The 54614-nt window shown below is 45.8% G+C and overlaps 16 protein-coding genes across 16 annotated transcripts; 7 read left to right on the top strand and 9 right to left on the bottom strand.

Moving 5' to 3' along the window:
• Positions 1–7819: 7819 nt before the first annotated feature.
• On the bottom strand, positions 7820–8711 carry N7509_008271 (RTA1 domain-containing protein; the record flags this gene model as incomplete). Its single annotated transcript, XM_056632908.1, has 2 exons — positions 7820–8481; positions 8537–8711. The coding sequence occupies 2 exons, from the start codon at positions 8709–8711 to the stop codon at positions 7820–7822; spliced, it is 837 nt and encodes a 278-aa protein (XP_056483528.1).
• Positions 8712–9627: 916 nt separating this feature from the next.
• Positions 9628–12364, bottom strand: N7509_008270 (glycosyltransferase; the record flags this gene model as incomplete). Its single annotated transcript, XM_056632907.1, has 6 exons — positions 9628–9848; positions 9901–10484; positions 10539–10892; positions 10941–11471; positions 11544–12216; positions 12292–12364. The coding sequence occupies 6 exons, from the start codon at positions 12362–12364 to the stop codon at positions 9628–9630; spliced, it is 2436 nt and encodes an 811-aa protein (XP_056483527.1).
• Positions 12365–13292: 928 nt separating this feature from the next.
• N7509_008269 (FAD-binding oxidoreductase) lies at positions 13293–15185 on the top strand (the record flags this gene model as incomplete). The annotated part of the gene is made up of 2 exons (XM_056632906.1): positions 13293–13768; positions 13826–15185. The coding sequence occupies 2 exons, from the start codon at positions 13293–13295 to the stop codon at positions 15183–15185; spliced, it is 1836 nt and encodes a 611-aa protein (XP_056483526.1).
• A 2159-nt stretch (positions 15186–17344) lies between these two features.
• Positions 17345–18581, bottom strand: N7509_008268 (Zn(II)2Cys6 transcription factor domain-containing protein; the record flags this gene model as incomplete). Its single annotated transcript, XM_056632905.1, has 2 exons — positions 17345–18436; positions 18507–18581. 2 exons carry the CDS (start codon positions 18579–18581, stop codon positions 17345–17347), a joined length of 1167 nt encoding a protein of 388 aa, XP_056483525.1.
• Positions 18582–19062: 481 nt separating this feature from the next.
• N7509_008267 (uncharacterized protein) lies at positions 19063–19739 on the top strand (the record flags this gene model as incomplete). The annotated part of the gene is made up of 2 exons (XM_056632904.1): positions 19063–19141; positions 19501–19739. The coding sequence occupies 2 exons, from the start codon at positions 19063–19065 to the stop codon at positions 19737–19739; spliced, it is 318 nt and encodes a 105-aa protein (XP_056483524.1).
• Positions 19740–21736: 1997 nt separating this feature from the next.
• Positions 21737–22853, top strand: N7509_008266 (uncharacterized protein; the record flags this gene model as incomplete). Its single annotated transcript, XM_056632903.1, has 2 exons — positions 21737–22294; positions 22350–22853. 2 exons carry the CDS (start codon positions 21737–21739, stop codon positions 22851–22853), a joined length of 1062 nt encoding a protein of 353 aa, XP_056483523.1.
• Positions 22854–23172: 319 nt separating this feature from the next.
• N7509_008265 (transposase) lies at positions 23173–23391 on the top strand (the record flags this gene model as incomplete). The annotated part of the gene is made up of 2 exons (XM_056632902.1): positions 23173–23289; positions 23323–23391. The coding sequence occupies 2 exons, from the start codon at positions 23173–23175 to the stop codon at positions 23389–23391; spliced, it is 186 nt and encodes a 61-aa protein (XP_056483522.1).
• A 24-nt stretch (positions 23392–23415) lies between these two features.
• N7509_008264 (transcriptional regulator family: Centromere protein B DNA-binding region) lies at positions 23416–24060 on the top strand (the record flags this gene model as incomplete). Its single annotated transcript, XM_056632901.1, has 1 exon — positions 23416–24060. One exon carries the CDS (start codon positions 23416–23418, stop codon positions 24058–24060), a length of 645 nt encoding a protein of 214 aa, XP_056483521.1.
• A 1534-nt stretch (positions 24061–25594) lies between these two features.
• Positions 25595–27002, bottom strand: N7509_008263 (Zn(II)2Cys6 transcription factor domain-containing protein; the record flags this gene model as incomplete). Its single annotated transcript, XM_056632900.1, has 2 exons — positions 25595–26677; positions 26763–27002. Coding segments are annotated over 2 exons (1323 nt in total), but the record flags the coding sequence as incomplete, so codon positions are not given.
• A 319-nt stretch (positions 27003–27321) lies between these two features.
• On the bottom strand, positions 27322–28203 carry N7509_008262 (RTA1 domain-containing protein; the record flags this gene model as incomplete). The annotated part of the gene is made up of 1 exon (XM_056632899.1): positions 27322–28203. One exon carries the CDS (start codon positions 28201–28203, stop codon positions 27322–27324), a length of 882 nt encoding a protein of 293 aa, XP_056483519.1.
• Positions 28204–29781: 1578 nt separating this feature from the next.
• On the bottom strand, positions 29782–32269 carry N7509_008261 (beta-glucosidase; the record flags this gene model as incomplete). Its single annotated transcript, XM_056632898.1, has 3 exons — positions 29782–31732; positions 31788–32115; positions 32185–32269. 3 exons carry the CDS (start codon positions 32267–32269, stop codon positions 29782–29784), a joined length of 2364 nt encoding a protein of 787 aa, XP_056483518.1.
• Positions 32270–32690: 421 nt separating this feature from the next.
• Positions 32691–33578, bottom strand: N7509_008260 (RTA1 domain-containing protein; the record flags this gene model as incomplete). The annotated part of the gene is made up of 3 exons (XM_056632897.1): positions 32691–33111; positions 33166–33352; positions 33407–33578. 3 exons carry the CDS (start codon positions 33576–33578, stop codon positions 32691–32693), a joined length of 780 nt encoding a protein of 259 aa, XP_056483517.1.
• Positions 33579–34265: 687 nt separating this feature from the next.
• Positions 34266–36227, top strand: N7509_008259 (uncharacterized protein; the record flags this gene model as incomplete). Its single annotated transcript, XM_056632896.1, has 4 exons — positions 34266–34649; positions 34703–35628; positions 35676–35994; positions 36042–36227. The coding sequence occupies 4 exons, from the start codon at positions 34266–34268 to the stop codon at positions 36225–36227; spliced, it is 1815 nt and encodes a 604-aa protein (XP_056483516.1).
• Positions 36228–38308: 2081 nt separating this feature from the next.
• Positions 38309–38971, bottom strand: N7509_008258 (uncharacterized protein; the record flags this gene model as incomplete). Its single annotated transcript, XM_056632895.1, has 3 exons — positions 38309–38493; positions 38704–38896; positions 38948–38971. The coding sequence occupies 3 exons, from the start codon at positions 38969–38971 to the stop codon at positions 38309–38311; spliced, it is 402 nt and encodes a 133-aa protein (XP_056483515.1).
• Positions 38972–41172: 2201 nt separating this feature from the next.
• Positions 41173–43588, top strand: N7509_008257 (glycosyltransferase; the record flags this gene model as incomplete). The annotated part of the gene is made up of 5 exons (XM_056632894.1): positions 41173–41260; positions 41315–41993; positions 42052–42614; positions 42655–42982; positions 43039–43588. 5 exons carry the CDS (start codon positions 41173–41175, stop codon positions 43586–43588), a joined length of 2208 nt encoding a protein of 735 aa, XP_056483514.1.
• Positions 43589–50331: 6743 nt separating this feature from the next.
• N7509_008256 (uncharacterized protein) lies at positions 50332–50679 on the bottom strand (the record flags this gene model as incomplete). The annotated part of the gene is made up of 2 exons (XM_056632893.1): positions 50332–50592; positions 50647–50679. 2 exons carry the CDS (start codon positions 50677–50679, stop codon positions 50332–50334), a joined length of 294 nt encoding a protein of 97 aa, XP_056483513.1.
• Between the last annotated feature and the right edge of the window lie 3935 nt (positions 50680–54614).

The following is a 54614-nucleotide window of genomic DNA, read 5'->3' as shown; positions in this document are numbered from 1 at the left end:
GGAAAAGTCCACGATTTCTAATACTAACTAGATCCTGCAACCGCACAATCACAGACACAGTGGCACAGTGGCACAGTGTTGGGGTGGAAGACCGAAGCTGCTCTAATGCACAACTTTCCCAAGTATCCTGTCGCTTTCTATTTCCCCCCGACATCCCCTCAAATTGTTACTCCCCATGAAGAGGATAACTCGTTGGTTCCACAGACACGGTGTACATAGTCCCATAGCCAGGACCTGGACTGAACTTCTTGCGGTTGAGGATCATGCGGAGCCGGTGTGGTATAAACTAAATAACAGAACAAATTAGCATGAGTAACCGACGAAGAAATGCCTACGTACCGGAATGCGACTTTTCTGTGGCGGAAGTGTTCTCTGAAGTAGTGGATTCTGCTGAAGGTATTCTCTGAAGCCACTGGTCGATATTTCGAGATTTGGTATTTGTGAACGCTGGGAATCTTTTCCTGGAACCCCCAAGCCGTCGAATACGTTTCTCACGTTTTGGAACTGAGCGCTGCCTAGATACCTTGGCACGACGGAGACGGCGTTTTCGAAGAATGTGATATTTCTTCCCCCGTAGTGATTCGACTGTTCGGTTAGTCCCATATTGCTCATTATAAGCGGCAGCACGAGCGTCCCAAGATAGAGCTCGGTTTGCATGCAGCCAAGGGAGAAGATTATCCTCCTCCCATCCTCACCAGCCTAGCGAGCTGTGCTGAGACATCTTAGGAAAAAAAAGGAGCGGTGGTGAATGAAAATATGACTCGTGAGACTTCTGCAGGAATTTGCAACGCACAGAAAGTGGGCGTGGTGAGCTTTAAACTTTTGGCACCTGAAATGATTGTCGCGAAATGACGGTTTCTAGAGGTAACCCTACCCAAAATACTGGACTGATACCTGGGAATCACTGGTTATGCCTGAACTTGCCGGTAAAGTGATAAGCCAGTGTAATCATGAGAAACATGGACAGACTGAGCTGATCCGTGGTTCTGTTCTGCTACCGTGAATCCTCATTTATTTACGGCATTTTTGATGTTATCCAACGATGCTCAACTAAAACGCATGATTTTTTTTTCTCGAAACGCTCACCGAAAGAGCGAATGTAACATGTTGAGAGCTTGAAAGAATGTCTTTGAATCACGCAAAGCTTTTCTTCACTCGTAACTCCACATGGCGTCACGACTAAGCATTGAGATTCAGCTATCATGCTATGGCGATTAGCTCCTTTCTTGATAAGCGTCTGCTAATTTCCCTATAGTATCTGTTCATCAATACGAGTGAATTGCAGACTGGTCAAGCCTATATGACGCCGTTGTTGCCGATTTATTAATTTCAAGAGAATAATTGGAAACGGGTTGCCAGCTAGAAGCTAAGATGGGTGAAGACTAATTCAATCAGATCTCCGGATATGGTGATCAGTGGGGCAGGATTTCTCCGCCACCTCAGATCGTCCGTCCGCCCCGGACTCAGTCGTGTATTTAGCGTTCCTCTAACTTTTCAGTTTTGTTCCTCTATTTAAACTCCGATCAAACGAAAAAGATAAGAATAATTTGGAATATCCAAACTCCAAATATGCCTTCTCGTCGAAGACTGTCACTTGTCGATGGACCGCGCACCTTCCGAAGCAGACTAAAACGTGCACTATCCGTGTCGTCCTCCGAATCGAGCAACGAAGCCTGGAACCAAAAACCAAAAATGAATCATTCCGCCGGGCATGCGTTGTATTCTGAAAATAATGGAGCTATCGGACGCAGAAAAGTTGGAATTGAGGCCAACAATCTGGAAGATTACCATTGGCGACCGTGGGAGATGAAGTCTAAGAAAGAGATATGTCGCCCCAAGACTGCGTCAGAGGGCGAGCCCGACGAGTCCACACAACATAGCATTATTGCACTGAAATGTGTATCAGAGTGAGTACCGAGACTGAAAATAGTGGTTCTTTGACTAATATGTTGATCAAGTCTGGATAGCCGAATGAAGTTAGTCGTACATTATACAATAAAGAGGGTGGAAACAATGCTGACTTTTACTCTACAGATCTCTGGCAGATTCTGTTAACCGACAGGTTGCTTGGAATGAGACCATCCGGCATGATCTGAAAGATACCCTGAGCCGGCTCGCCACCGTGGAGACTCGAATGAAAGATTCGATGGTTCAGAAAAGGTCTGCAGTGTCGAGAACAGATCAGTCAATAGTGAGATAGTATCTTTCGAGCAACTACACACAGATTCGAAATTGGCTTCCAGAGATATACACATGCTTGTGTTCTGGAACCCTCTGCCAAGATAGACTATCCAATCATAGGAAAGAAAACCACAAGGTCAGACTCCACAGTAACGCTTAAAAAGGTATAGCCGCTTCTCTTATTGGCCCAACCTTAGGGTCTGAGATTGTTTTTCTGTGTAAAATATGGAAGCCAATTTCGAATTTGAGTGTATCAAGTCCCAAGTCTTCAGAATGTGTATAATGGTTGTGGCGCTTTGATTTCGGGATACTCATCTTCCGTGGCCCCATACATACCATCAAAGAGGAAGACGTCATGTTCGGCTGGCTACTAGGGGGAAGAATTCTTCATTCCCGATGACTATTAGACGAATTTGAAATGTAGCGTGATTGTTCTCCCTATCTCCAATTACTGCTTGCCAGAGTCTAGATATGTTCGCAATCGATAAAGTGTAATTGCTCCGATCTCGGACGTGATGTCATTGCTATCCTTTCGATTATTGAACGACCCCTGTCACATCTTGATTAGTTATGGGGCTTTGTTCAATGAAAAATTTTATAGGCCTCACCGCGGAATGTTCTAGAATCGAAAACACGTACAAGCCCATTCAATTGTATCCTTGACAATGCGACCCGTTCTAGAACAATATTTATTTTCGGGGTGGAATCAAAATTCGGAAAGAAAAAGATTTTGGTTCCATGATTAGATCGTTCCAATAAGACTGAAGTGGATACTTAAATTGCGGTCTAACTACTAGCTTTCCGTGGTTCAACTGAATACTTCATAGTGTCATGCAAAAAGACCCTAAGGCGGGGAGGCTGAGAAGCGGACGGAGACGGTCCCCAATAAAACCACTCCCTTTGAGAGTGCCCGGGGTCAGTGCGCCAAAAAATGAAGATTATTCATGAGGTCAAATATTCCTCTTCTCCTGCTCTAAATCAACAGATCCGTGGACCCAAGAACCACGTATGGACTGGAAAGGGCTAAAAATGAAGCTATCTGTCTCTTTCTTTTCATCAAACATAACGTGAGGACAAGTTTCCTTGCAGTTATCAGCGATGTGAGCCATCGAGCTTTTATCTAATATTATCAGACCAAGTACATACACAACCCGAACTGAAAAGGCGTTGCATCGAAATATTCTCTCAGCCGTGGCAGGCCATGACAACCAGTGCGAGTAGAGCGATAAATTCCCAGAGTGAGGTTAGTAGAGTCAACGAACGTGCAAGGGGAGTCTGCACCCTATGTACTAAAAGGCTGGGGTTCGGCTCGGCATTCTAAAACGTACGACTTGAGTGGCGAGATCTGCACCCCTTAGTTCATTATTTGATTTCAAGCGCCCTATTGGCTAGCTTGATACTTGGCAGCGTGCTGCCGTGGCTCTTCCCTGGGCAAGTTGCCCGGCGAACATGCAGTTTCCATCTAGATCGAAAGTCCCCAGTATATACGATACTGTGAATTTCACCTTGCACATCTTTGCGGAAGAGCTAGTGATAGTTGGGCATCTGTTAGAAGCAATATTACAATAGAGATAGAAAGAATTGATATAACACCCCCCCCCCCCCGTATGTTACATCATCTATATTAATAGCATCTCTTGTTGGTCGTTAACGCCCTCAGGAACGCAGTCGGGGCTCTAGGAGACATAACTTCAATCCTGGGAGCAAGTTTGAAAGCATGCTGGATCACTATATCCTGTGACTCCGTGGCCGAGATATAAATACCCAAGGTGCAGTCGGACTCGTGACAAGCATAACCCATTTGACTCCTGACTGGCGTACACCTGCTAAGGAACCTGCGCAATGACTGCCAACAGAAACGTGCCGTCCACAGCTATCGCCCCTGATCTCCATTACGGGCGCTACCGTGAGTCTACTCTGCATCATCATCATATTCCTACTAAGTCGGAATAGCTTTGCCTGATGATCTAAGAGGGTACCGGGAGAGGGCACGTTTCTATCATTTATTTTGCTAAATCAAGGAGCAGGTATTGCTGCTTGAAAAAGATCGACAAAACCTCATTTCTGAACTCGAAAGTCTGCGCAGTTACTCATGGACCTTGTATCATGCGTATGATAAGGCGATGGAAGAGCTGGAACAGGCCAAAATGCAGCAGTGGTCTGGACGCTGATGGTGAATGAACCATCTGCGCAGGAAAGAACATCTTATTTGATGACCATGAGGCACTGTCAGCAGAAACTCCAGAACTATCTCATTTCAATTTCATTCGTAATTGATACAGTACATATTTTGAACCACAAGTTCTAGTAGGGTTTTCGTAAGAAACCCGGTCCGGCTGTGTGTCTTATACTCCGATTGAATCTTCCATGAATTTTACGATATACTGTGACCCGGTCTACTCAAAGTTCTTGTATTTTGAATATATCCGCAAAGACTACACCTGAATCTCAACGGCCAATTCTTAATGTCGTCTCTATCTCGAGTTCAAAGGAGAGAAGACGTGGGTACATTGTGGACATAATTGTATCAGCCTTATCCAATTATGGGAAGTGTTATGGTAGGCCCAGGCTCCTAGGAGCTCACAGCCAAATTTGGGCCAATCATTTCTACGGGGGCTTTGTGGCAGACGTGGATAATTCATAGCAGCGATTGGCTCATTCTTCCTCCGAACTATTATTAGTATCCAATGATTGCATCAATATCTACGACCCACAGGTTCCTGGGAGCCATGGCCAAACATCCACCAATCATTTCATAGTCGATATGCACGCTTGTAAGCCATTGATGGCACTAATTGGCAGATTTTTCCGAATAGTAGTACCCACCCTCCTTTACAAAGACGCGGCTGATCGCAGAGATTTGTTCTACGAAAACGTAATCGACCTAATATCTGACCCACTATACAAGGGACTCTGTTGTGAGATGGGGCTGTGTGAATCAGTCCCGCGCCGTACTATAGCTTGCATCTGCTTGATGTTGTGTAGGTGTGCTTCCTTTTCTTCAATACACGATAGGCACTGAAAAAATATGTCGTTTGGATGGTAGAGATCTAGGGTCGCAATCTGGCATGGTGTCTGCCTGTCTTTGATGAGGTGTTCATTGGTAAGGGTGTCGTGCTCATCATTGGTGGGTGAAATGAAATGGCATGATCTGTTGCCGCCTCACTGTCGCATTAACTTACGAGCTCATGGTGGTGAATGTTGAAATGGATCATCGATGCTTACCTGCGGCATGCTCGCCATTGTTTAAACGGTGCCAACAGTGATCAAAGGAAGGGCATATATCGAGTCGCCAGGAAAAATGCAATGTCTTCGAATGTTGTGTTAAACGACCAATAGAATGTTGAACCAGCTGCAATTTAAGAGTAGTTTGTATTTGAGCCCTCACAATTGATAATGATGATCTCATTCACGCAGACTGAATGCCTGGCTGAAATGCTATAAATACCAGACTCGTCACCAGAAGAACCGCCGTTCGCAAGCATTCCTTTGTGATTTTGGAACAAAGAATGACGATCGTGACTCGACTTCGCGGCCACTCTTTGGTATGGATTGACCTCCAAATCATGCAATGAAATAAGCTGACCTTTTATATCGCAATGGCCTAGTCTTTCTCAATAATAGAGTCTTTAGACAGCAAGTAAGTGTTGTTTCCCAGTCATTTAGAATCATGCTAAGTCGGAAGACGCTCGATATCAGCCCCGTTTCCGCTTCTCCTCAAATAACCCATTGAGCGAACCTTTCTGGATCCCGAATATCCCAAGCTGCGAGCACAGTGAGTTACAAGGTGTCTTCATGAACTGCCTACTGATGATTGATGATAAATAGATGTCATCTTTTATACAGTCCCCTGCAGCAGACAGCAATATCTGAGAACGTAAGTTTCAAAATATTCCGCGATTTTTAAGGCAGATATCATGCGCTGACGACCCTCTATATAGGATGGCAATCTTTCTATCGCGAGTCGCTCAATGTCTTGTAAGTCACGCTTGTGCTTTGCCCTGTTCATTCCCAACGCCCGGTCCTAGATTTCATTTTCCCTACCATTGCTATCCGTTCGTGGCTCTCTGTTCCTCAGCACGGATTGCTGATGATTCTTTTTCGTCATAGGGCGAGCTTCAATTTTACACTCGACCTGACGGAGTCATGTTCCCTCTCGTCTTCGAAACTAAACCAGCTTCAATAACCTCATGGGTCAAGCCACTGAATATTACTACGCTTGCGCCTTTGTTGTTTCTGAAGACGTGGTGAAAATGGCCAATTCACCTGGTGCGTTTAACGAGCCTAATTCAGAAAGGCTTGATGCCCTCTGCTTAGCCATACGGTAAGTCTCCAAAGTGTTTTCGTCTCTTCAGCATTACCTTTTCCGATCGAAGGCCATTAACCAGGTTATTAAGAACTTGCCATATTCCGACAGCTATGATCCCTTGCCGACCTCCGATCCAGAGCCTCGTCGGCTTGTTGATCTCGAACGTAGCTGTGATGTTCTGTCACTGTGGGCCTGTCACATGTGCCCGACGCGAGGCGCTGCGACGCGTCAGTGCACGGCCTTGTCGCCCGTAGTATACCGCCGGGTGCTGCCTTAGGTCGGTGTCAAGTGACGACAGAAAACAAGAGGCCCAAGAAATAAAAACGTACGCGAGACGAACCGGGAAACCAGCGGGTTGTGAACACGATGCATGAGCGAGAACCGTCTTTCTGATGAATGGTCATTCAAATGCACCCTGCGGGAGTCGAACCCGGTTCGTTATTTTGAGGTAAATGAGACATATTGTTAGGACAATCCCATTGAGGGACGTCCTGGTACAATAAGGATACGAGTGAAGAATGTGAGATATGCCTGACATGGGTATGATGATATTCAGACTAATCGCTGGTCCTCCTAAGAGGATCCAGCTCCTCCTTTTAAGGGGATCCCTGTGTGCGTATGCAAGCAGGTAAGCGAGGTGATGTATCAACAAGCGGCTCCGGTGGTGGTTAGGCACCTCCTCCGCATTTCCTATACCGCATTGTATGGTTGGCGTAACAGATAAAGAGTTACTGTGTATTACACCCACTTTTCGGTTCAATAATGCATTCTTGGGCAAGACCATTGTAAGATCATAAATGCTAGCATTCCTATCACCAAGTCCTATTTGTCTTATTTTACGTACATCAATGGTACTTACAGTGATATCAAGTGGGATTTTCCGGTAGCAAGGTGGGCAGCAGAATTGTGGACAGACCATGCTGCGTTGGTCCAGGCTTCGGAGTATATAGTTCGAGATACGATCAGGCTCCTATAAAAGGAAGCAACATCACAACAACATACTTGTTTGAAGCAGGCTCATAGGAGTTGGGAAGCTGAATCTGCCTCCGCAAGGTTTGAGGCTTGACTTTGTTTGCTTCGTTGGGCTCGTAGCGCCTGCACGAGGTCTTATATATGAGGGAACGGAAATCAATGCGCAGAAAAGATCCCGTAATGGTGATGCCGGCCTTTAAACAATATGATCGAACAATAGGGTGACTTTTTGAAATATAGAGCACCCTAGAAGAAGGGACAAAGTGGACGCAAGTAACATTCTAAAGGAAAGAAAAGGAAAACAAAAAAAATCATGATAGCTCAACATCCTGTGGTTTGCGACGTCGACCAGAGTTATCATTTCATCTGTATGGTGACACCGTTCGAAGAGACTTGCCGCTCAAGAAAAGCTTTCAGCGCGCTAGGATACCAAATACCGAAGATGACCATGGAAAAGAACATGGGAACAGAATCAAAGATATACAATGTCCATTCATGCTTCAATGGGTAACCATCATCTCCCATGGCGTATTCAATTACTCGAAAAATGGACCGTATGAGAATGAGCGTGCTGATGGCGAAGAGGCTTTTCAGATGCTGCTTCCAGGGTACGCAACCCTCGAGTACTTCGATAGTCGGGCGGGCGCGCATCCTAACCAAGGATATATAGGCAGTAGCAATGAACAGGCCGAAACTGACCACTTGTAGGGCTAGACCAGTAATCACCACCCCTTTTCCGATGCTGGCCATACCGCTACTGACCATCATCCCTGCCGCAGATGCCTGCATCAAGAATGTGACAACATCACAAGTGACAAATATCTTAGTGAGCCATTTCACAGGAACAATAGAATCCTTTTCTCCATGGACGCTTTGGATGATGCGAGCGAGTACCATGTAGACTGATGCAGCGAAGAGGGCTGGACCAAGAAGAATGAAAGTTGACTGAATAGAGTAAGGAATCACCTTGTCCGTGTGATTGTGGGAGTCGATTCGGGCGCCAAACCCAATGATTTCGACTGGAAAATGGAGCATTAGTCAACGAATCGTACTTTTACCGGCAAAGATGCTTACATATGCCACCGATGGCGAAAGGGAGCGTGAACTTCACTCTGGTCTTGAAAATCTTCCAGAAATGATAAGAGGTGGTCGCGAGGAAAAGAATAAAAAATATGATCGCGGCGGCCATGGATGGCAAATATTGCCAAACATAGTAGGAGCCGCCATCCAGCGGCATCGGTTTAGCCATGCTTGATGTATTGTAAAAGGACTCGAAGGGGGTTGTTTGATCGGTTGTAAGAGGAATAAATTTCGTTTGTTCTAAATATGAGGTGTGGACTTTGATAAATCATTTTTAGACAGCTCCATGTGGAGAATACTATAAGCCCACAATATATGTCCACTTACCAATCAAAAGGGCAACAGTACGCGTACTCAAATGTATGAGAGCCCACATACTCAAAGGGATAAAGTTGCAAGATGGGCCGTGCGTCCGCGGATTCACATCCTGTTGATTGGCTGAAATGATTAACATTGGTACGGCTCCTATGGCTTGGCATTGTGGGTCCAGGATGCAGGTTATTTGAGACAGGCGCGTATCTCCGCAGATTGAATCATCATTGATATTGATTTGATATTACCCAACATAATCATAAAAGGGCTATTGACAGAAAAGAGGGGCCAGAAATTGGACCAAAAAAAAAGTTGGAACAGAAGCCCCAAGCACTAGACCAGTTTTAGTCATGGCTAGAAACAGAAAGGAAAAGGCCCTGAGAGCCGAACATATATGTACCGACGAATAAGAGACACGTAGTATCAAAAATTTGAATCATATTCGACCTGAGACTATATCGCTCAGCTTTGTTGCATCCCTTTGTTGTTATACCGCTTTGCACTGATGAAGATGAGCCCAGAGACCGTATCCACCCCTCTAGCCGGTAAATGTTACGATCTTGCAAAAGCATTTAGATGATGAAATATCCTTGTTAAGTCTCCTGAGAGTGTATGCAGGCAGAGCCCAAGGGCATATAGTTATTCGAGGTTGACAATAGTGAGATAAATTATGACAGTTGATCGGTTAGAAGCTGATCAATGTGACAGGGAAATGAACGTCCTCAAATAGAGAACTAACAAGAGAATGCAAACGGTAACTGATATGTTTTTGATCAATTGGACGATGAGCCATGTGGATCAATAGGTTGCCGTTGATGAGCCTCGAATTTCCGAAGGATAGACTGGCGATGAATCTCTCCCTTCGGTGAATCAACCAGATACTTTCCTTCTTTGGCTCTCGCCTGTATGATGTGTTTCCGCGTTTTACAATGTGTTGCCGTATACAGACTTTTCATCATACCATGCGCTGGATATGCTATCAAACCCAGTGCCGCTGCAAAGAGACTTTTAGCGATTATCGAGCTCGGTGACAGAGATGCACATACCTGAGGACACCTTGGTGGTAGTCCCAAGAGTTCCCTTGGCGAGACCTTTAATGACACCCTTTGCCCCCTCTTTCTGCCCGCCTTTGTAAGGCTGAGAAAAGATGTCCGTTAGTCCTTCCGCCATGCCGTGAACGAAGCTTTTGCCGGCAAAGGTAGCTCCTGATTTCCAATCTCGGATATTCCCGTGATCCTTCACCTCATCACCATAAAGACGTGGCACAGCTCTTAGTCCGTCACTGACTGCTAAAGGCATATCTACCAACATTCCTTTGTACCAAAAGCCAACCATCCTTCCGGCACTCTTCGCTGATCCTTTCAGTGTCGATCCAGTCATTTTCAATTTCGAGTCTTTTTTGCCTTCATGAGAGTTCACGGAATTGGCCGTTAAAGATGTTATGCTCGAAGTCCTAGAGTCAGAATGTTCATAGTTTGAGTGAGGAACGCGGCGAAGTTCTTGATACGGACGATAGAAGATATCGCCTGATGCCTGGAGAACATCGGTGGCGGTACCCAGGAGTGAGGAAGTGATTCCTGTCACCGGATCCCACCGTCGATTCTGGATATGTATTGGGTTCACTTCGTGGCTGTTCTATTGGTTAGATTCGGCAAGAAGACGCGAAATGAGGAGATATGCTCACAGGTGAAGATCGCTTAGCTTGATGCGGGAGTATTCGACCAAGACTCCCGCGGCAACCTTTGACAAGGAAAGAGAAGTTTTAGATGATTTCCTGAACCGCCACACTGCTGGTTCTGAGGGAAGAAGCTGACATCTCATCTTATCAAGTGGGAGGTTGCGATGAAAGGAGGCGACTGCCTGAGAAACCCCGTCCTCATGGACCATCTGGTTTGCGACATCTAGTGCAGCCAACTGTGCGTCTGGCTGTAGACAGAACTGGATAGCTTCGGCTAGATTTTGAGCATATAAAGATTTGTAAGGGATAGGCTTTGGTCCTAGCCCCCGAGATGCAACCATGTTTCCCCAGAATAGTTGACTAAAATTCATCAGTTATAATTTATGTTCTCCAGCCAGAGGAACTTACTCTCCAAAGAAGGGTATGATAACAGTAGATCTTCCAAAACGCAGACCACATGCTGTGGTTCCTGCACCGCCGTGGTGAACAACTGCATCAACACGTTGAAATAGCCATTCATGCGGGCAATCGTCAAGATAAAAGACTTGATCGTCTGAGCAGGCGTTCTCGCCGCCCAGCTTACTCCAGCCACGAGATATGATTGCGCGAACACCTAGTGACTTGATGGCGTCTAGAAGCATAGATGTCATTGCAGCCGGCTCGTCTATAACGATGCTACCAAAGCCAATGTACACTGGGCGACTCCCACGTCGAAGAAATGATTCGAGATCAGCCGGCGGCGAATAATCTGGAACGGACCGGAAGAAGAAACCACAGACATCAATATGTGATGGCCAATCTGATGGTTTTGGCATAAGGCTCGGAGACCAGCAGTATGTAAAAGGCACTTTTAGGGTCTCTGCTAGATTAGGACCCTCCGTAACCGGGATCGGTTCTAAATCGAGTGACGCTCTCCACTCATTAATGATATCGCCAAGACTAGTATCATAGTTAGCATTATTAAACATATAACAGAGCGACTTAGAGCTCTAGGGGCCTTAGGTTATTTACCCTTGCCACGTCATCCATTCGACAACGCTATAGGAGATATAGTTGGCCATTTTTGGTTCAGTTGTCGAATATTTCAAATTTGCCAGAGGATGCGGGAAAGATCTCGTACTACTCCACGGCATTGTGAACATCAGATGCAATGGAATAGACAAAGCCTGTGCACAGTGAATGTGGGCAAAACTCGGGGGATTAGCAATAATCGCATCCGCCACAAAGGGCTCGTCGCTTTCTTGGTCATCATCAATGCAGGAATGCCAACATCCCCGAAGCATTTCAGCGACCATACTGCGTTTACGCTGGATTTCTCCATCTCGCAGGCTTTTCATCTGGGGAATCAGTCCCGGGTTCTTCACCATGTAGGCCATAAGCTCCGAGGGGTCTCCGCCGATAGGATAAAACTCTAAACCCGAGTCACGAACGAAGGACTTGAAAACTCCATGCGTTGCGATTCGCACACGGTGGCCATGTTTCTGAAGTTCATTCCCGAGCGCAATAAAGGGTTGAACGTCTCCCCGACTTCCGACGACTTGGATAACGACGTTGAGCTGAATGTCACAATCGAAAGGTAATGGTGCAGCCGTTTCGGAATCAGGGTGTTCGTGCGAATGGGGAATTAATTTTGCAACAGTCTTACACAGGGAAGAATCAAGATCGACCTCAATACGGCCATCATCTATCAAAAGTTACTATCTTATGCATCGCGACTTGAGAGGTGTCTTCCTATAACCACCTTGCTTGAGCTGCTTACCTTTGACGCTTGCTCCTTCTTTTGACCAACCAATAGCCTCAAGGAGAGAATATCTTGGGGGTGGTTCTTCCATGAGGAGCGATCGTAGCAAACTGCAGGTTTCTTGGATCCGAAGTCAAATTTCCCTGATGGTTGACTTCTATAGCTAGGGAAGAATGACCCAGAAGGAGCGGTCAGAAGTCAGAAAATTCGAAGTCGCCACACAATTGCAGTATTTCAAGACTATTCAGGGCTGTCGTCCAAATCAAGAAGCAAATAGGCCCTGGGCACTAGTGAGGATACTTTGCTAGCGGCCACCAAACAGAGACGCTAAAGTTGGTGGGAGCGACGCAATACTCGGCACAAAGCCCTCTCAAGTTCTATGAGGAAAATTTAGGAGATCCACTACTATCCCTGATTTGTTCTAGTCTCTGACCCACTGAGAAGAAATAATTGATATTTTACGTTCAACTAAGCTCAATGGCTCAAGGGATTTATAGTTTGACCCATAAGGAAGCCTTTTTGAAGGTTGTGGACAAATCAATGGCCAGGAAATCCGCGTATGCACGCTCCACCAATGAAGCTCCACCAATGAAGCCCCACCAAGGTAGCTCCACTTGTTCCTGTATGCAGTTCCGCGTACTGCCACGCTCATGATTGGTTCAGAATACAATGAGAGTCACTCTTCAGGTTGGCATCTTCTAGGCACCTTCTAGGCATCTTCTTCTGCCTTGAATATCACCTCGTTTCTGTTCCACATAAATTGGAGTAATGGGGTACTCATCATGGATGGTGGGGCTCATGCCAGGTACCGTCAATCAATGCTATTTATAAATTTTAGAGAGTGGACTGGATTATGTAGATGGCTAAGTATTGCGAGACTATTCGATGACGTTGAACCGTGACATACTGTTAATTCTTGAATCGTGCTCCACCGCATTCGCCTTCAGGTATAAATATCAATTCCAATCTCCTGTTTCCTGGTGGATTGTATTCCAATATTTCACTGCAACGCTTTGCAAATGTTTTCCCTCAAAGTACAGTCCTTGCTCTTAGCTCTCTCGGCCACCTCTTTCGCCAGCCCGGACTGCAAAATCTCACCTGCAGATTCCGCTTGGCCCTCTTATGATGAGTGGGGTGCGTTGAATCACTCGATTGGGGGAGTCCTGATCAAGACTGCCCCTGTCGCCTCGTCTTGCTATTCAGGAAACCCGTTTGGTTCGCCCCAGAATTGTACGGACGTGCAGAGTAAATGGTCATATGCAGCATTCCACGCATCCGTGCCAGAGAGTATCGATTTTCCAATCTACACGAACAATTCCTGCGTTCCTGATGGAGCCACCGGCTATACGGAGGGAAAAGGCTGCAGCATCGGTGGCCTGCCACAATATATTGTGAATGCCACGACAGAACACCACATCGCCATGGCGATGAGATGGGCCTCGCAAAGAAATATTCGAATCGTGGTGAAGGGAACCGGACATGATCTCAGTGGTCGGTACGTTGTTTCGATCACTGGTGCGATTTCAAATTACGTTCGCTAATGTTCATCTAGGTCAACCGGAGCGTTCGCACTTTCTATCTGGACGCACAATCTCAAGCACATCAAACATGATAATGCCTGGCTCTTACCCGGTCGCAACGAGACAGCGGACGTTTTATTCTGCGGTAGCGGAAACAACTGGGGAAACGTCTACACTGCAGCCCATCGCTTCAATAGAAGTGCCGTCGGCGGTGAAGATTCTACTGTAGGACTCGGGGGCTTGATCCAGAACGGTGGTCATGGATATCTATCCAGCCACTATGGACTTGCATCAGACCAGGTATATCAAGCCACTGTGGTCACAACTGATGGTCGAATTCTTGTCGCAAACAGCGTGCAGAATCAAGACCTCTTTTGGGCCATTCGTGGTGGCGGTGGCGGCCAATATGGTGTGGTGACGGAATTTGTTTTGAAGACACATCCCGTTCCAGAAAATGTTGTCAAGGGGAGCCTTGTGTTCTATGCGACCGAAGACTCTGGTAAAAGTGTGAATGCCTCCTGGAGCGCCTTGACCGAGGTTGTTTCTCTCATCCCGGATCTAATGGATGATGGCTTGCTCGGTAACTTTACAGCATACACCAAAACAAACTCATTGGCGCTTGGCTTCAGCGAGGCACCACCGGGCGTCTCAGCAGTCATCGGGCTTATCGGTTACAATAAAACAACAGACCACATGAACAATATTGTCAGCAACCTAGCAAACCGTATCAACACCATTGGCTCTGCTCGCTACCTGAACATTTCAGTTGAACAAGCGACAACCCAAAGCTACTGGTCCTTTGTCTATCCAGACGCTTCCCTCAGCCACACTGCCGGTGCTGTCAGTTTGATGACCAGCCGGCTAATGGGCCGTAGGGAGCTATCAGATATCCCTCGGGAGCAATTGACCACATACCTCAAAGAGGCCCTACAAGCTGAGGATGAGGAAACCGGGACAATGTTGTTGTTTGGCTTGCAAGGAGGTCGCGGGACTGCTAGTGTCCCAGAGGACATGCGCGGCAGCGTTCTTCCTGCTTGGCGCAGCGCATATGCTCATGTTTTCACCTTGGGCGCATCAGTCAACGCCACGGGTGACCCAAGCGAATCCCTAAGGGCTGGTGCCGACTGGTATGAAGCCGTTAAGGAGCCTCTCTGGGCAAAATGGGCACCTGACACCGGGTCCTACATGAACGAAGGCAACCCCTTTTGTAGCGCATGGAAGAAGGATTTCTATGGTGAAAATTACGACAAGCTTCTTTCGATCAAGCGCAAGTATGATCCCTCTGAGAGTTTGTTTGTCTGGACTGGTGTCGGGAGTGACTTCTGGAACTATGACTTGCAGACTGGTCTGCTCTGCCGAGTGGCACCGGGAACAGTGGAAGAACCCCTTTGAAAAAGTGAGGCCTATAGGGCCAGCACATTTCTTACAAGAGGAAGACATGAAAGAGAAAATGGTCCGCTTCGCTAGATTTCCTCTTCAAAATCAGTTCCGATTCTTTTTTGCTTTTTGTACCCGAAGACCAATACTCCTTTTGGTCGAAGATCCAATTTATACACAAGATGTACGTGGAAAGATTTGCTCTTACTGAATAGAAAGGTACATGCATACTTGGATAGAAAAACGTATTATTTTGGTGATTTCATTTTACGGTTGATCTACCGGAGAGCTTCAAATCGAGATACTACCTGTGGTAATCTTAAAGCACCCGATAGTATTGGGTAGCAAAGTCGTTCCATGCGACATTTATTATACAAGAACAAAAGATAGTCCGGGCTTTGAACCCGTTCTGCCCATCGGCTTGGTCGGTTTCAGCTTGCTTCTGGCAAGGTATAATGTCGCCGCGGGAAAGGCGAAAGATCAAGTCAAATCTGGGAGAGGGATCGGGAAAATTGAACTTGGCGAAAGACGAAGTCAGGTACCGTAGGTTGTTAGCATACGATTTACTGCGGTCCGATAGTTGGAAGGAGACGATATTGAGATGCTATGCAGTATGCAATTTGCTAGGGATCGACACAGCACTTGTGAGTCAGGGCCCGCTAATCACCAATCGCGGACCGTCCATTCAGCACGTTCGGGCCAAAGCCGGTCCAATCACACAATTTTCGTTCCGCGTATCTGCCTTATAAATCCCCTAGATGTATACACTTATCGAAAATTAGTACTCCACCTGATCATGAACAAGCTCTATCTCGACAGCCCCCTTCTGGATGCCTCCTCATCCAACAAATGAGAAATCCCGATACCTGATGTTTCAGCTCCACTTGACTCTTCAGGGGTTTGACTGGGATTCTCTAACATACGGGTGGCGGGGATGTGCTAGCTCCCGTCATCTCGGATACATACTAGTCCCCCTTTCTGCTTTCCAAAACACATTAGCCCTCGGTTTCTAAATATAGAATAGAACGGATTTAGTACCTTTCTAGAAAAGATATAGAATATAGTGTATACATAGATACATACCTAGTTCTAAGGGTAGTCCCCGGCTTATTATTATACGGAAAATTAGGGAACCTATTTTCTAAAGCAAAAATAATAAAAGAGGTCTCTCAGCCTCGGCATGCCGAGACACCCCCGGGACCACCATTCAGGTAAGCAGATCTTCAGGCTTATACCCAAGTAAGTGTCTAAGCACAAGTATGTCAGGGACAGCTCTTAAGACAAGATATCTAAGCTTCAACACACCGGGGACTACCCTTAGAACTAGGCACGTGTCTAGGTGTGTGTCCAGGTGCATATCCAGGCATGAACCCTGTTCTATATCATTTCCAGAAAGGTACCAAATCCGTCATGTTTCGCAACTAATTCAACTCATAGATCCTGTATAACCTATAAGGACCTAGAATATGCTATAAACATCTATAACTCTTAAATAAGAGCTTTATATAGCTCGTCCTTATATAAGTAGAGTATATTATAATCATTATACTTTAATCTAGACCTAATCCCTATGAAATACTTAAGAAAAAAGAATAGTCTATATTCTTCCTTTCTTAAGAACTAGTCTTATCATCAATTTACACTATATTAATATCCATATCGAAACCTACTTATTTCAGTATCGTTTTATATCTAATTCACCTATCTCTTACTTTCACTTCACTATCTTCTTACCTAGTCTTTCCTTCTCCTTACACACTAAAAGAGTAGGTCCGTAAAATATACTAGATTAACAGATATTCATAATATATTCTAGATCCTTATAGTCTAGATATAATCTAGATACCTAATCTAGTCTGAAGTATAACCGTGGGCGGCGGGAGTATATATCAGGGGCTATTTATAGGATAGAGAAATCGAGTAGAGGGTTAACTAGCTTTAATAGTATAGTATAGGAGCTTTTAGTCCCGTGGGGGCTAAAACTACAGGATTAAATTTCTGATTTCTAAAATTTGATTCAAAATGTTTTAATTATTAAAATAGTCACCGCTTCAAATTATTCCAATGACGTAGCTTTATCATTCATTTATATCATCTTCGGCTCACGACATTCTCATCTACTTCGTTCGTGGCTGCTGTAGTCAACCTAGTGTGACTGACACTTTTATTGCTCACTAAGCCGCTTGTTGGATGTTTTTCGGCCACTGTAGCCAAGCATCCCAGGTGGCATGCAGGTAGGTGGAAACAGAATCAATGATATATAATCCACTGTCTCCAAACGTCCAAATCTCATGATGCAAATGTAGCAAGGCACCGAAACGAGCAAGAATGACAAGAGCTTCAGGTCGTTTCTCTGCTAAGAGATCTATGTAGCTGAGGGGCACAGCAACCAGCCATGAAATGATTGGCCCGATTGTCGATTGTCCCGAAGGATGATTTTGGCTTCCATTGATAGCCACCTGGAGAGAATTAATTGTCTCCAGATAGGTATTTCTAGCAGACGAATCGATCAATGCAGATTCCACCAGTGCTAGTAGCTCGGAACATTCCACTAGAGGTTCCTGCTGCATCAATGCGCTTGATTCCAGTTCCAGAAGTTGTTTGAGTGGCGAATCGAGAAGAAAATCCCACGATTGATTGGCAATTTCAAGGACATGTTTGTGCAAATGGAATATTTCGATGAAGTCAGCGAGGAGATCGCCAAAATCCTTTCGGCAAAATGTAATTCTTTGGCAAAACACGTGAAGAGCACGAATCGATGTGAAAAGAAAGACCGTAAGGCAATTCCTTACATCTATCGTGGGTTGCTCCACTCTGAACAAAAAGAGACCATGGGCTTGAAGTTGAGTTGCGTGGTCTTGAAATTCTTGTTTTCTGGTCGGAAAAATGACGCTCAAATGCAATGCGGTAAACGCAAGAATTTGATTCACTAAGTAGGGCGCAGTAAAAAGTCTGTCCATAATCTCCCTGTTGAAGGTTCCGAACTTGGATTTATCATAATTAAAGAGCGCCAGGTCTTTGTTGATCAGATGTCGAAGCAATTCGAGATGAAGCATATTGACTGGTGAGTTGCCAAAACCCCTATCGAGAGTAGATCTGCTAGATAGGCTTGTATCGCTATCATTCTCAATTGATGTCATCGTGTTGGTTATACTTGGCAATGATGTACACCCAGAGGTTTCGGACTGCGATGCCGGAGTCTCTTCGTAAGAACACTGATACTCAGTGATATTGCAGTAGCCACAAGATGGGCGTCCCTCATCACACTGATAACTAATGTCAATATCCGACTAAATTTGCTCTCATCTTGTACCCTTCTCGGAAGAGGTGACATACCTTGATGTGGCGACGTTTGCATCGAACACAACCGTTCCTTGACTTCTTGTGAGATTTTCTTGTAATAGTAGTCATTATATTGGTAAAAGTATCACAATAATTGAGGAGAAATTGAATTTCCGTAAGATGCGTCCTACTATCGAGGGATTTATGGCTTCGGTGAGGAGAAATAAAGATAAGACCAAGAACACAGGAAAGCTTGGACATTTATGTGACGAAGTAGTCACCCTAGTATATGCGGATTTCCGAGGTTTTTGACCGGCAGAATATCGTGTACTTGTGGGGGTGTGGGGCTCTAGGTTGTAAATATATTCATCGTGTTATTGTACAATCCAAGCTCGTAACTACAAGTGTACGCAATACGCAGAAACTTCTGGGCGGGCCGTTTCATTTTGACTACGATGGTTTTATTGCCGCTTTAAGCCCTAAATGGAATCTGCTACTAATCAATGACAAGTATTGCTAGGTTTTACATAATGAGTGGCGGAAGAAATTCGACATGTGAGGACCGACATCATAGTTGTTTGATAAAATAAGGCCGTGCTGTAACTTACCAATGGCTGTATACGCGGAATTCTCGCGTGCTGATTGGCTCAACTTCACCCCTGTGGATGGGCTGGTTAGAACTTGGAACGGTACATGTGGGTAGACCCTGACCAATACGTATTCGTATATGATCCACCACGGTCGATTTAGGCAGCATGGCCATATTGGGTCAATAATGGAAAATGTAAAGGTTTGATTTTATCTACTGACCCTGCAACTGGACTACCAATCGTGTTGACCGCTATCCAGGGTAGTAATGTTTTCAATGATCACTTCATTTTTTCAGTATCGCGTATTATGTGTAATTTCATCCTTTTCCGGTGGGACGCCTTCCATTTTTGACCACAATAAAATGACAATGCTTTCACCCTGACAATTTGTTTACTTTCAACTCTCGTGACTGCCTCATTCGCAAGCCTAAATTGTAAATTTTCACTTGCTGAATCAGCATGGCCCTTATCGAATGTACGGGCTGCATTGAACCGTTTAATCGAGTGGGCTCTGATTAGACCCGCCTCGGTCGCATCATCTTACTATCCTGGTATTCCATTCAATTCACCGGAGAACTATACCAGCCTGCAGGATAGATGGACCCACGTAGCGAATTATGCTGTCTGGCCTGAGAGCGTTGGCTACTTTACTCGAACAACTCCTTCGTTCCTAACGATGTCAAGGCTTATGCTATAGAAAGAAGCTATAGTATTAGTAGACTACCGTAGTATAATATGAACGCTACGACTATCGGATATGTCTCTAATGTAACTAAATAGGCGTCCGAGCGGACTATTCGGATCGTCGTGAAAGGGACAGGGTATGACATAAAAGGCCAGTATATTAACATAATTCACAAGCGAGCCGGACACCTAGTCAGTCCTGACATCGCAGAGCATCATAGCAAAGGCGATTTTTAATACTGTACAATTTGAAAACCATGAGTTCATTTTGATGCGTATTTCGCCTATACATATCGATAAGCATTTTATGCCTTATATAGACTTGTGAGTAAATCGACAATTGATTTAATCGTGATACTATAAATGACGAATTGATTCATCAAATTTTTATGACCCCAACTGTCCCGCGCAGGAGCGTAGCCAACTGAGCCAAAAGACTAAATATATCCGCAAGGTGCGAATATACCCAGGTACCGATTGATACAGTAGCGCACTAGCGTTCGAGCACTGGGGTGCCGTAAAAATTAGTTTTGTCTTTATTGCAATACACTTGAAAGAGATATCTTCAACCTCGTCTTGCCAATACCCTTTAGCTTATCAAATAAATGAACTCTAAAATGCTGTTCCAGTAGCTCTACTAGGGCCGCTATCCTGATAAATAGCCATCAATAGGCTAAAGAGAGCTATTGGATGTAAGTAGGGATGATTTACTAGAATTTTCATAGTAGTCTATGGTTTCCGAGAACCCAGAAACTAAAATGATGTTATAGCTTAGACTACAAGGCGGCCGTAGGCCTACTAATGTCCCAGTATCTATTTGTAAAAGTGTTCTTCCCGCTTAGAGCCCCGCATAAGCTCACGTCATGACTCTAGTTGCCATTATATGGACGATTAATGATGCAAGTAAATCTCCAACTCCTGCTAAATATTGATACAAGGCTGTTAGGGAACCGATTTAGAGAAATTAGGCTCGCAATACCGGTGCCTACACAGACGAGGAGAACTAGTCCAGTAGCTCCTGAAAGAAAGACTTCTACGGTGAGAACTATGAGAAGCTCCTTGCTATCAAACGCAAGTTTGATCCTCGCGACAGTCTTTTTGTTTGGAGTTGTGTCGGCGGTGACTTGTGGAATTATGATCTGAACTGTAGATTGCTATGGCGGGTCAAATCATGATTCCGACACAAAGAAAATTGTAGCACTGCTTTCTAATATTAAATGCTACATATCAGAGTTCTTCCTAGCCCCATGTTTACACTGGGAACGGTCACGTGTTATCTTCCTGTGATCCTCTCTGTCGAAAGATGGTTGTTATGAACCATGGCTCATCGTAAGGCAAGTGTGTTCCTAGGACAGCTGGTGTCTTAGGAACACTTGACCGCGGCATATAGTGCGGTATCCAGATTCATGCGATGGCTGTTGTCGTACGAAAAAATCAAACGTAGTTCATCGTGGGATCTTCCGTATCCTACGGTCTATGGATCTTTGGGAAGGCATATAAATTCGATAGCTGATATGGAAATTTCTTACAGGTTATCAAAAAGACAAAGTTCATTTGAAAGAATCCAATTTTATGCTTTGTACCTGCCTCTACATAGAAATTAATTCCATTGGATAGGAGCACGTGGTATGCAAAATCTCAAATATGGCTTACCAAGAAAGGAAAAACGCTCACACGGCATATTTTACGCAAGATTTACAATTTATAAACTTTCAATGCGACCCTAGAAAATTTACTTTGCGGGTCAAATTATTGGTTGTTGTGGGTCTGTGAAAATGCTAGCTGGATGCCCGTAAGATTGCCACTGTGGAGCACGTAAACTTGAACTATGAAAAACCTATTTCTGTCTGCCTTTCATTTTTCTACTCAGACACTGCTGACTACCTGCAAGTTTCATCAAATATCGTACATTCACCAAAGCCACCTTCTTAGCTCGCCATCGTTTTTCTTGCTTTGAAGCCTATCTTGAACTACTGCGACACCGGGAGCTGAAGACTTGGGCACCACAGAATGAGCACCGGGACAGATAAGCAAAAAGTTAAAGGCACACAGAAGAACACAGGCGGCACGATGCTGTTTTTACAAACAACGGAACGAAGAATTCGATCCGCCTCACTCTCGACTGCCGCAAGATTGCTCGATTACAACCCAGCAGCCGGTATGTGGCAAGCGACCGGCACCGCTATCGCGCATGCTCCAAACATCACAGACCTGAGATCACCCGACGCGGTGGAATTCGATATACACGGGCGAAGCATACGTCGAGTGGGCACCCAAGCCGCGGGTGGTGCCAGTAAAGCCCCAAAAATGACTGCAATCTTGGCTGAGCCATACCTTTCAGAAAACAAGGAGGTAGCTGGTGGATCAAATGAGTTACCTTCCAGTGCTCGCAGTGATCATTCTGGGATTTCTAAAAAGGACCAGGAAAAGTTCTCTCGGTGCAAAGCATTAAAAAAGGGGCTTGTTGCTACCTGGCGATTTACCTGCACACCTACCGGGCTTTTCATCCTTGTATACGGTCTCAACGTGATTGCCTGGGGTGCAATGCTATTTTTCCTCTTGCTGAACGTCGGTATGATGAGCAAAGAGCGAAAAAAAGCTTTGGATCGAAATCGACTCACAGATTCTCAATGGGTTGTTCTGTTTAACTTCTTGGGGGTTGGCACCCTGGCGAATTCGTGACACATACTGGTTATTGATGTGGCGCATCGGATGGGGCGAAAGATCACGAAGCTCGATAAAACACCTTGCAAAGGGAAGCACAAGTTGGTTTCGAATGCGGAATTGTGATACTGAGGAGAATTGCGACGAAATCCCGCTTCGCAAGACTCTGACAGGCAAATCCGCTCCGGCAACTAAGACGTGGAAAATGGACTTCGTTGTCATCAACATGCTCTTGAACAGCCTTTTCCAGATCGGTATGGCGACATTCATGTGGGAATACAACCGAAATACTCGTCCAAGCTTCGGCGTCGGCCTTTTCATTGGCCTGGGCTGTTCTAGTTCTCTCCTGGCAGGGGTAATGACCTGGTGGGAGGGTCGCAAAGTCAAAATGATCGAGGGGTCGATTCTGGAAGAGATCACTGAGGAACATGAGAAGAAGATAGTCCTCGTAAATGTGCCTTGACCTGTTGAATCGTTCATGTACTTTCAACCATTATTAGCCCTAGTTTGTCGCGATTCATCTGAGCACCCACCCACCGTGTTGCGTCACTTCGTACATGTTCTAATGAAAATGTTACCTATTGGCAACGACCATAGAATGGCAATGTCCCGAATACGCGGAACTAGGGGATTCTAATTGGCTGATAGCAGTGCCGCACTCGTATCACAATACTGCGCGCACCCCACCTGGCGGTGAGGGTGCGCGTCACAATTAGAACAATTGTCAGAATTAGAACAAATTCACACAACCAACCTTCGTGAAGCTATTACCATCCACCAGTATGTCGTATCGACACAAAATTGACGAATCTCGTGTAGCTGAGGCTTGCAAAGCCGCCAGTCTTGTTGAAAACCCGAATTTGTCGCAAATCGCAAGGCAATATGGTGTTTTATATGGGGTATTGCGGGGACGCATTCGCTAGGGTAAACAGCCTCGTACAGCACCAAAACCAGAAAATAGAGCTCTTGATGATATTCAGGAGGAAGCCTTGATTCTGTAGATTGTGGAATTGAACAAAGATCACATGCCAGTAACCCCGGTGTTGCTCCATGAGATGGCGCAGCTCTCGTTAGTTCGCGCAGGCTCAGATCATATCTTAGGCGATCGCTGGGCTTATCGCTTTATTAAGCGTCTGCCAGAGGATGTGAAACTATCGTCAGTGAAGCAAAGAACGAAGGAGTATAAGCGTATTCAGGCAGAGGACGTATGGAAGCTCGATGTGTGGTATATGAAGCTGAAAAATGTGATCAACAAGAATACCCCAGCACGGTTGGTATACAACTTCGACGAATGTGGTTTCCAACCAGAAAAGGGCAAGAATCGAAAAGTGATTGGACAGAAAGAAGGGCCTGATCTTGGAGAAAACGAGCATTCAGAGACTATTACTGCTCTAGAGTGTATTGCTGCAGATGGTTGGTTTATGGACCCGTTGTTCGTTTTTAAAGGTACTACCTTCCAAGAAGTTTGGTATGATAACAGTGAGGGCCTGCCACCATATACACTTATAGCAGTATCTCCAAATGGCTGGATTTCTCATGAACTACTTCTTGAGTGGCTTGGGCACTTTCAGGAAGCAACAAAAGAGCGAGTGGAACCTAATGAGAAGCGTATTGTGATCTTTGATGGTCATAACTCTCATCTTACAGTTGAATCCCTGGAAAAATGTTAGGAATATGAGATTTTACCAGTTGTATTTGAGCCTTATACGACTCATCTATCTCAGTCTCTTGATGGTAAGCCTTTCTTGGCTTATAAGCAGCATTTCAAGGTGGTCAACAATAAGATATCGTACTTTGCAGGTGTACTGGCTGGTAAATCAGAGTTCTTGAGAGTTATCACCAGAGTACGCGTCCGTACCTTCAACACTCGAATTATCTGTGATTCGTTTAAAGAACGTGGTATTTTCCTAGTTAATGGTAAAGATATTGTTAAGAAGCTTCGTATGAAGCTTCCAATAAGTTCTCAGAACCGTGATATGGATACATCTCAGCTACGACTATACGGAGAAGAGCATACACTACCTCCCCCAGAACCTAGATTATCTAGTATTGAGAATTCACCTCCAAAATCAATATAAGCTGCTAGAAAGAATCATCGAAAGCTGGAGAAGCTATTCAGAAAAGAGGCAATACCCCCAAAGCTTGAGCGAGGGTTAAATCGTCTTCTGAAACATCAGGGTGTTATCATAGAACATGCAGCACCAACCAACGATATTATTCGTTGTATAACAGCTGTACGTCGTCCTCTACAATGCTAATTTCACAAGAGACAGGTAAAGCCACTCTCTGGCTCTAATATATTGAGTGTACGTGATGCCAACTACTCAATTAAAGCCAGAAAGGAGAAGGAAGCAACAAAGGTCGCAAAACAAGCTGCAAAACGAATGGGCCTCAAGTTCAACCAACCAACAGCAACAGAGGTTTCACAGGCAAATCAGGCATCATTAGATGCGGAAAAAGTTGCTCGAGAGGGTGGATTACTTTTTTGGTTCGATTCGAATCCAGTGCGTTGAGAAACGTAAATAGTTTCAATTTGTTCTAATTCTGACAATTGTTCTAATTGTGACGCGCACCCTCACCGCCAGGTGGGGTGCGCGCAGTATTGTAATACGAGTGCGGCACTGCTAGTGCTCTCGGCAGAATAAAATGTAGCGCTGCCGCGACCCACAAAAGTAGGTTACACAGTCAAACTCTATTTCAGTATCCATGGACACCTAGGTACTCCGTAACCGCGGAAGTACAAAGCGCCCCACATTGTGCAGATTGATGACACCTGCATTAACATCGAAATACACTCTGCCGAAATTTATGTATGGACGATAGCATAGCGTTTTGATCCATATCGAGACAAGAGAATATGGATACCTGCTATTGATCTCAATCAATCAGACTACAGCCTACCTTGCACTGTATGACTGCTAACCTTACATATCCAGGTTTAGGCTCTTTGATTATATTGATAGCGCAACCGAGCCGCTTCCGAGGAGTTTCAAACTTCGAACATACTCACAAACAATCTCTCAAGATGCTCTGGTGAGTTGAAATGTTATAGGTCGGTTTCTACATGATTTCTTATCCAAGCCTCAAAATGATTGATCTATTCCAAGGCTACACTTATTCACAATACAATATTCATATATTATATTGAAACAAAACAAAGCAGAGTGTTGCTTGGGTGAATAGGAAAAACCCGGTGCCTTTTTATTACATTTCATCTCGAATAAACGCATTCGGCCACTGCAGCCATCTCTCCCACTCGGGCCCAAGGTAATCATTGATAGAAGCGATGATATAAAGACCACTATCACCAAAAGTCCACATCTCACTATGCATGTGTAGTAGTGCTCCGAAGTGTGACAAAATAGCAAGAGCTCCTGGTCGGCGCTCTGTAAGCAGCTTTATGTAATCTGAAGAGATGGTGACTGGCCAGGAAATGATTGGCCCAATCCTGGAGAAATTTGATGAAGGGGAACAGCTCGCATTATAAGCCTTCTGCAAGTCCTCAATCGCCAGTCTGTAGATAGAGCTTATTGTGGGGTCAAGCATCGTATCCACAAGAGCTAGGAGCTCGAGGCACTCGTCACCGGAGGCACTTTGATCTAACATGCTCCCTTCGTGTTCAAGCCAAGATTTAAGGGGTGACTGCAAAAGCAGATGCCACGACTGACCGGCAACTGCACGTACGCCACTATGCATTCTCAATGACTGGATGAAGTCGTCAAGAAACGTCTGGAAGCTATCTGGGCGAGACAGTAGCTTCTCGGTGAGGACATGCATTCCCAGGCACGAAGAAAAAAGAAACATGGGGACGCAGGTTTCGGCGGATATTTCTAGCTTTGCACTATTAAATTCAGAAAGGGCGTGTGTTTGAAGCTGCGACGCATGATATTGGTAAAAGTCCCGTCTCGTCGGCTTAATGATGCTGAGATGCAATGCAGCGAACGCAAGAATTTGATTCATAAGAAATGGCGCAGCCAAGATATATCTCGTCATGTCGATAGTAGAGCCCTCGGATGTGAAGTTATTGAGGCCAAGGAATCTCAAGATGTCTGTAATAAAGTGATGGAGTAATTCTAGATGCAGTTTATTAACCGGGGGACTGTCATTTATGACACCGGGATCAGCAGCATGCGAAGAATCCACGTATGCTTTATTATTTTTGGCAATTCGCTTTGGCTTGCGTCGGGAATTAGACACTAAAGCAGTCGCACTCGATATCATATCTTCATATGAACAGTGACGCTTTGAAACCTCGCAATTGACGCATTTTGGGCGTGTCTCATCGCACTTTTGCACAGGTCAGCCTGGAAGTTCCGTCTGAACGGGATACATCGCTACCTGGCGATTTATTCATGATGATAGAGTTTAATACCTTGACATGACGACGTTTGCACTCGATACAGCCATTCCTTGATTTGTTGTGCGGCTTTCTTGCTTTAATCATACTCTTGTCCTTTCCAGATAAAACCAGGCTTGGAAATCTTGCGCTTTGGACGGCATCCAGGAAATACAGCGAGTTTCGTTTGAACAAAAAAGCAAAAGGGGTGATTATGACCTTTGAAGGCTTTTGGTATAGCGGTGGTTGAAATCTGCCGTTGGCCTGAGATTTTCGTCTGTGCATGAAGCCAAAAAATATGTTTTGTCGTGTCAGATCACGTGCCCGACATCAGCATATGAGCAGTCAGTGCTCGCGGCCATAACAATCTGACAAGCAAGTCCTTTCGTTCGAAACGTTGTGACCTCAAAATTCATAAAAAACAAAACTAAGAAAGCATAGAAATTAGAAGAGATAGGAAAAAAATTCTGACTAATAGAAAACATCATCACTGCCTAGTCGCCGTGGGTTCGTAGCTTTCGACCGGAATTGGGTCATCTATGTAACATTTGAACTGCTAGTCCCTTCATTTCCCACAAACACAGGTACTATCCAATCACACATCCTGCAGGTTCACATATTGATCAACAACAGGGCCTTTGCCCGTAAGGATTTTGCCCGGGTGGACAAAATGGAAAATTGCTTGAACAAAAAACATCGGAACCATGTCGAAAATGTACATGAAAAACTCATGAGTGTACACATATGAATCAGTTCCGCTGACGTACTCAATGATCCGAAACACACACCGTCCGATTACGAGGGCTGATACAAGGAACAGGACATGTAGGAGACGACGCCATGGACCACCGATAACGTTGAGACGAGCATTACGTAGTCGATGCTGGAAGGAGACAGAGACGTAGAGGAAGAATCCAAAAAATAGCAATTGAACGATCAGTCCAACAACCAGGACCTTTTGTCCAATATTGCGCATAGTATCGATAGTCTGCATGCCACCACCACCCAGCTGTAGGAGGAAGGCAGTTGTATCTCCAGATACAAAAATCTTGGTCACTTTCCGGGGGTTCACGATGGATAGCTGAGGTTGACCAACGAAGTTGACGATTCGACCGTAAGTCATGTAGATTGTCGCAGCGTAAAGAGATGGTGGGAGGATGATGAACATGGACTGGCAGATGTAAGGGACAAGGCTATCCGGACTCTTTGCGGAGAGTAAGCGGAAAATGTAACCCAATGTCATCACTAGTATCAATTCATATGAGTGACTTTCATTTTCCAAGGTTGGGGAGCTTTCTTCAAGTTTAAATAGAGGAAGGTACTCACTGAAAGCACCAATGAGGAAAGCTGTAAAAAACCACGTTCTTGTTTTAATCATTTGCCAAAGATGAACACATGAACTTGTCCCAAACAGCAACATCGCAATTACAGCACCTGTCGTACTAGGATCGTAAGGGTATAAATCTGAAGACCCCATTGTGCCTAAATTCTTCGTCGTAGCGTCAAAGGCGAGTTCTTCAAAAGAAAGATATCGGAAAACTTGATTGTTCCCCAAGGGTAGGAAGAGAGAATGAAAGCACGATGGAAAGAAAAGAGTGCGGTGCTAAAGATCGACTTTGAATAGGGAGTGTAAGAATAGATGTATATCTTAGAATGTTTCTGGATAAGGAGTATTTATAGGAAGCTGTAGATTTTATTCATTATGTACGGATAGCTAGAAGGTGGCCCAGCCGGCAGCCATTGGGTGGAGTAGAAACGTAAACCGTACTATGGGAAGGCACACTGCAAAAACCAGGGCTGTGTCGATGATCCAGCAGAATATTCGTTCATGTAGGCTACTCTGTTGACCTATTCTCAGATGATGGTACTAATTATATACCAGCAAAGATTTTGGGCTACACACCCGTGGAACGGAAAAAGTTCTGATTGGCCTGCCCCACCCGAATACGCGGACTCAATGGCCTATGATTGGCTCGTTCATGAGTAACTCTGATATCTTGAAAATACTTGGCGCCTCCTTCGGGGCAGTTCCGTCGACAGTATTGTCCCCAATCTTGGTCCTGCTATTTATTGATCAAATCTAGGAGATAGACTAAGTTTGCTAGCTGCAATTGTAAATTTCAAATTTCAAATAGCTAGCTTACTGCAATGAGATTCTAAGGCAATCACCGAGTATAGTAAATGAAGCCCGAGACTGAGATAAGTATTAAATAAAGCAACATGGTTGTATGAAAATGAACGGATCCTGAAATATGGCAGTAGGCCGAGAGCAAAAGATATGGCGAAAGCAACATTTTCTGCTGTACGTGATTCTGAAGTATACCAGGGAAATTAAAGTAAGCTATAAAAGCAAAAACAAGTGGCAGGCTGATTTATCCAAGTTGGTGAAGATTATTTCTAGTTGAGATCTCGAGACTAGCTAAGACTAGCTACTTGACGAGGGAAGAAAGCAAGGAGTGAAATGAACAACAGAGAAGGGAGTTTGTAATTTTAATTAGGGTAAAGAACACGAAACGCGATAGGGAAGAATGAAAGAGAGTGAGAGAGTGGATCACTATAGCCATTCTGGAAAATAGCTTAGCCAATACACGCCGAGCAACTACTTACGGGAACCACCATTAAGTTGTCTGTGCAGATCATTAGTTGGGTGGTTCGCATTAAGTGGAGGGCGCAGTAAAAGTTTTTCTTTGTTTATAAACAGGGCCCAATAAGCATCAAAGGGCGGCTTCCCATCAAGGCTTAGTATTTCACTCAGGATAAAAACTTCCCATGAATATGCAGCAGCATTGAGGCTTCGATATGTATTCTTTCATAAAATTAAAGTATACCATATGAATCTTGAAATCAGCATTTTCGGCGGACTTCAACCCAGTGCCGACCGAGCAATAGAAAATTAGCATTGAAGACATAGCGATGGGTCCCGCCAAGAGTTGCTCAATTTATATCATTTACGCTGATTTTGAAACCGACTTTATCTACTTGACTAATTAACTCATCTGTGCTCCCTGGTTTCAAGGCTTTCCAACCATTATTTCAGATGAACGGCGCACCTGGACTAAAGAATCTGTGCAGAGACGGAGATAGGCAGATCGCGGGAGCTGAAGCCAACGCTGATGTTGAAAAGACCTTCAGGAATTCTCCACTGCTGAGCTTCAGTATCCCAGAAACTGAGATCCCGGCGTCGAAGAGAGAAGCGAATCATCTGATGAGCTCCTGGGGATAGCGTCACCTTTTCGAAACCGCGAAGTACCTTGAAAGGAGTTCCGGATGGCATGGATTTCATTGGGTAAGAAAGATAAAGCTGAACAATGGTGGCTCCAGCCACAAAACCGGTGTTTACCACGGCTGTATCAACTTCAATCATCTTACACCAAAGATCAGAATTGCCGCCAACTGGTGTCTTTTTGTTGGAATCAAGAGAGAGCGCAGACACGTCTCCATTGACAATGCCATGGTACTGGACGGAAAGCTCCGTTGAGAGGTTGAAAGAAGTGTAACTCAGACCATAGCCAAATTCGTACAACGGTGTGATCTCCTGGGCATCAAAATGGCGGTAATCGATCATCAAACCCTCTGTGAAATTGACCTGCCACGCGTCGGAAATAGCTGCGCTTGCACCAGTGAGATTGAGAATAGGTGTGTTGTAATCAGAGGTGTTCTTGGCAATGGTGTAGGGAAGCTTTCCAGACGGGTTAACGTCACCCCACAAAATATCCACGATCGAATTACCAGATTCCTGACCAGGGTAATGCGCGGCGAGAATAGCAGTCACATTTTCATTATCTGCCCATGGCATTGAGTTGACACCACCAGTATGAGTAATCACAACAGTCTTTCCAGGACAAATCGATGCAACTTGATTGACCACCTCAGTGGAATTCCAGTCGGCTTCGAGGGTGATCCGATCGATTCCCTCACTGACCCACGTTTTGAGAAAGACAAGACAAATATCAGGCCAAGGGTATATACCCTTGAAATCTCCTTCAGCAACTATATCATTGTCTGTGAGATAGATCACGCGTGATCCATCATGTTTCGCACGTGCCTTGATAGCTTCGAGTGGGGAGACAATGTAAGAGTTGCGCCCACTACCGGAACCACCGCCAACTGTGAGAGTGCCGATTTCGAAGCCATTGTTGTTGCTGGGATAGAGTAGGCCGGCAGTAACGTCTGGGGCATCGTTGCCGAAAACTCCGATGACCATGGGTGATTCCAGGGGAAGAATGTTGTTCAAATTTTTGAGGAGGACTGTACCAGCCGACCCAATTTCTCGGATCAATGTGGAATGATTGCCACGAACATCACGACCTGCCGGAGCCAAATCTTCAGCAGAAAGCAAACCGTAAGTGGCTGCAGTTACGGCGTATGAAGAGGGGTCGATCGTGGGGTAGTCGGTGTCTTGATTGAAATAGAAGTATGGCGTAAGGATCCGCTGTATCATCTCGTTCAGTCGGTGCTCAGAGATAGACCCATTCTTAACACCAGAGACCACATGAGACCCGAAATAAGAATGAGTGAAATCTGTTTCGCTGAGGTAGCCTGGCATGCTCAAGTCGAGACCGGCATTTATGGCGCGAGCTCCCGAATGCGTTGCAAACCAATCTGACATCACATAGCCCTCGAAACCTAGCTCGTCCCTCAAAATCTTGTTGAGAAGCAGATCATTTTCGCAGGAATATGTCATATTAACTCTATTATAGCTGCACATGAGTGACGCAACACCAGCTTTGACAGCATCCGCAAAGGGCCAAAGATAGACTTCGTGTAGTGTGCGGTCATCAATATTGGCTGAAACGGCAGCAACGTCAAAGCCGTCAATTTCCTCGTTGGTCCGATGGGTTTCTTGTTCATTGCCAATGAAGTGTTTGGCACAGGCTTGCACACCAAGCGCTTGAACACTTCGGATCGTCTCTTGCATGGCAACTCCTGACAGGTAAGGATCCGGAGAAAACCCCTCCCAGTTGCGACCACCCCATGGACTACGGCCAAGTGGACCAGTCGAAGGGCTGAAAGAAAATGTCAGACTGCACGATACATCTCACATTGGAGATAATGACCCACCCTAACATCACATTGGCACCCTTTCCGCGGAATTCGGCGCCCATCGCGGCACCTCGCCGCGCGATCAAATCACGATCCCATGTTGCTGCTGCAGTCAATCCTGATGGAAAGACGCTTGCAAGGTCAGCAAGGTGTAAGCCCTGGGGGCCATCCGACAAGCAAAGTCCACCAAATCCGATACGTTCAACCGACGCAAGATTTCCTATGCATTGTCCATCGGCAGTACCGGTCACCATAGATGCCTTCTCAGTCAAATTCAATTTTGCTATTAGATGGTTCACCTTGGTGCTCGCAGCAGCCCATTTGGAGGCATCGATTGCATCGTCGGCTGGCATTCAGAATTAGCAGAGGATTCCCCGGCTGATCAAATTGAGGGATAAAAATTTACTAGACATACCCGCATCGTAAGCCAAGGTTTCCTTAGAATATAGGCTGGTCACAAAAATAGCAGTCGCAATCGACACTCGAAGTTTGAAAAGCATTTTTATCACCCTTGGGACGATCTCTTGGAGGAGAAGTCTTCAAGTTGAAGGATAGTCTGTCCTCAAATAGATGGTTTCCCAGTTATTTTATGCTTTTATTCACCTCGGCAGTGAAAGACAGGGGGTTCCCCGAAACTCGTATGGTTTCGAAACAGTACGACCAGTGCGGGGGCTCCATAGTTCTTGGCAGACTCTAATACATTAAGCTTACAATGCTAGGAAGTGATTCGGATATAGTAGACCTATCACAGTAATGCGGAATTTTCGCTCAATGACGAGCAAGGTACGCAAGCCAGGAAACGCCGAAAGAAAGAAGATAACCTAGAAAGTACAAAATTATTATTTCATGACAACAATAAGAAATCGTGAAATCGTCAATCGGAAAAAATGAATAATGTGTCTAGCATAAAGGTGCTCATAATCATACTTTGCTCTCGATAGTCTCACTGCCCTCAGAAGCTTTATCAAGGAAAGGCTTCAGATCACTAGAGTACCACACCGCAAAGATCACCATTGCGGCAAACATGGGTACAGAATCAAAGACATACAATGTCCATTCATTGCTCAATGGATAGCCGTCATTGCCCATGGCGTACTCCACGACTCGGAAAATGGACCGGACGAGCACTAGCCCACTTATAGTATAGAGACTATACAGGTGCTGTCTCCAAGGGATAGCGATGTCAAATGCCTCTGCAGTCGGAGCACGACGCATTCGTTTCTGAAATACATATACAGTGAGGATAAACAAGCAGAAGCTCACAACATGCAAACATAGGCTAGTAATAATGAACCCCTGCCCGAGGTTGTTAAGACCGGTATTGACCATCATTCCAGACCCACTTGCTTAGATCAGAAATGTTACAGCGTCACTGATGACAAATTTTCTAGTAAACCAGTTCAGTAGTAGAGCAGAGTGTTTTCTTGCGTGGAGGCTGCGAATTATGCGAGCGAGCACCATGTAGACCGATGCAGCAAACAGAGCTGGGCCAAGAAGAATGAAAACTACTTGTATACAGTACGGCATCAATTTTCCAGTATTGTTGTAGGAATCGATTCTAGTCGCATGACCAATGATCTCAACTAAAGACACATGTCAACAAATGGGAATAAGTACGGTAGCAGGGAGCATCGTACAAAGGCCGCTAATGGCAAACGGAAGTGAAAATCGCACTCTTTTTTGGAAGATCTTCCAGAAATGAACAACTGTTGCGAGGAGAAAAGGCACCAAGAAAATGACGGCCGCAGACATAGATGGGACATATCTCCAGACGAAGTAGCCGCCTTCTAAAAACTCCAGCTTTGCCATTTTAATGTATTTTGAGATTGGTGAAAGTCTGATTAGTGGGGATTGGAATGAAACGTCCGTCAAAATACCTAAACCTTTTATATTGTCGATGGAAGGAAGTTTCATCTTGGCGGCGCCATATTTGTGGACTTGCATAGTTTAGTTAAGCCGACCAACCGTGTTGCCCGCAATACGCGTACTCGTGTCCAGATTGTGGTTCCGTCGCCCCTGTGGACCCATTAAATAAATTACATGGAGCGAGTCACAAGCGGAAACCATCACCTCTGATTCGTCAACACGCTGTAAATGTTAATCCCAAGAGTATCTACGATAATTGGGTGAGGTGTTAGCCTAGTGTGCGCGTATCTCTGGGGTAGCGATTGGCCGCTGATTTAGTCCTCGGGTTTTGTTCCTACACAAGTCAACTGCCAAGTCTCTCACAATTTGCCTTTCAGCCTGGCTTAGCTTTCAAAATTTATACTCAGATTCCTGTTAAACGCCTCACTTACGTACTCGCGTTTTTGAAAATCTGCACCCCGGACAAAATTGCAATCCATACGGTCTTCTTCGTCTTTCTTTTGAAATTTTGTTTGAGCATTCTTGTCCTCCGGTATTTTCTACACATTTGTCTTTCTCTGGAAGACCATCGCTGTGCTCGGCCAATTGGATTAATTTATGCGAACGTGAACAGAGTTTGCGCATATCAGCATGTCTCACCTGCGAGTGCGCGTCGAGGGGCAGTCATTCCGAGATCCCCAAAATCGAGAAGTCATTCTGAGGGGGATTAATGTAGCAGGCGACGCGAAATATCCCCAAGTGCCAGATCTGAGATCCAATGATCCGGAAGTTTTTTTCGACGCGGATGATATATCGTTTGTTGGACGGCCGTTCCCTCTAGATCGTGCCGACGACCACTTCCAGCGACTGCGAAAATGGGGATATAACGCCATTCGATACATTTTCACTTGGGAAGCTATCGAACATGCTGGGCCCGGTGTTTACGATGAGGAATGGGTGAATTTCACGATTGAAATACTCCGTATCGCGAAGAAGTATCAATTTTATATTTTCATGGATCCACATCAAGATGTGGTAAGAATTTGAAGCATTGGAACTCTCCATGGGTGTATGCTAATCGTTCATAGTGGTCCCGATTGTCAGGAGGGTCAGGGGCACCTGCATGGACTTTTTACGCAGCTGGACTGAACCCACGGTGTTTCAAAAATACGGAAGCTGCCCTATCTCATCATACCGCAGAAAGCCCCACCGATTTCCCCAAGATGCTCTGGTGCACAAATTACTCAAGATTGGCTTGTCAGACTATGCTCACTTTGTTTTGGGCCGGCCGAGACTTCGCGCCAAAAGCCATCATTGATGACATGAATATCCAGGATTTCTTACAAGGCCACTTTATTGCGGCGTGCAAACATCTCGCGCAGAAAATCCACGATGCAGGGGGCCTCGAACACGACGTGGTTATCGGCTGGGAAAGCTTGAACGAACCCCATAGGGGACTTGTTGGTATTCAAGATATCTCGAAAGTTCCACAGGAGCAGCATCTCCAGCTCGGGACATCCCCAACCGCACTTCAGGGCATGCTTCTTGGTGCCGGGAGGAGCTGCGAAGTCAAGTCATGGCGATTTGGAAGGCTTGGACCACGACAGACTGGTAAGAAGCTCATTGACCCCAAGGGCGAATCGGCATGGCTACAATCTGAGTGTATCAAATACGGCTGGCAGCGAGATCCGAACTGGAAACTCGGCACCTGCCTCTGGGCGCAGCATGGGGTTTGGGATCCGACCAACAATATTCTGTTACAAAAGGACTACTTTTCGAAAATCCCCGGCTCTCACGAAACGCTAAATTATCAGAGGTTCACCAATACCTATTTTCTCGTACATTACAGAGCCTACCGAGATGCGATTCGCAGTGTGTGTGAGGGCACCATCATGTTCTGCCAACCTCCTGTCATGGAAATACCACCGAGCATGAAAGGCACGCCGGATGATGATCCCAATATGGTACATGCTGTACATTTTTACGATGGTCTGACACTTTTGAGAAAGCACTGGTAAGTACCTGTAACTAGCTTGTGAGTCACAATGCTTATTTTTACAGGAGTTGCTTTTTCAATATCGATGTCATTGGTATACTTCGGGGCAAATACGCCTTGAAGACGCTGGCGGTCAAATTTGGCGAGAGGTCTATTCGTAATGGACTGCGGAATCAGCTTGCATTTATCCGCGATGAAAGTATACGGAATGTTGGTAATCATCCTCTCGTTTTTACAGAGATTGGAATCCCGTATGATCTTGACGAAAAAAATGCCTATGCAACCGGTGACTACGGCAGTCAAATCAAAGCAATGGACGCCAACCATTTCGCTCTAGAAGGCAGCAGCGCCAATGGATTCACTTTGTGGGCCTATATGACAGAGGTATGTACAGTTACTTTTATGTGAAGACTTGCATTAACGTTCTCAAGAATGATCACGCATGTGGCGATCAATGGAATGGTGAAGACTTTTCGATTTTCTCACAAGACGATTTGGAATTACCGGAGGGAATTGCTTCGGCTTCCACGAGTTCATATTACCTGACGCACGCAGAGGATTGTATTACTGAGCAAGGCAAAACACACAACTCGTGTGTCGAAAACATAGTGCCTTAGAAAAATGCGCAAAGTTATGGGGATTCATTCGAGGAAGGGTTAATTCATAAGCGAGGCTATCGTGCAGCAGAGGCATACCTTCGTCCCAGCCCTATCCGTGTCAAAGGTCAATTAAACAGCTATGGTTTTGATTTGAAGAGATGCACGTTTACTATGGCCATGGATGCGCAGGCCACGGATCCACAGTCACCAACCGAGATTTACCTTCCATGTTTTCACTTCGCAGAAGGGAAGGTCGCTGTCACGGTGAGTGAGGGCAAATGGCAAATTATCGAGCACGAGGTGAATAATGTCGTGATACAATGTCTGTTATGGTGGCATGATGAAGGAAAGGCGGAAATCACAGTCAAAGGAAAACATCAAAGACAGAGGAGACTGGGTATTGGGTATTAAGGTCATCAGGGCAATAATTGCATACGCACCTACAAAGGATAATTAGGAACCCCATAATTTACCATCGCAACTTAGCTGCCATTATTATATGGTTTAACCCGTAGACTCGGCGAATATCAGGAGCCTCCATGGTAGCGCGAGGAAAGGGATTCTGGCAGAGTCAAAGCATAGTCTGAAGTGCCAGTTATGGAAATAAGTGATAAGGAACAGAATTCTGAAGTCACAAGTTATCTGTATTGAGTAACAACTATGTAGTACATCCCAAAGAACTAATAAAGATACCACTGGCGTCACTATCAGCAACAACAGCCACAGCAACAGCAGTTAAAACAAGTAAGACCCATACACCTAAATATATCAGGTAAAATTCGGACTCAGTCAATCAGGATGAGACTCCCACTCCGCAGCATATATCACCTGCGCCTCCTCCACGGATACTCAAGTCCACTGGCCTGGGCTGATATTGTTTTTCAGTTAGCCTTAAGCCTTGAGGTAAGAAATTTGTACTGTTGGATCATAAGGTGGCCCTTACAGACTGAGTTGAAATGACTGGAGCAGCGACCATTTTTTCTGGATTTGAGGGCTGCTTCACCGTCACAGTCTTGGCGTCCCACGTATTTCTCTCTAGGCGAGTTTGAAATTTTGATTTGAATAACCCAAGCATTTCATCTGAGATTAGAATGAAGAACAACATTTGTGATGAAGCAGAATAGCTCGCACGGATTTAAAGGAAACCAAGAACTACAAATCAAAGCTATGCAAGAGATTATAACGCGTACCAGGCGCAGCATTTTCTATTCCGAAACTGGAGACAAAATGAATAAGGACCCAATGTGAGTTGCCTAATTTTTCTCCAGCCTTGGAGGTGGAGCTGTTCAGAATTTTCAAGTCAGGCGATCCAAAAAGGAGAAAATATACACCCAAACGAGTTCCCATTCGCTAACTTGGTTAAATTGAGAGGGAATGAGCTGACAAATTTCAACCGGTTTAGGGCTTAGGGCTGAATTTCAGCCTCTATCCTTGCTGTGTCATTATTAATCTCTTATAGAGTGTTCGTTGCTGAGATGGCGGACTTGATGCTTGCGAGTGTGTTGATTGTCTAATTAGATATTTAGTAGACGTCTGAGAGACGTCTGGGAACAAACATACCTGCGAGTTGTTTTTGATCGTCTTGAGTATGGAGAACGGGGAAGACCAGAGCTTGTTGTTGGAATATCTTGCTCAATTGATAAAGAGAGAGCCGTAGAGCTTGATTGAGAGCTGTCTCGACGCTTTTGCTGGAAGAATTGATCAATTTGCTGCCGTCCTGCCTCATATGAAGTTGACCGGTTTTTTGGACGGATAGAATGATCAATAAAGGCATTAAACTGCTGTATATCCTGTTGATCAAGTTGGAATGACCTAGAATTGTGAGCCTAGATATCTAGCAGACGTCTGGTGGATATCTAACTACCTCTGAATCGCGACTAGTAGGGAAAGCCCTATGCCCCGAGTATTTGACTTATGATGCGTCTGCTCAGCAGCGTTCGTGCTCTTCCGGAGAAAGTCAAATAATGAGGGGTCAACCTCTGTAAGCCCTTTATTAAGCCCGCATGCAACCCATGGCTGGAGCTTATGCTTTGCCCACCTCTGGATCCATGACGATTCGTTATCTAGAAGCGTTAGCATAAGCATCTACTAGACGTCTGCTAGATATCCATACCGATTAAGTCATGGAGAATAGCAAAGTATGAATCACGATCGTCAACATAGAGCACCTGCTCCATTGCCTCATATATACCATCACGGCATCCATTTGCACGTTCTATAGCCTGAATAATACCACGTTTAAAGTGAACATGGCAGAAGACCACAAGTGGTCGAATAAGGGTCTCTGGAGGGCGATGGAGAGGATCAAATTCATGGAGAAATTTTGCAAGACCTTAAGGAGTTAGCTGTCTGGAGGATGTCTCGTAGACGTCTAGAAACTCACCGCTATATTGCTTTGAATCCATATCAAACACTAATGCTTTAAGCCTAGTACTATGGATTGTTTGGATCTGGAAGGGGACTTTTGTTAATTCCCCTATTAGTTTAAAGACACGTTTAAATAGGAGATAGTATCCATATGTTGAATCAAGGTTTGTGAAGACAACCTCTCTTATCCCAGAATCCTTCACACGTTTATATGCCATATCTACCTCAAAAGAATCACTGCTTTGTAAAAGCTTTGCCTGGGCAGGGAAGAGACAGATCACCATGATACCATCATCTGTATAGATCTTCTGGACATATTCCTAGAAGAGGTGAGTAGACATCCGGTAGACATCTACCAGACGTTCACATACTTTTAATTCTGGCTTCTTCTGCATCTCGAATATCAGCCCATTTACCCCTTGACCACTAGGGTATGATAGGAGCTTCTGTTTCTTTAAGATCATCCGGATATGATCTAAATTAGCGAAGCTTGGATGGATATTAGGCAAGCTTTGAGCGTTAAGCTGTTCGCAATATTGACGAAGTTGTGGACTTCGAAGAAAGGTAACTGAATAAAAGATCAATAGGTGTCCTCTAGACGTCTAGTAGACGTATGACCGCTTGCTTACCTGGCGTTAAACCCGGATATTGCATCCCCTTGATAAGCTGGGTTAGGTCATCTATAACCTTCTTTGGAGGACATGAAGGTGGAGGTGGAGTATGAGTATGGATCCCTTCAGAGAAGAAAAGGAAGAATGGATAGGTGACTAGGTTCTTTGGAATAATCCAATGGAAGTGGACGCCACATTTATGTGTGTCTAACTTTCCGGAGCCTTGAATATGGCTGTATGCTATAGACGTTTAGTAGACGTCTAGCAGGTATCTAAGGAATCACTTACCACACTTTTTCGTCTGCTGCCTTGTAGATTTAATAGTTCCACATTGCTCAATATCAAACATTAATCTCTTGATTAAAAATCATCTCTAGCAACTGGAGATCTATCTGACCATCTCGCTTTAGCTGCCTTGTGTAAAAGTGATTTTCCTGGTCAGATATACTATACTGGCACCCAATAAAGTGGTTAAATACTCCATCGGGTCCAGCATACTGCGCTCGGAAGAGCTTTGGCCTGCAGCTAGCTATCCAAGATAGACAGCTTGTCTCGTTCGCGATCTGGTTTCTGATTGCATTATATCTTCTGTCATAGACGTTTAGCAGACATCTGAGGGACGTCTAGGATCACTTACGTATTTGTTTCACGTTTAACAGGGTCTCTCTCCAACCATCCAATATCATCTCGGATCTTCTGAATTTCCTTAATAAGATCCTCAGTCACATTAGTATGTTGATATCCTCGAAGCCTAGGTGTGGCATATTGACAGAGCTTTACCCCGGCACAAGTATAGTATGAATGATAATAAGAGTCACAACCTAAGAAGGACTCTGTGTAGCATTCCCTATCCTTATACCCCTGCTTCATTGTGTATTGGACCTAATATATTAATCAGTAAAATTAGACGTCTGATAGACGTCTAGAAGACGTTTAGAAAGAACGGAAATCTCACACTCCCAATCTTCTGCGCTACAGACTCCCTTGATCCATTACTAACCTCAACCACATAGGCAAAGTCATTTGGATGGGTTTGAGGATATTCAGGTAAGTCAATAGCATACTCAACTTTATATGCTTTTAGTTGTGCTCGCTGCGTATTGGTGATCGCCGTAAACGGAGATATTGGAGTTTCCCGAGGAGCCTATATAGATCATTAGTAAAATAGACATCCTGTAGACATCCCATAGACGTCTATGGAACGTGGTTCACGAACGTTCGTCTCCTCATCTTCCACTCTCATATCATACAGTAACTGATTGTACATGTCATCATCTGCACTCATTTTGACTTTGTGTGACCCAGTACTAGGTAGGATAGTGGAGATGAAGGAAATTACTAAATTTACCGTGTGAAAAGGGAATGTATTCGCTTATAAATCGCGTGCGGCTAACCGATTCTAGTTAATTAATCCGGTTTTTCGGGCCACACTTGGGTTTGTCTGGGCCTTATTAGGCTTAGGCAAGTGTGGCCTAGCCCACCTCCAAGTGTTCATGCCACACTTGCACTCCGAGTATACGCGTATGTGAGATAGAGTTATTCGGTGGGTCTCGGGTTCCAGCCGATGACTTCCTGCCCAGTGCCCACTCATGATACAGTGGGGCACTCTCTGGAATAAATACAAGCGCATTCATGTGTACCGGTATTACCAAGGGGCTCTGGAGGTTCTTTGGTGCTGATTTCATGGACTAGTTCCCTCTCCTACAATACACATACCAGATCAGTCAATACCCCAATGCGGGCCAATAAGTTGCCGACTCTATGCTAAGCCATTGACTTGTGGGTCCTCAGCTCCTAGATTCTAGCTATTGGCAGATCATTGTCTGCTTATATAATTCAGCGATGGACGTCATGGCCGAGTTCAACGTCAACCCAATTTTTCAAATGTTTTCAGCCCTGAATAATTTTTTTAAAGCTGAACAAATCCAAGGCTGGCTTGAATTTTGTATTTATATAGTGGCTATCTATCCACACAACATTTGACTATGGAAGATCAACCTCCGAGGTACTCCATGCTGGAGGCCGCTGGCTGGTCGGACGATCTTTGGTCTCAGAATGGAGTAAATGTCAAAGGTATCCCTGAGGTGGTTTTCTCCTGCTACACAATGAAATGTTAACACCTGAAAGATGATGGTCGCATTGAAGTCAACCTTGACTCCAAGGTGTGTCGAACGGTCGCAAAGCTCATCCCGATTTTGCGCGAGGAGCAGAGACCCGCGTCAGTCCCAGATTTTACGGAGCATGTCTCCTGTGATATTCAGTTAAACATTGTTATCCAGGTCGTTGGCAGTCGAGGCGATGTCCAGCCCTTTATTGCATTAGGTAATGAGCTTCAACTTTATGGCCATCGCGTAAGACTGGCGACTCACCCAGCGTTTGAGTCTTTCGTTCTTCAATCTGGTTTAGAATTCTATCCTATTGGAGGCGATCCGTCGGAGCTCATGGCCTATATGGTTAGGAATCCAGGCTTGATACCTCAAATGAAAAGTTTGCGAAGCGGAGAGATCCAACGCAAGCGGGCCATGGTAGCCGAAATGCTCCAGGGATGTTGGAATTCATGCATCAGCAATGATCCAATCAGCCAAGCCCCTTTTGTCGCTGACGCTATCATCGCCAACCCGCCTAGCTTTGCCCACGTTCACTGTGCGCAAGCCTTGTCTATTCCCGTGCACCTTATGTTCACTATGCCATGGAGTAGCACAAGAGCTTTCCCGCATCCGTTGGCAAATCTCAAGTACTCAACTACTGAGCCAAGGATGGCTAATTATATTTCCTATGATGTTGTTGAATGGATAACGTGGCAAGGGTAATGATATTATCCTATCATAATATATTGGCCTAAAGTTATGCTAATCATATCTTAGACTTGGTGACGTGATAAATAAATGGAGATCCTCGCTTAATTTAGAGCCTATCCCAGCGACAGAAGGGCCATGTTTAGCTAAGACTCTAAAGGTACCTTTTACTTATTGCTGGTCTCCGAGTCATATGCCAAAACCATCAGACTGGTCGTCAAACATAGATGTCTGTGGCTTCTTCTTTCGTGCGCTCCCAAACTATACACCACCCTCTGAACTCGATTCATTTCTTCAAAAAGGTAGTCCTCCGGTCTATATTGGCTTCGGCAGCATTGTCATCGAAGATCCGGTCGCTATGACGAATATGATTCTCGAAGCTGTCAGGTCACTTGGTATTCGCGCAATCATCTCGCGTGGGTGGAGCAAAATTGGAGAGGCTTCGTCTAATGATCAGGTTTTATATCTTGAGGACTGCCCACACGAATGGCTGTTTCAACATGTCGCCGCTGTTGTCCATCATGGGGGTGCTGGAACTACGGCATGTGGCCTGCGATTTGGGAGAACCACGACTATCATCCCATTCTTTGGGGAGTATGATTCATCTAATCCTATCTTCCGGCCACCAACCTGTCCTAATATCTATTAGTCAACTTTTCTGAGGTAATCTAGTCGCGTCATGTGGTCTTGGACCTCGGCCTATTCCCTATCGTGCTCTGACTTCACAGAGTTTGGTGAAAGCTATTCAATTCTGTCTGCGACCCGAAGCGCAGTCTGCAGCTCATGATGTTGCAAGCCGAATGAGTCACGAGAATGGTGTTGGCGCTGCAGTTGACTCATTTCATCTGAATTTACCGGCGAATATGCGATGCTATGCGCTTCCATCTGCACCAGCTGTGTGGCAGTTCAAGAAATCTTCAAAGCCCACAATATATTTGTCGAAAATTGCCGCTGAGGTACTAAGCGACCACCATCGTTTAAAACACAGTGATCTTCAGCCGTGAGAATAATCTTTGAGTTTCGTCCCTGCTTAGGAACATTATTAATAGGCAACAGTTACCTCGTGAATCCAATTTTCATTCGAAATCGGCGATGGGATCCAGTCACTGGGCTGTCTTCTTCGTTGATAGGCACCAGCACCGACATGTTGAAAGCGACTGGTGATATTGTTTATAAACCATACCAGGAGCTTCGCCGTGCCCCCAAAAGCCAATCAGAGCTTGGCGTCTCAACTCCGTCTGGCTCTCGATCTTTTAGTATTGCTTCTCCAGTTGACACATCTTCTGTGACTACCTCCAGTGGTAAGAAATCTTCTAAACTCAGGACTACGGGTGTGGCGATAGAGGGGTCCGTAAAAAGTCTAGGAAAGGTCGTTGGCTATTGGTATAAAGGCATGCTCATAGATATGCCTTTGGCAGTGAGTGAGGGTCTTAGGGCTGTGCCTCGGCTATACGGTGAAGAAGTTAGAGATCACGGAACGATCCGGGACTGGAGATCTGGAGCTACTTTCGCAGGAAAGAATTTTGTATATGGTATGACAGACGGCTTCAGCGACATCTTCGCCCAGCCTTATAGAGATGGTCAAGAAGAAGAGCCAAGGGCGTAATGAAGGGACTTGCTAAGGGAACTGTTGGTGTGACGACCAAAGTCTCAGCTGGTGAGTTGCAGTCACTGATTTAGGAAGAAAATGCTAACCAACCGATCATAGCGGCATTAGGTCTAGTGGCTTATCCTGCCCATGGAATGATGAAGAGCCTATATACTATAACTCACTCCCAAACACAAAAAAGAATTCTCCAGGCGCGAGTTCAAGAAGGAAGGTACCTAGCGGAACACCCTGAAAGGGGTCGGAAACACCACCAAACGATCATTCGCAACTTTGAGGCTGCCTACCGCAAAACTATTGATTCTATAGTTCCCTAAAGAAGCTAGATTCAGGCCTATGCTGTATAGTTAAAGCCATTTAACCCTCCACTTAATTTCTCTGCCCTATAATTAGCCCCTAAGATGTGCTCCCGCCGCCCGCGGTGCGTTATTGTCAGGACCCAAGTACTAAGCAGGTCTGACGATATATATCTCGCAGTCTATGTGAGACTGCGAGGTGGCCAGTTCGCAGGTGCGAACTGAACCCAGGGCTGAGCCCCACAATGCGAGGGCTCATGACCTCACATGACCCCACATTTGTATATAAACAGTTCAGGGGCTGGAGTCTTGGACTCCAGCGATTAGTTCAGCAGTGAACCTGTCTACTGCTTTCTCTATTCTATTGCCCGAATCCACCTAAGTCCTAAGACCCCCGTAACGGGGCCTCACAGTTATCGGGAGTCGCCTATCCCTATTAATTTGATTCTTCCTATATTAGCCCTAGGAGGCGAATCTTGTTGTAGTTCAGAGGTATCAATTGTCTTATTGTTCAGAGGGAAACATTAGACTATATATATACAACGAGAAGAACAAGTTGATTTCCAATCAACTTGGTTCTTCGTATAGATATCTCGGGATTAATTCCGATGGTTCGGCTTGGTTCCTGATCTGCACCAGCCTCATATCACAACATTCCCCCTCAGGATCGCTTTGCTGGCAGAGCGATACTGGAATTGCGCAGAGCAGTCAGGCCTCGGTAAAACCACTCAAAAACCTTCGTGGGAAAATTGAGTGGAAAGAGCGCCTATGCTGTCATGCGTGTAGCCTTTGAGTTTCTGAGGCGTCAATTCCCAAGAGACTACAAAACTTGGCAAAGGACATAGGCCCCAATGGCTTGGTGAGGCCATCTGCGGCCTGTTCCTTAGTTGGAACATATTGAAGCCCAATCTCGCCTGCATCCAGCACGGTTCGCTGATAGTGAAATTTCACATTGAAATGCTTCGTTCGTTTGTGGAATTCAGGGTTGCGAGAAAGCGCGATGGCAGACTGGTTGTCAGCCATGATGTTAGTGACCGGAGACCGGTACAGTTGCGTTTCGGCTAGAAAGGTGCGGAGCCACTGCAGATGCAGAATGGCATTATATTGTCCGATATATTCGGCATGTGTCGTAGACGTGGCTACTTCCCCTGTCTCTTAGACGACCAGGAAACTGGCGCCCCTGCAAGCTGGAATACATAGCCAGACGTCGAGTATGCTCCGTCAGTAACGACAGAACCCCCAAAGTCGGCGTCTGTATACCCGATTAGCTGTCCACTGCGGTAGGTGATACGATGAGACTGTGTGGCTTGGATGTAGCGAAGCAGTCGCTGCAGAGCAACTTGGTGATGTGCTTGCGGCTGAGACGTGAAGCGACTCAACGTGCCCAGTGCAAACGCAATATCCGGTCGCGTGCCAACCATCAGGTACATCAACGAACCGATGGCAGTCGCATAACGAGCTTTTGCTTCCTCGTCCAGAAGTGCCTCATCTGGACGATGATTCAGGATTTGCTTGGGATTCATCGGCGTAGGCTTCGGCTGACAAGTTTCCATGCCAAAGTCTGAGAGCACCTTCTGGATGTACTGGTGTTGGTGAATGGATACGGAACCATCGACTTGATAGTCGAACTGGATCCCGAGGAACGAGCGTGGCGTCCCTAGGTCATTCAATTGGAATTCTCCTTGCAATGCTCGTTGCACTTGTTCTATCTCATGCGAGTTTGCAGCAGCAATGAGAAAGTCATCGACGTAAACACAGACCACGCAATTGGATTTGTAGAATACACAGTTGTCCGATTGAGCCATGGTGAACCCATGAGAAGCCAGGACGCGGTGGACGCATTGGTACCAAATCCGCGGGGCCTGCTTCAGCCCATAGAGTGAGCGGCGCAGTCGGCATACGTATCCTGACTCTTCGAAGCCTTCGGGTAGCTCCATATAGATAGGCGAATCGACATCACCATGAAGGAATGCGGTGATCGCATCGAATTGGTGGAGTTTCCATCCGCGCAGCACGGCACTGGCAACAATGCAGCGAACGGAGTCCATCCGGGACACCGCAGCGAATGTTTCGTGATAGTCGATACCATGTTTCTGCCGGTAGCCTTTAATGACCAATCGCGCTTTGCGCGTTCCGTTGGCTTTGGTCTTGAAGATCCATTTGCACCCAATTACATGATCTGTGGCGGGAACGTCCTTTCGCGGGACCTTTTCCCATGTTCCGTGTTCGAGAAGTGACGCATATTCTTTCTGGATGGCGGCCCACCATTCCAGCTGGTTTGATCCAGACACCGCTTCACGAAAGGTCGTCGGGTCGACCTGTCTGTCCGATGCGGTGTTCAATGTGCCTGCCGAGTACACCTTGCCGAGTGATTCCAGGAGGCGCCGTGACGGTCTTCGTCTGCGACCATAGATTGAATACCCAAGATCCGATGTCAAGTCGGTTCCTTGTTGGCTTGGATTGACCACTGGAGGTGTCTGTTCGTCACGCTCCGATGGCGTTTTATCTTTATCACCTGACAGAGGTAATGGCGATGGAGGTGGTGTAGGCAGCCCACTGGCTGAGCTCGGCATTGATGGAAAGACGGGCGATGGAGGAGCGTTGTCCGGGAGGTCGTTGCCTGTTTCCCCCTCGACGAGTGGCGCCACCGGGGTCCTCTCGTCGAACTCGACATCACGGGAAAAGACCGTCTTTCCCGAATGGATTTCATAGAGCTTGTACTGATTCGGCTCGCAATAACCTAGCAGTCGGCACTCAGACGATCTCGCTCCGAGTTTTGCTCGATGCTCTTTTGGGATTAAGACCCATGCCCGGGAGCCAATCCGTCGTAGATGTAACAGCGATGGCGGCTTTCCGTAGATAACTTCGTACGGGGTCTTTTTCCGGAGGATTGAAGCTGGCGCGCGCAGCTTCAGATAGACCACAGTGTCCACTAACTCAAACCACCAGGAAGGAGGTAGGTTCGCATCGGACAAGAGCGTGTTGATCCGCTCCCGGATAGTGCGGTTGGTGCGTTCGGCCAGTCCATTCTGTCCTTTGCAGTATGGCGGCGAGGTGTCGAACTCAACTCCCTGGCTTTCGAGGTGTGTTCCGATCGGCAGGTATTCCATTGTCGGTGAGGAACCTCTTGATCTGGGCACCGAACTGTCGGTGCACCCAGGCCTCAAATTGTCGGAACTTCTGGAGCGCTTCATGCTTCCATCTCATGGCATAGGCCCACGAGCCTCGAGAATAGTCGTCAGTAAAGGTGATCACGTACCTGGAGCCCTCTTTGGCCATCGGCATCTCCATGATGTCCGAATGGATCAATTCGAATATTCTCGTTGAATGCAGACGTGGCCGTCGTGCACGGGAGTTCCTCTTCTGATGCTGCTTACCCGACATACACGCTGGGCACTGCGGCGTTGCCTGCAGCTGCGCCTGTGTCTGCGGTCGGTACGGAGTGCCAGTCTGCCGGAGGACCACCCTCAAGTCGCCCCGGTTCAGATGTCCCATCCGAGCGTGCCACAGCGCTTCGGGAGCCTGGTCCACTCCTGTGCCCGCATCTGCTTCGAGTATCCGAGCTTCACCACCGAGTTCAGAGGTTGACGCTGTACATTCTACGTCACTTGACTCCTGAGGATCGTCGACGTCCATGGCCACCGCCTGCGGTTCCAGGGAATCTGCATGGTCATGGGTCGCCGGCGCCCTCGCCAGTTGGACTCGCTCTCGGGATCTTTTGCTCACATGGCACCGCAGGATCAGTAGATCCTCCTCCGTGTGGTAGGCGGTCCCCACCGTCCGTCCTCGGCGTTGCACAAAGACGTTCTGCGGGTGCGCCACCACCGAGTAGCGGTCTCGTAGTAGCTTCGGTACGCTGATCAGGTTCATCCCGACGCGTGGCGCGAAGTATACATTCTTTAACACCAGGGGTTGGTTGAACTTCCCCCGGAGCGTGAGCTTCACCGTACCAATCCCTTCGGCTTCCACTGGATCGCCCGCCGTGTCCAACATCTCGCGATGCGGCCGAAGACTGCTGAAGCAGCTGCGGTCCCAGCAGATGTGGCTGGTGGCGGCCGAGTCCAGGATCCACCGAGGTTGCGGTGCGTGGGTATAAAGGGTCGTCACCCTCGCCCTCACGATATTGATCCTCGGTCTCTTGGAAGTCGGCGGGCCCTGCCGATCCTCCATCTGGCTTGATGGTATATTTTGCATGTTGTTTCTTGGTGAGCCGGAAACACTCCGTTCGGTCTTCAGGGCATGGTCCCTGGGCGGTTGTTGTTCACGCTGTTTCTTCCAGCATTCCGCAACTACATGGCCGCGCTTCTTGCAGTAGTTGCATTTCTTGGTGTTCTTCTGCACCGTGTTGATCGAAGGGTTGCTCGTTCCGCCGGACACCCTTTGCGGAAACGTTGCGGCGTCCTTTCGCTGCACCGTCTGCTCAGCATTTGCTAGACGGTTGCCAATATTTGCCGGATTGACAGGATCCTTGTCATTTTGGATCGCATCCACAATCAGGATGTATTCCGGTCCGATCTGCGTCAGTAGGATTGCAATGTGCGCTTTGTCGCCGATGGATCCAGGGGCAATCGCATTCAATCGATGGACTAGCATCCGTACACGATCGACAAATTCACGTGCACTGCCGCAACGCTCGCCAGTGGTCTCACGCAGCTGGGCGAACAGCTCGCAGAACGTGGCGAGCTCCATCCGCCGATACCGTTCTTCAAGTTCATTCCAGAGGTCGCGGGATGTCTCTAGCCCCGCGACATGGATACTGATATGGGGAGACAGATAACGGAAGATGGTGTGGTAGGCTTCGGCCTCGCGACGCGACCATTCACGATGGCGCTCGAATGCCTGGACCTCGACTTCGAGGCGCGCCTCAATCGCGCGTTGCCTCACCGCCCCGTGCCCTGAAACGAACGCAGTGAGAGAAAGGGAATGCCCTGAAACGAACGAAGTGAGAGGAAGGGGAAACGACCTGCACGTGACAGGACCTAATAAACCATATTTTTCGTTAAATATTCGTGAGGCTGCCAAATCCCATACAAAATTTGAGGCGAAATCGGACCAAAATCGCAATGATTGGTTCGTCGTGCTTCTGTGTTATTGGTCGAATGCTTTCAGTACCATTGGGCAAAGGCTTATACTGGAAACGACTCTAGCATCTCGTTCTTTGTCCAATCCGCACCTCTTTTAGTGTTTTGTAGCTTTTCAATTCTTCTCTGGCTCCAGTCCAGAGCATTGGGCTTTCGGTGATATTTTCGTTTCGGAGATGGCGTTCGCGCTACCGTGATTGAACTGAATCTTATCGGGTTCGGCTGCTCTTTTCCGGAACTTTAAACTTGTTAGAACCCATCCAGCCACTGTTCCTCTCTTCGTTAGGCTCGTATCCTTGTGATGAGGAGCGATATTTAAGTTCCTGGCCCAGCATTGTCGACATCATCACTTTCTTGCAGTGAAGATATTCTCGCCTTATTATTGGTGTTGTGACGATGAGCTCTGCATTTTTACTTTCCCAAGCCTTCTTTGGTCGTTGTGCAGGATCAAATCCATTCGTGTGACTTGGGAAATAATACTGTAAATTTTTCTATTTGACTGCATTGATAACCTTGTATCGATTTGATGTCCTGACACTGAATGTTCTTTACATATATATTTCGTATGTCTGTGACAGTCTTGAATGCCACTCCTTGCTCAAAACGCTTCGGTTTCGCACTACAGTATCTCGGTCTTCATTCCCTCTCAGCTTGTCATCCTTATGCCGTCTCAGGTTAACTCGCCGGCTATTCTTCACTTGAGGGATTTCATAAACAGCGTGGGACCCGACCCGTCTCGACCTGGCCAGGGACTTGCCCTACAAATCAAGGCTTCCTTACATCTTCCTTTTCAAACGGATCTCTACTCGGACGATGTTGAATTGGCCGAACTTCCAACTACCACCATACATTTCTTTGCCTCTCCGGGTAATTCTCAATCCTACGATCTCAACAAACTCATCTACGCTTGGGGCTCGTTCTTAACTTGTGTAGACCCGGATGGCTTTCTACATCTGATTTTACACGCCCATGAAGTTGACTGGTGAGATTTCGACGCACTACACCACCCTTGTTTCCCCACCGCTGAAGGTTTCCTTAGCCATCCTGGTGACCATTCTGATCCTCATATGTACAATATGCACTGCCCAGAGGCCGCTCTCCCTTCAGTTAGCTTACTAGGAATAGTCCGAGGTGGAGCCGGGCAGTTGAATAACGGGTCTACTCTGTTGCATTATGACCTTGAGACTAAGGTCTACGACCTTTCCAACAAGTCGTCTGTGACTTTTACAGTTTCCATTTATTTCAGGAACGGAAATCGTTGGACGAATTTTCCCATTCTTGCTATGCAGTCCCGCATATTTATCGCCGGTCGCATTTTCGGCACCACGACTAACACGCCTCGGCTGGCAATTGGCGTGGATGATGTTTATTTTATTCCAAATCTCGGTAGCATTACAACGCCTCCAATGACTCTTCCAGTTTGAATAGCACCTTCGTTGGTTACTTTATGAGCCGCGGAAAGAGCGAGATCACCAGAATCAAAGTAAGTGCGATTCTTCTGGTTGTCAGTCGGAACTCCTTTCATAAAGTTGCACACAAATACCTTGGATTGTTCCCCGAGTAGATCTCCATGAGGCCGCTTTTCATATGTGCTGAACTTGTGAGTCTTCTCACATCCAGAGAGTGGCTGGGAAAATGTGGTTAGCGCTCTTGTTCGATATAAGAGAAAGAAAAATCTTACCACGGAACATGATTTCTTGTCTCCTGGTTCCATTGTGAGATTTTATTCAAATGTGAACATGAACACGATATGAACCGCATCTGACAGGCTTTCTGTATAGACATTTGCCACAAGCAGATAGACAAACGTGTCAATGACGTAATACGTTAGGATTAAGTTACAGCTAGTCCCAATCGGGATCAGTTATTTCTTTGTTGCCTGATGGACGAGGCACAACAGCTCGTGGATGGTCCACTATTTTTGCTTAAACTAATCGACGAAAGTTTAGACAGTTTATTAGAGATTCCGTCCACTTCAATCGTGCAGAACTCCATACTAGCGCAGATCGTATTTCGAGTGGACAAATGCAGGGGTGCACACGAATAACCAGATTACGAATGTTTGTTCGAATACCGTAAATCACTAGCAGCAGCCGGCTGGGGATATTTGTTCGATTGAGCGCTTCACCATGATGAAAGCTGTTGTGATATGAGGCTGGTGCAGATCAGGAACCAAGCCGAACCATCGGAATTAATCCCGAGATATCTATACGAAGAAGCAAGTTGATTAGAAATCAACTTGTTCTTCTAGTTGTATATATATGGCCAAATAATCACCTGGATAGCACAAATAATTAGAAGAAATCTAAAGAATTCGAAATATAGAGGAAATTCGTTATGTATATGGTATTTTTAATTATGACACGTGGCCGATTCGTTGTATCGCGACTATTTGTTATAACCGGGGGCTATAGTACCCATTATCTGAGAGCTCTTTGGATAAGTGACAGAGAATGACCCATTTAAGTCATAGTTATTCTAGGGAGTTGACCGTAAGAATCGTGATAACTCAGTCGAATGTGTTTGTCGGAGGATAAATTCCTTGCTATTATTTCCGAGGGGATAGAAGAGGCCATATATACCAAAGGAAGTCCAAGTTGATTTTGAATCAGGCTCTTCATATGGCCAGCGCAGAATATTCTTCCGATATGGTGACTTTATTCTTGATATGCACTGGCCTCGTATCTGTCGAAATACTGTGTGGGTCCCTAGACAAGTGCACCAATCGATGGACAACAAGTCTTAATTGTAAACTACGGACGCCCATCAGATATGTGTGGTGTCGGATCCAAGTTATGCAGTATGCACTAGTACTAGAATAAGACAATGAGACCATTGCACGGTACTTGAGATATGTTGCTCTAAAATAAATTAATATGGGTAGATAGGGGCTTCAATACACTGATCCAGCAGTTAATTCCTTAGGAATCAAAAGAAGTGGGTGTTGAATAGTCACAATACTCCATCCGGTGAACCTCTACTACAATATATATTGATGTTAGGTGGCTGTGGTGGATGGGCCGCTCGCTTACAACGTATGTTATCAAACTTGATTATTTTAATTAGAGAGACGAAGCTTCTAACGGTTTTAGCTTTGAACAGAAATACTGGGAATATTATCTCATCCCCCACGACATCCGTTCCTGGACGAATCAAATCATCACATTCATTTCTCACTAGCATTTTTGCGCTTTCATGCAGCGCTGTTAACGGCGCTGCGTTCTTTGATGATTTTGAAATGGGTACAGCCAAAGAATGTAAGCCCAACCTCTACCTCTATGAGAATTCATAAAGTGAGCAAGGACTCCTTCGAGACCTTTGGCTAATATATCCACCTAAGCTATGCGCTCATATGAGGGTGTCTGACTGGGAACGCCCAAAAGAGCAACAACAATAATTCATGTTCTCACCCTGCTGTAAGCTCTTCATTACCCACTCTGATTATTATAATGGGAAAGGCTAACGGTTACTAGCGGTACTTTCTTCTAGCAAATGCCACTGGATATTTAGTCTCTGAAACAAGCCAGTGGGAGAATCCGCTTGCCTGCTTTATCTACGTATTCAATTAGAAACTGACTATCAACGAAGGGAAAATGACTAGCAAAGGACATGCCATCTAAATCATGAGTCAATGATATTTTCAGTTATTAAAACATATTGCGGCTGGATATCATTTACCCCTTAATTTACGCGTAAGTCCACAACCTGATTTGTTTGTGATTAAATACTCGTAGATCGCATTGAGATACATACACGTAGTATCAATATAGAGCCGAAGTATGATTAGTTGCACAATATCTTTTGTTGGAATTCAAAGGAACGGATTCCTTTTCTAAAATTTCAGAGAGAACATTTGAGGGTATATACAGCGGGAAGACCAAGTTGATTTACAATAAGTTGTGATATGAGGCTGGTGCAGATCGGGAACGAAGCCGCACCATCGGAATTAGCTCCCGAGAGATCTATACGAAGTATCAAATTGATCTTCTCAATGTGCATATAGCCTCACGTGTTTCCTCTGAAATAATAACTTAATGAAGCCCTGGGACTTTGAAAAGAAAAGCATAAACAAGAGAGATCAAAGTGGAGTGAATCGTACTAGACCAGAATGTACAGGACACCCACAGGTTTATTGAAGAGCGCCTAATCTGTTGAGCTAATCCTGTCTTCAAATTGTATAGGTCGTTGCGAGATGAAATCTGGCATGTTGACATCAATATCCAGCCCCGCACAAGGATTCTGCAGGATATCTAGAGGTATTCGCGGCTCTCTTGGGTCTCTCGAGAGAGTATCATTATCTCCAATATCGTAACCAAGCCCCAGCGTCCAACCCAACACTGGAAAATAGAGACCTTCAGAATCCTGATTCCGGCATCGAGATATCGGACTGCTTGTTTTTTCAAACCCCCTTCCCTGATGCCAGTCAGGAGGGGAAAAAGAGACTTCGGTGGAAGGCATGCCATCTAAGTTGAAGCCCTTCTCTGCCGCTATGCGGTGATAAAAGCTATTGCAAAGCTGAAAGGCCCGTCGCGCTGCTTCATTGGATTTCCCAAGGCAACAGAGCCAGAACAAAGCTTTTTTTATCGTGACGATGATAACTTCAATGGATTCAGAAGCTGTTGCGTCTCTCTCTTCGGGCTTTGTTGTTTTGGTTTTTCCAGGCAATATCCGAGAATAGTCAATTGAAATATACATGAGCAAGACTGACGTGGCCTGCATTAGATGATGCACCACAGTCCACCATGGAGAAACATCGTAGGCCCAACGCGCATCCGGCTGGTCAGGCAAAACAGAGAGGAGTGACAGGGATGCACGACATGCTGAAGTGATATCTTTAGTATATTGTGGTCGCTGAAGGAACTTCCCATATTTCTTGTCCATGGTTGGCCCCATGAGACATGGTCGATTGAGAACTATCCGAGAGCTGTAATAGTGCATTGCCAACGAAACTTGATAGCGTGACATATTCCCCGGAAAAGGATTACCCTGGTCGTCTTCGAAAGCCATAGAGCTATGTAAACCAGACACCCATTGGTCCATCATCATGTTGTAGAGGTCGATTTGATGTAAAGGCCGAGAGGACTCCTCCTGGAACAAGTCTGTGCTATACATCCGACTTGTGATGGCGTGGATGATCAAACTCAAGTCCAACATATAGAAGAAGCAGAGAGATGGGCTGGGTGCAACATGTTTCAGACGCCTATGCTGAGCTTCGATTTGTTCGTGATGCTGATGAATCGTCCATTGAAACACGCCATCCTGAGCCAGCCTTGCATGTCCCAGTTGGTGGACATCTGACGCTGCAGAATCTACACTCTCAAACGGCCAAATTGGCGGCACGGAGCATGAGCCGTCCCCAAGACAGGAGACTCGGCCAGTCATGATAGTAAGAATATGCTCCAAGTAAAATATGGACCACCAAAGCCGCTTTCGCGCTTCCTTTGCTATCGAGTCCAGTTTGGTACTCGAGCTCTCGAGATTGAGCCCTAATGCAATAGCTGAGCGGGTCGCAATTCCTACTGTCTTCCATGATCTGCGGAGTTATTACATGAAATCTGTTGGAACAGGCATAATAATATATCGCGTAGACATACCTGTTAATTTGCGACGAAGACAGGAAATAAAATGCCATAAGAGTCTCTGCCTGCA

Source organism: Penicillium cosmopolitanum (genome assembly GCF_028827165.1).
Source record: "Penicillium cosmopolitanum strain IBT 29677 chromosome Unknown utg000009l:1.0-9042332.0:1.0-9050551.0, whole genome shotgun sequence".
Classification (NCBI taxonomy): Eukaryota; Fungi; Ascomycota; class Eurotiomycetes; order Eurotiales; family Aspergillaceae; genus Penicillium; species Penicillium cosmopolitanum.
The sequence above is the reverse complement of the archived record's forward strand: the minus strand, read 5'-3'. Positions and strand labels throughout refer to the sequence as shown.